The 55,821-nt window shown below is 37.1% G+C and overlaps 1 protein-coding gene across 1 annotated transcript; it reads left to right on the forward strand.

Moving 5' to 3' along the window:
- The first annotated feature begins 13,227 nt into the window (after positions 1-13,227).
- Positions 13,228-34,212, forward strand: ATP6V0D2 (ATPase, H+ transporting, lysosomal 38kDa, V0 subunit d2). The gene is made up of 8 exons (XM_009332519.1): positions 13,228-13,423; positions 21,295-21,466; positions 23,355-23,533; positions 26,275-26,354; positions 28,226-28,303; positions 31,622-31,798; positions 33,170-33,247; positions 33,769-34,212. Exons 1-8 carry the CDS (start codon positions 13,294-13,296, stop codon positions 33,928-33,930), a joined length of 1,056 nt encoding a protein of 351 aa, XP_009330794.1. The 5' UTR covers positions 13,228-13,293; the 3' UTR covers positions 33,931-34,212.
- The last annotated feature ends 21,609 nt before the right edge of the window (positions 34,213-55,821 follow it).

The following is a 55,821-nucleotide window of genomic DNA, read 5'->3' on the forward strand; positions in this document are numbered from 1 at the left end:
GAGCCTGGTTTTATCCCCTTCCCCCTTCGAACCTAGTTTAAAACCCTCTCAATGAGCCCTGCCAATTCATGAGCAATGATCCTTTTCCCCCTGTGAGACAGCTGGACTCCATCTGTCGCCAGCAGGCCCGGTGCCGTGTAGACCTCCCCATGATCAAAAAAGCCAAAATTCCTCCGATGGCACCAGCCCCTGAGCCACGTGTTGATCAGGTGTGTTTTCCTGTTCCTTTCAGTATTCTTCCCTGCCACTGTAGGGATTGAGGAAAACACTACCTGTGCTGCCGATCCTTCAACCAGTCGCCCCAGTGCCCTGAAGTCCCTTTTGATCGCCTCAGGATCCCCTTCCCAGCAGCAGGTAGAAGTCGGAAGGCCGTACCAGACCAGGGAGCTTCCTCGTAATGTCTCTGACCCAGGCCCCAGAGAGGCAGCAGACTTCCCTGTGGGATGGGTCCGGTTGGCATATTGGGCCCTCTGTTCCCCTCAGAAGGGAATTGCCTATGACAATTACCCTCTTTTTTTTCTTAGCAGAGGCAGTCATAATGTGTGGGGCTGACTGCCTCACCCTAGGCAACCTCCTGGATGGACCTTTGTCTACATCCTCGTTTGCCTGGCCCTCAAGTTCCAGGGCCCCGTATCTGTTGTGTAAAGGCAACCGGGAAGGTGAGGAAGATGTGCTTGACCTCTGTACAATGACTGTGCTGCTATTATAACAGGAATTCTCTTTTCAGGAGATGATTCAGCTAATTCTCAAACACACAGCATTCATATGACAATTAACATTTCTTCTCATCTCATTTTTTGATTTTTATCCTTAGTGGTACTTCTGGCAATACTACTAGCAGTAACTTAAGTGATATGAAATGCTGCCAATTGAATATAGTCTTTCTAAGTTTTACTCAGTAGTTGGTACTTTGATTTGACTGGTGAGGCAGATGTAGCCATAAAATCATACAAAAAATTTCCAGAAAAGGCCACTAATTTGAGGTCACTCTATGCCAGACACCCTGAGGCACTTTTTCCAGAGACGAGTAGAAATTAGGACGCCAGTCCCAACAATATCATTTGGGAGTCAGTTGCATTACAGTCTCCTTTAGCCTAGGAACCATCCTCCATGTATCAGATTTTCAAAGATGCTTAGCATTTATAGTTCTCAACACCTACAGATACACTAGGTTTGTGAAATGGAAAAATAAGTAACCATTTTGGAAAATTTGGACTATATACACTAGAACTGTAAAGTACTTAATGGATTATCCAGTTCATCTTCCCCAAAGTTTTGATTCTCTGCCCTTCATTGGGGTCCTCTTTTATTCTGAAACAGTTATATAGTCTATGGTTTATTTTTCTAAAGAACAAGTTAGAAAGGAATGTGTTTCTCCCCCTAAAATTGCTACAAGCCCCTTTCAATTTGCAATTTTAAATCCTCACCTTTACATTCAATAGTTCAATTTTTAATTGTTTAACAAAACCGCCCCTATATTCAACTCAAAGTTAAAATTCATTCTTTTAATGAGTAAATAATCAGGTTCAAATAATTGACTGCTAACAGACAGTGGACAGTCTCACTGACTTCAGAGGGATTACTTAAAATATTTATTTGTATCTTTAATGTAAATAAGTTCTTTGTCTTAATTGCAAAGCAAAATTATGAAAATATGAACTAATTCAAAACATATAGTTATGCTAAAACTCTTTATGAAAATATGTTTTTATTCTAATAAATACCACGCTTGCCTGAACAATTTTAATTGTACATTCCTTGAGAACTGTCATTCATAAAAACTTGTGAGAGAAAAACTTAGCTTTTAAAGAGCCTGCCAGCAGATTAATCTGATCTAAAATCTCAGCCCTGCAGCAAAATCTACCCAGAATTTTAGTCCAAGCACAAAGAAATATTTTTATAGTTATATATATAGTATAGTATATATTTATGTAATTCTGACAACTTGCCTTTTGAGTTACAGCTAACGTTGGAAATTTCAAACTGCATCTGAGTTAAGAAGTCAATGAACTGGCAGGGAGGCCAATCTGCATTGTTATGTCCGTGGATACTCACTTAAAAATGAACAGGACTAATGTCTTTGGCAGCTATGAGCAGACACTACACAAGCCAGACAAAGTGGGACAAATTCCCTTCTATTTAAGAACCTTTAAAAATGAGAACAATTACAGACTCACTCAGATGTGATATAACCATTGCAGGAATAGAAAGACAGCTTTGCAGAATCCTTGAAGGCATTAATGCAAAGCATCATGAATTAGAAGAAAATCAGTGAACAGAAGCCTGCCAGAGAATATGAACTGAGTAAAGTACTGAAGCAGTATATATTTACGAAGACATTTGCTCTGCAGGACAAGGGAAGGAAAAGGAAAGAAAACATAAAAAATTTAAAAAACAAAGCAAAAATTACAATCATTTGAAAACTAATCATGTTAATTTCTGGCATGGTGTCATGTTTTATAGTCATGAATATTTTGAAGTAATTGAGAAGTATCATCTTTTCACTTGGAAAGTCTCTGGGTCATAGTTAAATTAAATTCCTTGGATCAAAAATGTAGTAGCAAAATGAACGTACCTAACTAATATATCACTTAGCAAACTATGCTGAAAAATTCCATATTTTTGATGAACTTAATTTTAAAATTAAGATAATAAGCAGCTGCTGTTCAGATGCACCTTTTAGTTACACCTGTTTCATATTTCTGTAGTTGCGCACTCTATGTGACTCCATGGGAATCGGTAGATTTACCTGAAATTGCAGTAGCAGAAGATGTAGAGAAGTATAAGTTAAAGCAATTTTTACTGTAATAAGTCCAACCTAACTTTTTTTCTGGTAAATTATCTTCTCTATAATTGGCGTTCTTTCCATATCTAATCATTTGTTCACACATGCACCAATTGGAGTGAAAAGACTGTATGTACAGTACCAGCTTAAACCTTCGCCGCGTTTCGCTTTTGTTCATAATATCAAAGGCAAGGAACTGTAAATGTAATTTGCTCAGGATAATATATAGAGCACATGGAGATCAGCAAATTAACCAGTCATTTCACGGAATTATTTTTAAAGAAGTTCTTTACCTGCCTTCTATGACTGTTTGCATAAAACCATCACATTTTGCTATAAAGTCTGAGTTTGATGAATCTGCTTTCATTTATGTAGACAGGAATATGCTGGTTATTTGTCTTGTGGACCAGATCCTTTGCTCTCAAAGTATTTTAAGATTTTCATACATATTTACTACAAATTACTGTTGTGAAAGCAGCAGCTACTTTAGTCATTTAAATAAGAAAATGACTATATTTAAAAAGAGACAAGTATCTTTAAGTTTCACAGTTTCTTTCTCTACTTGAAGTCAGACAAAGTTGTGATCTGTTTGCTGGCACTCATCTGGTCCATAAGAATGTGAAAATTTTGATAACTCATTATATCTCATTTTCTGACACACTGGGTCTGGGATTAAGAGGGCCAGAGATGCAAAACTTCTGGACATTTCATTCAATATTCCTGGTATTGAAGGCACAGAAATCCAAGTTTGTATTTTTTAATGTTAAATCAGATCCTAACTGCCCAAGTAATGGGGTAAAAAAATTTTTACTGTCTCTCCCACCTGTCCCATGAATCCCTCTACATATGGATAATCAGGTCCTGGCATTAAAGAATGTATTAGCGTGTATTTTTCATTAAAGAAGGCAGCTCCAGAATATTTACTGCACTTGCTTTACATTGTATTCTATTACTATTAAATATTTTGCATTTTTCGACTGAAGTATATGACTCGTTACTGGAAAAGATAAAAATGAAATCACTGTCCTGAAATAACCTCTCCCATGGTTCATGTGCTCATTTGAGATTGTAGGAAAATGCGGTATTAAGAACTTTTACCCTGAACAGTACTTGCATTTCTTCTAGTGTTGAAGTCTTTACGATGGTGTGCTCTGGCAGCTCAGTCACCCATGGTGCTGCAGAGTGCTGATGTACGGTTTTGTTTAACCAGGAATGAATGCAGGGGCTCAAAGAACTCTACATCCAGATTTAAAAAATACACAGTAGTTGTTTAAAACCAGCTCTGCCATTTTACTGAACACTGAGATTAATTTATGAATGAGATTCCTGTGTGTCAGACAGAGAGCAATCTATCAACAAAAGAGTTTACACAGCTAGTAAGGCACTTATTCAAATGTAACAGAATACAATTTCTATGTGCTTTCTTTCTAAATTTAGGATTTATTTTATCAGCCTTTCCAGCAGCAGTCCTAAGCTGTCTTTACTGTATCTGATGGCAATTTATTTCCTAATCCTTTCATGTAATTAAACAAACAGCATTTTAATTCTGCTACATGTGAAGGAAATTAAGTAAACAAATGTATTATTAGACGAAATTCCCTCCTCAGTGCAAATCAGTATCTGATATATTGATTTCATTTTATAAAATAATAAACAATTGCTCTTTCAAAAAACATCTGACACTGAACAAATGCAAGATTGAAAAATAAGAGTCATTTCATAAATCACCAGATTAACACACGTTCAGGTATTACAAAAAACTGGGATAACATAACAGGAGCAAATCAAGCTGTGAACTGAAATGTATGGATTAAAATGTAAAATAAATAAATACCATTGAGCACTGAATAAAAATTTAAAAAACTATCACCTTGACATTTTCTTGTAAAATAATATTGTCATCTTTCTTCTGAAAATACAGTTCTATAGAAAAGATTCACTAATCTTTTGATAAAGAATCATTATTCATGCAGGTATCAAGAGAAGGATCTCTTTGCCATAAAAACCATATCTTGAAAAATTCTAAGACTTACCACCAATATTTCTTGAATCAAAAATCTTGAGAAGATAGACTGTGATTGAAAAGGCTTCTTAATTTATTTTTTAATTTAAGTATCACTATCTTTTAAAGTAATCTACCTTGAAAAGAGATTTTTGAACAAAATGTAAAGAAAAGATTGCAAAAATTTGCATTTATGTAAAATGACATTTTGGAGAATTGTAACTACACAAATATCTATGTAACAAATGAGCCAAAATTTGTCTTTCTTTCTTATTACATGCATTAAACAAAAAAAGATGTAAGTACTAAGTTGTTATGTGCACTGTTTTCTATGTTACTTTTTCCATCAGTTATATACCATGCATGAAGATAAGGATAAAACAGAACTAACATTAATAATCCTACATTTGAATAATTCTTAACAGGTATCAGAGCTAGCAAAATGCTTATCAGAAATTAAAAATAAATATTCAAATTGAGTAAAAATAAATTCCCAAGTTTAAGTGCCCCATTTACAATATACACTGAATTAGCTCAGAATGTCCTTGTGTATTTGAAGTTCCAGGCACAGCTGTTCTGTGCACTGCTAGCATTTTAAGAAGGATACTATTGCTCCATCTAGTGAAAAATTGGTAACACATCAGGCTTAAAGTCTGAAGCTGAACAATGTACTTTTTGATTCTACCCGATTCATGTAGCCAGAAAAATTACATTCATCAACAAGTTAAATTCTGTTCATCCCTCTGTTGAAATAGAGATCTAATTTAGCAGTACATCACGTTTAAGACTTTTTCATAACCTTTTCAGATAGAAGCTATAAATGGAAGGTTGAACTGTAATAAAAATTACAAGAGATAGGATTTAGGAGATGTGCTCCATCCCAAATGACTGAAGTCACCCCAGTGTTCATCCCATCGCTGGTTGCTTCCTCTTGCAATAAAATTCTCTGTGATCCCTACTGTTCATCTAGTTTTTCTATCTTATTTTGCAGTGGTTCTTGAGAATTTTTAATGACCTTTCCATCCTTTGGTAGGATCCTTCTTCCTTTTTGGACCCTATTCAAGTTATCCTCACAATTTTCAGTAACAGCCATCTCTCTCAGTGTCCTCTTCCCCATGTCAATTTTCTTAAATTGTGTTTTTGCATTTTCAGCGATGCACATTCATATCATCTTCACTTACTAAGCAGTGGGAAAGTCAACAGAGCTAAAAATGCTAGAAAACCATGCCCTCCAGAAAAAATTTTTTTTTCTTCCCCAGGTGCTCCATTTCCAGTCAGGTCAGGAAGTGGAAACAATAGCTCCAGGGCTCATTAATTTTCAAATTAATTATTGTGTTGTTTGTTCTACATTGAATACTGACATGAAAAAAACCCAACACATTCATTCTGGACCCTATCCAGTATCTCCTATTAATGGAAGGGTTTTTTTGGATTTCACATGTTAAATCATAGCCCTTGTTAGCCCATGTGAAAAGACTCATCTTGCATTTGTGCACATTATTATTTCTACGTGATGTATTGTACATTGTCCATTTGTACATAATGTTTGTAGAATGTAACATAAGTTACATAAGATGTAGAAGTAACACAAAATGCTGTGAGAACTGGTGCAGCAACCTAGGTTTCATGAGGGAAGAAATAATAGGAGGTCTCTTTTCATTGTCTGGAATATATAGCTGCTCTTTCCCATTTGAGAATTATTTAACAGGGACCCAATGTAGTTAGGAACATGTTACAATCCAGTAGATTGGAAACCAAGTTTAAAGTGACAGCATAACATGAAGATAGCCAAAAGTAAGAATTTAATGCTTCTAATTTTATTCTCTTTCATTCTGGATCTGAATATTTAATAGGTTTCACACTTGCAGCTTTTCTCTCAAGTCACAGTCAGATCCAATCCATACTAAAATTTAAGTTTTTATCCTGTTTTCTGGAATCCATTTTCAGGAATATGAATTTAGACAGGTGGTGGTGGCAGCTAGCAAAAGGAGAACAACAAATCATAATAATAAGAATGTTCTGCATTTAGTAAATTCCTTATATCAACATTTAGAACTGAAGGAGCTCAGAAACACCAAAGACCATTATGTCACTAAAAGTGATTATCCATATGTTCAATGCTTAAACTTGAATTTTGATGATATCTGCTACTACTTTATCTGAAACAAGATTTTTTTGATATAATGTATTAGATTATATCCAAAAGTTAATATTTTGCAACTCTATCTTTCAAGGAACCACCATTTCAAAGTACAGAAACATATTCCAACTCCCTTTTTGTCTGCTTATGATGTTTGCAATTATCTGCCATAAAAAGACAGCTAGTAGACATCTGGTATGATACATGCGGTAACACCAGTATGCTCACAGTCATGTTCGTTGCTTCAGAGTGCTTAACTGCTATGTTTATAGAGCAAGAAATAAAGGATCCTTCTGTAATCTATAATCAACCTAATGTTCCATTAACAGAATGATACATTCTGCATTCATGTACATCTTCTGGCTGTTTTTTGAAGTGGATAAAGTTGACAGTCAAAAAGATATATTAACGGTGAATTGGTCTATCAGAAAAAAAAAGCTGTAAGAATTTGTACCTGTGTTAGAAATCGTTATGGAGAAAATGAAACCATTCAAGTTATGGTCCTCAGAGTGGGGGAGTTGGTACAGCAGAGGACTGTAACTTAGGGAAGTAATGGACCATTTGCACTTCGCATTGAGTTTTTTGCACCTCGTATTTTAAAGTTTTATCGTCCTTATTTTGCCTTCAGGATACATCAGGGATAAAACCTTCATGATACCTGAAGGAATCTGAAGATACTACCTGTTGATTGTGAATTTTTTCGACAGTTAATGAATAACCGGTCCATGAAGAAGAGAAAAGGGTGCTCACCTGCATAAAAACTTCTCAGGAAGAAGACTAAAAATTAAGGTAACAGAAAAAAGAACTGCGACTGTACAGAGAAAGGCTTAAGGGTCTTAAAGATAAACACAGGATCTGAATTCTTGCCATCCTCATTAGAATTAGCCAGAACTTGAGTCCTGAGCAGAAGGCTGCTGAGTTCATGTGAATGTCAGCTCCCAAAAGTACAAATTATTCACACCAAAGTAGCCCAATTTTGTAAGTGAGTGTATAAATTTTGTAAAATTCCTGTTTCACTTCTGAAAGCATTCCAGAGCTCTGTTAATTCTCTCAGATCTGCTTTTCTCTAGGTTTACATCTACTGATAATTATTTTCTCCCGGCTTCTCTCCACAGACTTACCCCTTTAAGTCTCTGATAAAATCCTTCTTATTACACTGGCATGTAATTCCTTGAACAAAGACCAAAAATCTAGAAGGCTTGCTGACCTACAAAGCTGCTAGATTATCTTTTGAAGGCAAGGGAGGGGAGAAAGGAAGCTCTTTGATATTTTATAACATCAGCGAGTGATGTTTGTGGACCCAATATCAAAATAACACTTCTAACAAGGAACAGGAGTAAAAGATGTATTTTATGTAAATTCAATTAAAAGCTAATCAAGTGATAGGAAAGTTAGGGGTGCATAATTGCTGTGAAGACTCTCAGCAAAGACAGTGTAAATTGGCTGAGGGGCGGGTTAGCCCTGGGTGTGTCAGCTAGGTACAACATTTTTGTTGGCACAAGAATATTGCCTCCTGTGCATAAGGGCTTAGCTATCAATGAGATCTGCATGGGAATGCACCTTTACCGTGCTTTAAAAATAGCTAGAAAGCATGGCAGCTGGATTGTGTTCATACAGGTATAGCCCACCAGAATTCTCAATTTTCATATATTTTATGAAAATATATATTATTTTATTTCATTTACTTCCTTTTTTTAAGCATCTACAGCTACAACTGCACTTGGGCTGTTTCTTCATGGCTGAGAGCAGTTCAGCAAAGCTCAGAAACTGGGACCAACATAACTGTGTTAGCTGTAGCTAAGCTACACTTCTGTGACCTATGATAGCACACTTCTACCTAGAGTGCTAGGGTCCATGGGGTATCTAATTGTGTTTGATATTCATCTTACAAGAGCTGCAGGTACTCAACACCTCAGAAAGGCTGAATCTCAGCTTACATATCGCAATCAGAATTGTTCTGCTATTATTTCAGAAAATGACGGATTTCAACAGATCATATTTTGGAAGGATTTTTAGGAATGGGTCACACCCATCAGGAATTTATAGCAGAACATTCCAGAATTTACAAAGTTTAAGGTGTTTTGAGGTAGTTGTCTTTCAATGCCAGTGCAAAGATATGTAACAAAAAATACCCATTGGAAACATTGCATTCCAAAAGCCTCTAGGTCAGTTAAGATAGTATTAAGTTGCATTAGAAAATTAGAATAGTTTTAATTTGAATAGTGCACAGCTCATAACAATTTTTACCTAGGTAATCTAAAAAATCAATTTTTTTGGGGGGAAACAGCTGAAAGAAGAGGTTATGTTTTTAAAAACACTTCCGATTTATAAATAAGGGAGGTGCATTTTCCACTGACAGGATGGGAAGTATAGAGTCAGTGTTAGGTCAAAAATCTCCCGCATCCAAACACAAAGAGTTAATATATACACAGATGAAGAAAACTGTTTCACCCACACATTAAAGCACCACTATATACTGATAACAGTGAATCTGGCACACATAACACTAATTATATGTGTAAGCAATTGCACAGTCAAGACTTGAGTGAATTTTGTTTCTGGATAAGCAAAACCACAATTTAAGCAGAGATTTGCCTGGCTAAAGCTGTTATAAATAGACTTCTAAATGAGATTCCAAGATAAAAAATATAGCACCTTTAAGTACTTCTAATGAAAAAAGAGTAACTTGGAATTCATGTGATTTAGTCAGCATTCCACTGGTATAACACCACTTACTCACTCTTCTGCTGATTCTTTGTCATTTGTTCTTCAGTATTAACCTCGTGGCTAGGAGCTGTCAACACCGTTAAAAAAAGAAAAAAAAAGAAGCAGCTCAGAGAAAATCTGTGCATATAGCACAAATATGGGTAAAATGGAAATATTTTGTTTGTCGATTCTGAATAAATAGTCACTATATGTGGTTTTCATTGTTAACTTTAGATTAGCTGAAAACAAATTTAAAAAGCCAGAACCTTTTTCATATTTCTTTCCAAGTTTATTTCTTTCAGTGGAGGTGAAAAAAACTGAAGAAAGGGGGTTTACAGCAGTGCTGTGATGACCTCTTGTGGTTAAATAATATGTGCATTTTGTTTCACAGTTTCTCAAAAACTGTCAGTATCAAAGGTTAAATTCTGCTCTTAGATCTGAACAGTTTTGTGCTGCTAACGCTGCTTAGCCTGCGTTAACTTCTCCTCCCAAACATGCTACCAGTATTTTTTTAGCTCACTGCTAAAAAATTCTTTTAAAAAGATCTCAAATTTTGCACTCCACAAACTTAACAGGTGAGAATATTGTATTTTCTCACACGGCAATTTGTTAAAGCAAATTCACAGCTCTATATAAATAAGTTCATTAATATAAAGAACTATATTCTTTAATAAAACCTTACCCACTACAAAATGTTAAAGAAATCATATGGTACTAGCCACTCATTATAAGAAATTACAATAGATACTGAACTTGCTTTCATATATTTTTTTAATATAAAAATTTAGTGCATTAGCTAAATATATGCATCGTGTCTAAACAGCTGCTAAAGCTGTCTCCTTTCATCAATTTTTCTTGTAACAAAAAATCAGAGAACTAAGCATTTCCTGATGTTGTTGAATGCAGTCTATTAACCTGGCTCATATCACCTGAGACCTTGTCCCCTAACAGATAAAATCACTCAAGACTTTAGCCTGATTTTGCTATTTCCTGAAATCATCCAAAAAATACACCGATCTCATGAAACAACTTCACTGAGTGATAATACTTCAAGTGATGGTCCTGACAGTATTTATGGATCTCATGGTAGCACTTTCTCACTGGAGGATGACCACTGGTGGTATTTGCACCTGCCAGGTGGTATTCACATGACCCCGAACCTTACTAAATTTAGGGCCTATTGCAAAGCCATTTCTGCACTGCCTCTGCTGTCTGAAGTTTTGGAAGCTCGTCGGCAGCATAACCTTGGACTGCCACCAGCTGGATATGTGCCACACTCTGATACGCTGTGATTGCAGCTGGGGGAGGCCTGAATTCAGCTGCTGCGAGACATTACTTGTTTATGTAACACACACTTTAGAGATGCGTGGATTAAAAACAAACATTGCTCTTAGTGTACACAATAACGAGTCCCTCGTCTTATTACCTCTTCTCATTTCTTTTCCTTGAAAAAATTAATATCAGAGGCTGTTGAGCAAAACATGCTAGAACAATGATGACAACAACAACAAAAAAGCAGGTTTAAGTTAAAATGTGGTTATCTTCATGTGTCAATAAGGAAGCACTGACAATGGTCACGTATCCTGCAAAATCTCCCTGGCTTTTGAAACATCATCAACAAACTTCTTCTGACAACTTCTTGCACGAGGAGGTTCTGAGCACTGCTGGCATGCAGACTTGGGAGACAAAACCAAATTGTTTGAGTGGGGGAGGGAGCCGTTTTATTTCTGTTGTCTAATAGGCCTAATCTATCTCATTCTTCTTTAGCTGGGTTAACTCTGCAATGCTAAGAACTGACCAACTTAAAACTGGAAGCCTAATTTACAAGGAGCAAACTTCAATACTCTAGGCACCATTTGAACTCTCAACTAATTACAGTTTGCATATCTGAGCATGTGATTTTTTAAATGACTAAATGTTGTCATTATTTTCCCTGCAGTCGGTTACAGGCGTGGTAATAACCTGCCTGAGACAATTTTAATTTGACCCTCAAGGTGAGTAGCATTACTCCCTTGGCTGAGCCTGGCGTGCCAGGTGGCTCGTGGCCACTTCTTGCTCATTGGAGGCTCCTGGCCAGCCAGCCAGGAAGCCAGCCAGCTAGTGACCTTCTTCCTAGAGGAGACAGTGGGCAGCTGCTTGGGCAGCAAACACCCAGGCACCTCATGCCTCGTTGTATGGCCTACAAAGCCTTGCTGTGGCCAGGAGCAAGGCAGTATAGACAGGAATCACCTGGTAAGTACCAGGCTGTCATCAGTCTCTCAGCTCCCAGGATAGGGGTGAAAGTCTCATAGTCACAGCCTTGTCCCCGTGGCTGCCAACTCACAACTCTTGCTGCAGCCACATTTCAGTGCAAGGGTTCAATAGAAAAGCCAAGCCGCATGTCTTCAGCAGACACAATACACCAAACATGTTCAAAGCACTGAAAACTGAGTCTAAGTGTTGAGATGCGGATGGCAGACAGCTGTTATAGTTTCTGCTGCTGGTGTTAACCCTCCAACCACGCAACAGTCTTCAGACACCTCATTGCAACGTTCCCAAGCTCCAGTTAACTACATATCTAAATATCACCTAGTGTGCGATAAGACTTTCCCTTCCAGCAAAGTTTTTAGACATGTGTTGCATACACTAGTGATTTTAGGGAGAAAAAGGACTTTTTGTGTTGATTACAGAAGCATAGCCACTTTGAACTGTCAGCTTTGGGGCACCTAAACCTAAAAGGCAGCAGACTTAACAGCAGTGTTAATTTAACAGCAGTGTTCAGTTCAGTATAAAAGTCACTGATAGATTTAGCAGTTTTGAGTTTAAATTGAATCAAAATCAGGAAGTCTAAAAAGGCTCTAAATCTGCATTACTGAAATAAAGATTTTAATTTTTATAATCTTCATTTTGTAAGAGGAAAAATATGAGTTATTTCCACATCTTAGTGAATATAACCAGAGTATTTGGTTGGAACTTGGACAAACTATAGTTTTGAGGTAAGTTCTGGATGCTCACTTTAAAGGCTAATGAAAGTCAAACCCTTCAAAGACCTTTCACCTACGGGCATGATCTAATGTTCACTGTAATTATTAGAAGGATCTTATAATTCGTATACATATTTATTGATAGAGATGAGCAGCAGAAAATTTCCAGCAAACAAAAATGTTAAAAAACAAAAGGTATACAGAGACACTAAAAACCATCTAAGTTCCTTGAATAGGCTATGTTCTACCACAGCCCACCATTTTAGTGCAGAAATATTTTTCCAATAGGTATTCACAGATAACTTCCTGTTTATAATACATTTAAGTAATGGGAAAATGAAATTCTATCAAGCTTTCTAATATGCTTTCTCATTCTCCAATGAGTACAGAACACTCTTGTAAGCAATGGTTAAATCTTATACTTCCTTTTTGGCTTCTGTTTCAACAATAATGGGTTCATCTTCTGGCTCTGACAAAAGGGAGCTGGATTTGCTGGCTGGCTGTTGTGTAAGCATCCACTATACTGGAACTACACTAGGAGCAAGAAACAGGAAGAAACCAGTTGGTAAAACACAATCATAGGCTGGCAGGAAATCAGTGACTATTTGTCACTCCTTCCAAAGAGGAGGAAAACAGTTGGTGGCAGATATTCAGTACCATCAAGTATCCAGCAGAGAGGTTAAATCTCCTTTTCTCCATGCCGGGATACTCAGAGTTTTACTTCAATGTGGACCATGGCTACTTGGAGGGTCTGGTCCGAGGGTTCAAAGCCGGGATCTTGACAAGCGCGGACTATGTCAATTTAGCACAGTGCGAGACACTAGAAGGTAAGTCTGCTGCTTCATTCTATTTAGGAAGAAATACTGTTCCTTAGACCTTTGAAGAAGGGAAGGTAGAAGACTGAAGTATTGAGAGCTTATCTTAACAACCAGAGATAACCCTGATGTCCTTTGAAGAACTGTTCTCATATTTAAGTTAATAGCTTTCCATAGAAATTACCCTAGGGTTGTACAGACTGTGATTTGCAATGCAATCCAGATGATGGGATTTTCTAGTTTACCGATAAGGTTTGGAAATCTCATCCACAGAGTTCCTATGGAGATTGGTAACCTTCTCACAGATTTTAACCATGCTATAGAACTGTTCAAGTATAGAAGTTTCATATCATTTCAGCTGGATAAAATAGTTCCCAAAAACTTATTAAAAGCTTACCATTTGGCTCTGAGTTTCTCCATAAAAGGTATCATTTTAGTACTTTATTACTTCATGAGTTTTAGGGCAGTGGAGGACATTCTACTTACCAGGAAGAGAAAACTAGATTTCACAAAGATAAAACTGAACTATTCTCAAGCTTATTAAAAAAAAAAAAAAAAGCTTTTTTCAAGGTGACTTTGCCACAGTAATAAAGAAAACACACACTAGTTTCCAAAACAGTTTTCTGTGGCCAAGACTGGTCACAGCCTGATGAAGATGACTTGCACAAAGAATCATATGACATACCTCTCGACACTTGGCAGGAAAAAAATCACCTTTCTAAAGGAACCTGAAGTTTCTTTCCCTGACTCCAAAATAAAAGCTATGATTGTACACTGAGATAATTTCTATAAAATGCATTATATTAGATTAATTTGAAAAAGAAACAAGGAGAAATAATAAGCTCTCTCTCTTTTAAGCATTGGTTGCTTTGTGTATGCAGTAATGGATTTGGGGAAATGAGAATTGCAGAACCTGATGATTCCCATACACAATGGAGTTTTGAGGCTGTCAAAACTATTAATATAATAACAACATAAATCTGGGAAGGTTGCTTGCCATTCATCTTGCATATTAAAACAACTACATTTAAATAGATACATGCAGGTATTTACCTGTCAGCAGGATAAAGTTCCTCTCATAGTTAAAGAAGAGATTGTCAGTACAGTCAATGCGATCTAGAGACTATTCAACTGATCAAGTGCATGTACCTACTTCAGCTGATAAGCTGGAGAGCTGTATCAGCTCTCCATTTCATACAATGTCAGTTTAGACACACAGAACACATGTATACACTTACTCTGAGAACTGAAATCTATTCCTTATGTCAGCTGGACAAAATCAACAGTTTCTGTAGCCTGTTTGTACCAGCAGTTGTGATCTATGCAACTTAAAGACTCTACAGACACTCTTGATATTGTATATAATTGTTTAAGCCAAAAAGTCCTGCTCCATGAATATACAGACTTCAGAAAAAGCTAATAGAGCTTCAAACATCTATAAAAGACACAAAAGACAGAATGATGGAATTATTAAACCTTGCTCTTACTCCACTTGGCTCTGCAGAGGAACTCAATAAATGATGTCATCAAAGGCTCCATGAAGAAAAAAAACCCATAAAATCCTGGTTACTTCTGAATAAGATGAAAATACACAGCTTTAAATATTTTTAAAAACATACAAGATAAAAGAATTTCTCTCATCCTTCCCAGAAGAATACGTGCTCATGTTAAGTTAAGAATAGTTAAAAAAAACTATCTAAATTTTAAGTGCTTTTTTCAAGGTGACTTTGCCACAGTAATAAAGAAAACACACACTAGTTTCCAAAACAGTTTTCTGTGGCCAAGACTGGTCACAGCCTGATGAAGATGACTTGCACAAAGAATCATATGACATACCTCTCGACACTTGGCAGGAAAAAAATCACCTTTCTAAAGGAACCTGAAGTTTCTTTCCCTGACTCCAAAATAAAAGCTATGATTGTACACTGAGATAATTTCTATAAAATGCATTATATTAGATTAATTTGAAAAAGAAACAAGGAGAAATAATAAGCTCTCTCTCTTTTAAGCATTGGTTGCTTTGTGTATGCAGTAATGGATTTGGGGAAATGAGAATTGCAGAACCTGATGATTCCCATACACAATGGAGTTTTGAGGCTGTCAAAACTATTAATATAATAACAACATAAATCTGGGAAGGTTGCTTGCCATTCATCTTGCATATTAAAACAACTACATTTAAATAGATACATGCAGGTATTTACCTGTCAGCAGGATAAAGTTCCTCTCATAGTTAAAGAAGAGATTGTCAGTACAGTCAATGCGATCTAGAGACTATTCAACTGATCAAGTGCATGTACCTACTTCAGCTGATAAGCTGGAGAGCTGTATCAGCTCTCCATTTCATACAATGTCAGTTTAGACACACAGAACACATGTATACACTTACTCTGAGAACTGAAATCTATTCCTTATGTCAGCTGGACAAAATCAACAGTTTCTGTAGCCTGTTTGTACCAGCAGTTGTGATCTATGCAACTTAAAGACTCTACAGACACTCTTGATATTGTATATAATTGTTTAAGCCAAAAAGTCCTGCTCCATGAATATACAGACTTCAGAAAAAGCTAATAGAGCTTCAAACATCTATAAAAGACACAAAAGACAGAATGATGGAATTATTAAACCTTGCTCTTACTCCACTTGGCTCTGCAGAGGAACTCAATAAATGATGTCATCAAAGGCTCCATGAAGAAAAAAAACCCATAAAATCCTGGTTACTTCTGAATAAGATGAAAATACACAGCTTTAAATATTTTTAAAAACATACAAGATAAAAGAATTTCTCTCATCCTTCCCAGAAGAATACGTGCTCATGTTAAGTTAAGAATAGTTAAAAAAAACTATCTAAATTTTAAGTCATGCTACAAGAAAGCTATTTACAACCAGGAAGTAGTTTTCAAACATTTCTGAGATATATAAACCTTCAACATTATTAAGAGCATGCAGCAGATGGACAGATCACAATAGAGAGATAAAATCCTTTTCTAAGATTTATAGTAGAAAGAACAATGACTTTTTTATTTTTGAACCTCCTTCTTTCTAATGTTCATTCAATTTTAGAATGCAAAATATTTCAGCAACAGAAGCAGCAGCCTTCATCAACCCGCCTACAAGCACATCTCTACTACCCACTAACACTTCCCTTTTTTCTCTATTCAGCTACCTCTCTTTCTCCATTGTAACATTTTCTACTTCTTTTAGACAGCTAACAGATTCCCACCAGTTATCTACCAAATGTATTATTTATAATGAAAATATGAGAAGTATTGGATTTGTACACGAGGCTAAATACACTTATTTCTCTGCATATATATGATGCTGTAATATTGAACTTGCACCACGAGTGTAGAGTGCACCAAAAACACAGACCTTTACCTCTAATGTAAAAAATGGAGCTTTATGCATACATTGTATTTTGTTTCCAATTAAAAGATCCATCATGTGGATTTGTACAGTAGTACTATTGTGCTTGTCCAATAGTGCCTTCGGTTCATGTTTTCACATTAAAAGGTAATAAATTTACCCCATTCCGCATTCTGTGGCATAGCACCACACCACAAAAACTGACCTAAGTTAAAAATATTATAAATATGCTAAAACAAACAAGCAGAAACAAAATCAAAACAACCCCAAGTAACCCATAAATAGAATCAAAAAGATCTTTTAATTTCAAAGTGATTTTGATATCTCTAGAGGGGAAACCATAATGTCGGTACAGAAGAACCACAAGAAAAACTGTAGGTTAGTGCTTTAGATCTGCTTGATAATCAGAGTAAGTATAACAGTGAGAGGGAAAGAAAAAAAGGAGGATGCTAATTGACTTACGATACCACTGTGTCCTCTCAGTGCAGGGCCACACAGAGAGGAGGAGAGGCCTTCAGCTTAACTTAGACATCCTTTTGGGCTTGTTTGCATTATCATAATTTCCATGGAGCTACCTGTGGGCTGCCACACTGGCTGAAACCTCTGCAACACGGCATGCTACTAATTTGGCCCTATGTCATCATCTGTTTCAGGGGAATGGGATCCTCAGAAGAACCCTGCTGACAGTCTTTGAAGTAGAATATGTGGGGGCGTTAAATTCAGTGCTCTATTCTTTCTTTGCTTCCTTCTGTGATGGAAAGACTGCTGCTTTCTAGATGGGAGACTAGGTCACAGAAGGACAAACAGCCCAGCTCTGCTCCCACCAACATCACTGAAATAAGTTCACTTAACTTGTGTCGTGGTTTAACCTCAGTTGGCAACTAAGCACCACGCAGCCGGTCGCTCACTCCCCCCTCCCCCCCGATGGGATGGGGGAGAGAATTGGAAAAGCACAAGTGAGAAAAACTCGTGGGTTGAGATAAAAACAGTTTAATAATTGAAATAAAATGATAATGATAATAATATGATAATAGTAATAATACACAAAGCAAGTGATGCACAGTGCAATTGCTCACCACCCGCCGACAGATGCCCAGCCAGTCCCTGAGCAGCGGCCCCCGGGGCCAGCTTCCCCCAGTTTATGTACTGAGCATGACGTCACATGGTATGGAATGTCCCTTTGGCCAGTTTGGCTGTGCCCCCTCCCAGCTTCTTGTGCAGCTGCAGCCTTCTCAGTCGGTAGAGCATGGAAAACTAGAAAGTCCTTGGCCAGTGTAAGCATTACCTAGCAACAACTAAAACATCGGTGCCTTATCAATTTTGTTCCCATCCTAAATCCAAAGCACAGCACTGTACCAGCTACTAGGAAGGAAATTAACTCTATCCCTGCCAAAACCAGGACAACTTGCCAGAGCCAGGACACACCAGCATCTGGTGGCTGTAACTGAAAACTGGGGGTAGTTGGCTATCAAAGTGAGGAGTCAGACAAGACTCCAGCTGCTTGATGCCAAGAGACCAGGTTAATGCTTTGTTCAAGTTCTTGCAATATTCCTTCTTTCTGATCAGCATCATTCCTGTCTTAACTGCATTCATCTTAAACTAGTCTCCATCTGTGCATTAATTCCCTTTAGACATACTGTTGTTTGGTTGCTGTTCAACTGTGAGTAAAATCGTGTGATTTAAAATCCCATTATTTAAAGTCATACATTTCCTACATATGATTTTCCTGCATATAATTTTATGAGGAAATATATGATGCAGATGGATAGCAATAGTACTGACAGCTGAAATACAGGAATTTTCTTTCCTAGGGATCTGGTGGACATGCTGAAAAGCCCAGGGTCTTGTGTAGGTCTCCAAGAGCCCCTGAGAAAAGGAGCAGCATCACTAAAAAGTTTTGGTGAACACGAGTGTCTGAAGCCCCTGTAATGCTCAGCCATCTACTTCTGCCAGGTCATCAGGTCGCGTTACTAGTACAAGCATCTGACTGTGTTAGTCCCCAGGTCTTATTTATGCCAACAACCAAGAGAATATCATTTAAGACCAGCAGAGCAGTCTCTGAGCTGCACTGAACTCTGTCATGGTGTGAACTCTGATTATGACATTCCTGATTGATATTATATGGTATTGGAGCTTGTGGACGACTATTTTCTCAAATGTTTTGGCCAAGGCCATGAGATAGGGTTGAATATTGTTTCTTACATACAGTATGCATGCTGGCATTTATTAAACTGTTTAGAAGAAATACTTCTCTAAAGCAGGCTGTGGAAGTGACAGGGCCATAAATCCAATATTCCTGTGCATAGTATTTCATCCATAGCTTTTGAGAGCCAGGTGGGGCTATTTAATGTGTTATAGCTAATATTTTTCATGCCTTACGTTAGGGCATGGATTTTGAAGCCACTCAGTCAATAAGAGAACTGAGGAAGGTAACACAGTCTTGTCAAACTATTGTCAACCCTTTGGGGTTGGTTTCTGTTCATCTCATGATGGTGTTAAACACACTTCAGAATGGTCAGTACTTGAGGCTGATATTTGGGTTTTGCAGTCTGCTTTAGGAACTAAACCTCTGAAAACCACTGTGTTCGGAATGCATTTACAGAGTGTGACTCAGGGTAGATATCAGTGGTTGATCTGAAAAGGAATTGAGGAAAGCTGGAATTCAGCTCTCTGCATGTAATACAGTAGCATTATCTAATCCCACCGTATGCCAGGTATTTTTACCTTCTTTGCAATAAAAAGAGAAAGCAAAAATTGGTTTTCACAAGAAATGTAGATGTGATATGAAAATATTAGTGATTTTTTTAAAAGTTGGTCTCACATATTTAGACTCATTTCTGGGCATAATTCAGCATTTTTATTCATCTCTTAATCTTTCTTACCTTTCTCTCTTTCTTGAATTAAGTGGTTTTCTTTTTTCATATTTGGATTCTCTTTCTTCTTCCTACATGGAAGCCTGTACTGAAACTATGACTATTTCCTAGTATCTGGCTCTGACCATTGAAAGACCAATTTCCCCTGCCGCCTTCTGTCAACAGCTTTGTGACAACCTATATAATTTTAAGAAGCAATTAGTTTACATTGCTAGCATAAGTTCAGTCTATTGCAGGAAGAGCTAGAGAAATGCTAACAGTTCCAGAGAGCTAGCTGAGTAAGGCTGTCCATCCAAGAGTCTGTTGATGTAATTGCTAAAATGAGCTCGAGTGGCAGCTAAACTGCATAGAAAACTCTGAGGGTTATCTATCTCAGTAAGTTAGAGTGCTAGACGTAGGAGTTTGAATTTGCAATGTGCTAGTTTTTTGCTTTAAGTCTCAGTGTAGGCAACCTTATTGCACACGAAGAAAGTATAAACATGGGGAAAGAGAAAAAAAAAAGAGTAGCTACTATACCGATAAATGCACACCTTGCTAACTGCATATTAACTTCCCTTACAGGTACACCTTTTTTCAGTCAGTGGGAGTGTTGCTGTCCTTTTCCCAAAATACTACTTCAGATTTTATCTGGAAATCTAATCATTATGAATGTCCAAACCATATAACATTATCCCAGTCTATAATTTACAGTAGTTTTAATATAGCCTTTGAACATAATTATGCAATATAGCAGGGGCTTTTCTAAAAGGAAATGTTAAACTGCTTTGAACACTAAGAACTGATTCAAATCCTTACTTTTGCCTCGTGGTGGAAAATGGCTAGCAGAGGAAATTTGTCAAATGAATTCTTTGATATTACAAAAGCTTCTTTCAACTTTGTTGTCTAATCAACTTATTTTCCTCAGTTATCAAGGTCAGGAGCTCAGACAGAACATGTCACGATAACCCAAGTTTCTGGAACAGCTTCTTAGGATCTGGTAGTAGCAGCCATAAACCAGACAAAGCCAAACCAGAAATGCTAAGAGACTGTAACCGTGCCCTTTCAAGTGCTCCACTGCAGAAGCCATTTGGAGCCCAGAATGTCAGGCAAGATGTGTTCTCTCCTCTTCTTTAGGCAGCCTGATAACATAAGATTATAGTCTTACCTGAGATTTAAATGTTTCATATGAAAATTTAAGATCTTAACAAAGTTAAAGGATTATTCCTATTGATGCATAACAGTCCATAGGAATGCAGGAGAGAAAACAACTGACACATTATAATGGTGCAAGAGTGGTGCCCTGAATAAATCAGAGAAATCAAAACGTTGAACAAACCTGATTGGGAAGGGGCTTGGAACAGCAGTAATTAACATTGTGCCTGGTGCGGCTGGAAACTAAAGTTGCCAGTGAAACTTCTGACAAAGGTGTAAATTATTTGTGCTTTCCTGTGGCACGCTGGTCTTACTGGTAGAAGGCAGTACAAATTTGCAGTAGTTATGCATTTATTCTATGTGAAATCTATGGCAAAACCTTTTCAGTAGAGTATGATCAGAGCCTTAATATGAAAATATGTTAAAATTGAACATTTTAAAAGTTTTTTGATTTGGTTTGTAGACAATATAATGACAGTTTATTCTCATGATCTTCCTTTAATCTAATTTCAGATCTGAAGTTACATCTACAGACTACAGACTATGGCAACTTCTTGGCTAACGAAACTGGCCCTCTCACTATTTCCACCATCGATGATAAACTGAAAGCAAAACTACTCACGGAATTTCATTACTTTAGAAACCATGCTTTTGAACCACTTGCCACTTTTCTGAATTTTATCACGTAAGTAATGTTACCACATAGCTTACCACATAGACTCAAAGCAAAAACACAGCTCTAAGTTGAAACAGTGTAAATGCATTGTACTTGAATTTCTATTAAGTTTCAAAAATAGCAAAATTACTTTTATACTGCAACATTTACATACTTTATTTGTTAATATAAGTTCTGACTATATATATATGAAGAGCTGTTGTGTTTGCAACTACTTATTTTAAAGAACACAAGCAGATTTTTTCTGTGTACAGTGGCAGGAGGAGTGGTAGAGATTGAGAAAAATGGTTATAATTTTCAAACATCGTTTAAGTCAGAGAACCTGCAAAACTGAAGTTTGTGGGGGTGACTCATGCAAGATTAGCAATTTCATGATGTACAGGGCAGTGATTTAATGCCTAGGCATGTGGCAAGTTCTAGACTTTTTTTAAAGGGGGAAAGACAACACATCATACACCTGCCATACTTTTTATACCATTTGAACATTAAAGCCAGAAAAACTTTATGTTGTGTATAGCACGATACTTAGATCCTAGTAGCTCTTTTAAAAAGTACAAGTGCTGTTCGATGCCAGATGGAGAGAAAGTTCTGATCTCAATACAGTTCTAAACAGATAAAACTTGTCAATGAATGGCTTAAACAACATTAAGAACAAGGATCTGATTTATAACAGTATAACATGGATTAGTGAAATGTCAGCAGGATATTTTACCTAACTATTTACTCCCCTTGATCTTATCTTTTTAATATATTAAAACAAGAACACTAGATTATTCAGCTTACTTTTAAGGAGTATTTTTATCATAACAGCAAAATAAAGTATCATTATTCTTTTTTGTTTGTTTGTTTTGGGTCAAGCGTAGCTGACCAGTTTTAGGTGAACATATCAACAGGATCTTAAAGAGTGCCCTAGGACAGTTGTGACCTGAGGCATGCAATGTTTAACTTTTTTTTAGAGAAATAGAAGTGAAATGAAAATTATGGCAGTTCTTTTCTCACACTGATTGACATGCATGTGTACATGTGTTTGTGCAATCTCTGCACACTGATGTTTTTTAATAACGGAGACACTACTTTAAGATATTTAACACAATTATTAAATCATTGAACTACATTTCACCAGGTCCCTGAGCCACCTCCCAGATTACGGGTGAGATCATATTAATCCCTATATGTCTCTAGCTGTGTTCTGAATCAACAATGCAAGCTGAAGACTGGCAGCCTTGTTATAAGCATCCCAAGGGAATAGCGTTCACATTTCCAAGTCACTGACAAAACTCTTATCAGCCTCTCTGAGAGTAAAACTAGTAAGAAGCTGATAGAAAACTACTGAAAAGAAAACTTTTAGCAATAAAGAAGAAATCTATGAGAACCTGTTCTTAGTTTCCTCATGGGAGGATGTTTAAAGCTGAGTGAGAAGAAAGCCCTAAGATTGGTCCATCTGCATGGACTCTGCAGTTTTAGTGCTGAGATTCCCACGTGCTTCTCTGTCCAGATGGTGTATTTGAAATAACAAAATCCCAAACTAGAGAAGCTGCTAGCTTGGGTGATTTACTTTTTGATACCACTCATTGTCACTTGTTATAGTGAATCTACATTTCACAGCTGTTATGCTTATCATATTCATGTTTCAGTTTCTCCTTCTTTAAAAGTGTCTCTTTCCCAAACTCAGTCGTGTTTAAAATTAATACTGTGTGTTACCTACTTGTTATTTAAAAACTTCTATTTGTTTTTGATAAATGAGACATTGATACAGAGTGAACATACAAACCTGCAAATACTGTGGTAGTTTCTGACTTTAGTATTATTACAAATTTGCAAAAATCTTGGGTTTGTATATTTTCAAAGGAAAATTCATTATAAAGTTCATTTCTTTTACTTTTTCTTTCAAATACAGATACAGCTACATGATTGACAACGTAATTCTTTTAATAACTGGCACATTACATCAGCGGCCCATAGCTGAACTTGTTCCCAAGTGCCATCCACTGGGGAGTTTTGAGCAAATGGAAGCGGTCAGCATTGCCTCAAACCCCACTGAGCTGTTCAATGCAATTTTGGTTGACACACCATTAGGTAGGAACCCTAAATTATTTCTTATTTGCTTCTTGAAACTACTCATCCTGTATTCTTAAGAATATCTCAGATGGAGTGGCATGTTTTCCACTGGATATGCTGTGTTTTGGTAACACAAAACATAAAGTGTGGATCAAGTACTTCTGAAGTGGTGTTCAGGACATTTTCTAGTAACATTTATTAACAGCTTCTATATCAACCTTGGGTAGCAGACACAAAGAAAACATGCTACTCAAGAAGTGTAATGGATATCTTTTATACCCAAAGTAGCCACTGATTCAGAGCATCTAGAATTTTATTTCAACACCTGCATCTATAATTAAAAAAGTAAGATGAAATCTTGCCTATCCCTCACTAAGGATCAAGAAGCAGACAGTTACTAATAAATATTAGATGTTGTGGTAGAACCTAGATTCCCTCTTGGGATTTGGGCATGGTTCAAACACAGAGAAAATCCCTATTTTGAAGAACTAAATCTAAAAGCAAAACAGAGTGAGGCTTGGGAACGTTGCATTCTGAAATTGGGATAAAACTCCGCTCAATGTGCTGCAGCAGCCAACATGAACAAACACAAACTAACCAGCTGTGGGGCACTGCTGGGAAGGGTACTGAGAATAAGATGGAACTGGATGGATTTGAACATATATGAAACCACTGTGTGCCCTCATCTGGAGTGCTGTGAGTGGATTTGGGTTCTGCTTCACAAGAAGGTGTGGTGGGTTGGCCCCAGCCAGCAGCCCATCCCACCCAGCCACTCGCTCAACCCCTACCCCCAGCACAATGAGGGGAGAAAATGGGGGTGGGGGGGAAGGAGCTTGTGGGTTGAGATCACCTACCAAGTACTGTTGCAGGCAAAAAAAGATTCAACTTGGGGAAAATTAACTTGATTTACTGTTTATTAATACTAATATATTTAATTACTGATTCAGGCATTAGGAAATAAACAAACAGAAAGAAACAAAGAATTACACATTTAGGGAAAACACCTTTCCTCCCCCCTTCCCCACTCCTTTGCTCCAGGCTCCTCTCCTTTGCCCCCTTTTTATCACTGCAGGTTACACTCAATCTCTTCGGAGAGGCAATGAGCGGCACAAGGAGTGGGGGGAGTTTACAGTCAGTACGTGGTGGTTTCTCTCTGCTGCTCCTTCCTCCTCACGCTTATCCTCTGCTCTGGCGTGGTCTCTCCGTGGGCTGCAGCTCCTGTCAGGAGTATCTGCTCCAGCGCAGGTCTTCCACAGGCAGCAGGGAGTACCTGCTCCAGCACCACGGAGCGACTCCTCCTCCTTCTCTGACCTTGGTGTTTCTCAAAATTTTTTTCCCTCCTCCTCTCTACAACCTGCGGTTTTTGCCCTTTCTTAAAGATATTTTCCCAGAAGCACAACCAGCTTGGCTGAGGGGCTCAGCTGTGCCCTGCCGTGGGTCTGCTGGAGCCAGCTGGAATCGGCTGTGTGCGGCACGGGCCCCGGCCCCCCCTCACAGAGGCTGCCCCTGCAGCCCCCAACTGCCAACACTTGGGCACCGACACCCCATACAGTGAAATCAGAGAAGGTACAGAGCAGGACAGCTAAAATGAACAAGGGGATAGTGCTGTCGTGTGTGGACAGACTAAAAAGGCTGGACTGCAATGTGGAGAGAACAAGGCTAAAGAGAGATATGGACAATGTTTACGAAGTCCTGAGGGCAGTGGTTTGTCCACAGTGAGCTGCAAACTGTTGCTTACCAAATCTTTTCGAAGACAAAATCCCAGCAGAAAACCAGTTTTAAAACAGGTAAAAAAAAACTTTTTTTTTTTTTTTTTTTTACATAGCTGGTAGTAAATTTCTGGATTTTTTTTGCTAAACAAGTTTGTACAAGCAGAGAGTAGTATCAGATTTTTAAAAAGATGGGACAAATTATCGGGCAATGGATCTACAGAGAGATACTAAAGGCAACTGTCAGGGATACATGCTCTAATATTGTTCATCCAATAACTGGATGCTGAGAGAGTATGAAAGGAGAAGATCACAAAACACTGCCAGGCTCACATGCTCTCTTTAAATACCATCTCCCATTGCCACTGTCTGAGACAACACTCTCTGTCAGGCAGCACTGGTCTGTCCCACTGACATAGCTTAGGAAGAGTGAGGGATTGGCATACTTTTGTTGATTATGAATACAATATTTTTAAGCAATCCAGCTGCACAAATGAACTTCATCGTCTGTCTCCCTGTTCAAAAGCTTGCTCTTTAGCCAGTTCTGCAGAGGACCTGGAAGCACAGATGGTCAAGGTCAAAGTTTGTGCTCCTTACTAGTTGTAACCTGTTGCCTTTCCCCCACTACAGGCATACCCAAAGAGGAAGAGGGAAAATAGGAAAGAGGATTCTCCTTAACAGTTGCGGAATACGTGCATGATTTAAGACAAAATTATCTGTCATGTTCCTCACTAGAAAATCTCCCCAATGCCCAAACCATATACTTCAGAGAAGATTAGGGCTTTCATGAGCATTTCTCATCTGATTCTCTCTGGAGATGTGGACTCTGGCTGTGGCACTGATTGATTCCCTTCTCAGCAGATTCTCATTAAAAAGGAGGGAGTAGGAGGATAAGGGGAAAATCAAGAGTATTTCTCTTCCTCTCTGTTATATCACTCTTGTACAACAGAAACCTCAGATCCTTACTCACACATTGGTGAATGGCAATAGACGAGATGCATATGATCAGCATGTAGATTTATGCTGCAATATAATAAACTCTGCTTTCAGCTGCTTTCTTTCAAGATTGCTTGTCTGAAAATGACCTGGATGAAATGAACATTGAAATAATGCGCAACAAACTGTACAAGGCAAGTTCTTGCAACATAATGATAATACCTGGGGGTTTTCAAAGTGTCCCAGAAAAGGAGGTCAGTATCATTAACCCTGTTTTATGGATGGGGAAACAGAAGCATGGTGAGATAAAGCAAGCTGTCTAAGGTCACCTGGTTGATGACAAGTCCAGGAATCAAATCCAGCTCCTTTCACTTCTACTCCACTGTTTGGAGAGTTTTCAAATTTTAGGTCTGCATCCAAATTCTAATTTAATATCTCATTAATGACAATGCTTTAGGTGTCAGGCTAATATCCAGATCCATTTGTTTATGAATAACTCAGTTATCCACCGAATGCCACAGAACTGTTAGCTCCTAAGTGAGCCTAGACAGGCTTTTAGTTAACATTTATTTTTATTTATAAAAGGTAGATTTGATTTGAAAAGGTCTAATTGCTTTGAGACTAGTTTGTTTTTTTTTTTTTTTTTTTTACTTAAGGGTTTTGCATCCTTTTCTTCCTTTTTAAATTATCTTTAGCATTGCTACAGCACACTGCTGTAAGGATATGCATCTAACATGTGCCTTGCATTTTCAAAGTACTTTACAAATATTAGCACACAGGTCAATTCTTAGGATGGTCTCTGTAAAGGCTATACATATTTCATTCCGTTAATGGTTCCTCCTGGCACATTCTCTCCAAATTCTTTGTTATCTTTTTTTCACAGTGGATGCCCCAGACTGCAGGAAGTATTCTTACAGTGACCTGATTGCACTAAGGGGAAAGACAAAAATTCTTCTGTTTGTCTTACAAATGATATTTATAAATTCCCAAGCCAATATTTGATTCTTAAATTTTCTGCTACTTCCTCTCATTCAAAACAACATCAGTTATGCCCAAGTATTTTAATTCTTTCACAGTACTACTAAACTAGACACTCTTTTTCCATTTGATAACACACAGATTTGATTCTTATAACCTGTGTGGATAACCATACATTTACACTTATTAAATCTATTTTTTTGGTTTTTCTTCTCACTCTTCTAAGTATCAGGGGGATCATTCTACAAACACTTCTAAATTATTAATATATCCTGTCCCCTCTGCTTCAGCTGTCAACGTGATCAATTATGTTTCAGTTCTACTATCAGATAGCACTATAGAGAACCTAATGCATAATCCCATGCAGCAGATCCCCCTTGAAATGTCTCTACTTAAAATTCACTTAATTGCATAGTTAGTGACAGCTTCTTTTAACAAGATTGTGTGAAGTTGCAGCAAATGCATTTTGATAACATAAACATTCCCCAAGATAGTATTTTGGGGGATGGAGAGGCAGGGGGAACAGCATCTCTGAGATATTTAGGGTCCTTCCTGCACAGGTATTTTGAAATGTGTGCGAAGGCCAGAAACCTTAATAGACCAGAGCGCCCGGCAGACCAGTATTACAGAAGCTTTGTTCGCTGTTCTGTCCTAATCCAGGGTTTAGGGTAGAGCAGTAGGGATTAGTTTGTGTATCCTCATAGTGCTGGCCCAACAGCCGTGGCACATTCCCAAATCCCCTCCTCCACACTACAAATGCAGAGTTTCCTTCAGCCATCTGCTTATTATGCAGTGGAAGCTCAATGAAGCTCAAGAAGTTCCTTCTTTAGAGAGCAAAGAAAACATAATATTTGTCCTATAACAATTTTAAAAAACATTTGAACCCATATTGTAATAACAAGACATTTGCATTTTAATATTTCAACTTTCAGTCCAGCAAAGTAATTAAACACATACTTGAATTTAAATTCCTAAGTAGAATTATCAAAGTTAAAGCAAGTATTTAAAAATGAGGTTTATGACTATGTGCTGTACTGGTCCAGGTCTTACGTAGCATTTAAAATATTTCTCTTCTTCTTTCATGTAGTCTTATCTTGAGGCATTCTATAAGTTTTGTGAAAAACAAGGTGGTACTACAGCAGAAATCATGAGACCTATTCTTGAGGTAAGAAATATTCAGTCTTCGTTCATGAAAGTACTCCATAATGTTTTCGTAATTAGGTTACTCTGTTTTTCCTGTTCCTTCTCCATTTGCAAAGTTATTTGTCAAATGTTTGCTTCTCCTCTGAATAACTGTTTTTCTAAGATGTAATGAAGACTTTACTCTAGGATGACTTTTACCTCTTGACTAGAGAAGCAGCTAGTCCATTACCAGGGAGGAGTTAGCTTCAGTTAATATTTTTCTATAACAGAGAGCAGAACAGAATAAATGGTTCACTAATCTCAAACTGTTGCCCCTTAACATTTTTCTGTATTATGTAGAAAACCCAAAAAATTGGATTATTCTTACACCTCCTAGCTCAAAATTAAATTTGGGATAGCTAAGGTCTGGCATTACTGTATATTTACTAATCAATATTCTTTAAGCTTCATGGCACTATTATGTTTGTTTACTCTTCTATTAAAATTAATGGTTCAAGTTAGAGTTGAGTGACCTTTGGAACTAGGGTTATACAGAAAAGTCCAACATTACATGTGTTATTTTTGTCTCAACTCAGAAAAGTTTAATATTTATTTTTTCCATGGCATACATACAAAATTCCTAATGTCCTCCTCCCCAAAGGATACCTGCAGCATAGTGAATGATATTTTTATATCTGTTATTGTAATAAAAGATGCAGAAATTCCTAAAATTGAGTTCTCAGCATTGAGCTCCATTTTTTTTGTCACATAGTTTATCACAGTTCTTTGCAGCGTTTGAGAGCCAGATCACCTATTTGCTTCCAGGAGTCTTTTTTTCTGGATAAGCAAAACTTACACTCTAGAAACTGACTGAACAAAATTCACTGAGCTCTGATGACATCACACTAAAAGTTTGCATTATAGGAGAGAGATGATAACCCTGGGAGCTCACCCCTGAAGGTAGAATGAGCCTAAATGAAATCTTAAGAAGCAATGTCCTCAAAGGGAATGCAATTTCATATTTTATTTAACTAGGTCATAACGTTTCAGTTTATGTTCTAAAGAAAATATTCTTAATCAAGTTAAATTGACCAGAAATTAAGTATTTTGAGTATTCTTTTCTGAAAAATAAAAATCAAGAGATTGGCTGGCAGAGGTAAAGACATTTTCCACAGTTGATTCAGATTTTTCAGAAAGTTCATTTTTAGCTAGAAATTCATGCTGAGAGCAGGTTACTTACCAACATTAGTTTAAGCATGTTGTAAAACTCTCTTTATACCAGTTGTATAAGTTTGGTCTGTGATAAGCATCTTTAAAATCCCTATCTAATGTCAATCAGCTAGGAGGATAAACTTTTCTGTAGATTTCCTTTTCTATAACATTCTAATAATCTGAAGACACACATAGAGCAGATTGCTAATGGTTGAATTCACAAAAAGCCAAAGTTTAATTATTCAAAAGAATAGTTGCTATTTATTCTGTAATCTTATATGTAAGACTACCAACCTGACCCTATCAGAATGAGGCTGAGGTATTTAGCTCCTGAACTCCTTGACCACCAGTCACGGTGCCAACCTTCCACATTAAAAGTACTGATGATCCCTCTTCCACCATGGACAACAAATGTGGCATGTTTAACCCTGCATCTGGCAAGAAACTGCAGGACTGCACTGCAGCTAGTCCTGTGCCTGTTATTAGGGCCCCATGCTAATTTTCAAGTAGCAGACACGTTACTTCAGTTTCCCATATGGATAGTAAAGCACTTAGGAAATGGTCATCCTGTGACTCCACCTCTGCCTGCAGCAATCAAATGGCCCAGGTCACCAAATAACTGCCTCATGGCCTTACTCACTATGGAGAACCTCATGCGCCAATAATTTGATGAACTGAGAGGTCTGTGTGGTTGGGACTGGTCCTGCAAATTTTCTCAAACCGGGAGCCACAGAGCTAGGCCCCAAACCTGCTAGCATTAGTTGCAATTGCATCTGAGCATGCTTTTTTCCCAATAAAATATTACAAATCTAACAGCTCGATTCTACGTGGCTCTAACAAGTTAAAAAACCAAAGCATTTGTCCTTCCAAAACAGTTTCACTAGGGCTGATATGCCTGTTTGTATTAATAAGGCAAGTGAAATTTGGCCCTGTTATTCATTAGCTAGAAGTCTTTTCAAGCACACTTATTTTCTTCTCATTATTTCTCTATTGTTTATTCATTTTCCTTACTCTGAAGTCAGTGCCAGAGGGTAGCTGGGTCCCTGTTACAGTGTGTTCCAGTACACAGGAGTAAGATCTATGAATATGTGCTTAACTGCTAAAGTTGTAGAACTGTGTTGCAACTGCAGTCTTATTATTCAACAGAAAAGAGTACCTTTCTGCTTAAAACTGTTCAAAAATTCAGAGCATAAGAAATTTTGCAAGCTGCCTAAAATGTGCGTATACTGTATATGCTTAACTTGGAACATTTTCCTGCATAATCCCTGCAATTAGCAAGGCCTCTGCTGTTCTTACAAGAAAGTAAGTAATAAAGGAAAGAAATAAAACCATAGTCAATTTAGATCTCAAGACAGACAAATAGATTTAAATCAGGCAGAACTGAGTAAGATTATTTTTATTTACCATTACATTTTTAATTCATATTGTAAGAATGGTAAGTGAAATTTTGCCTTGTACAAAAGAACAATCTGAGATCTAGACATTAGAATGACTCTCAGTCTACTGCTGCAGGGAAAATACAGATACTACAGGCATCTAAACGTGGCAGAAGAAATATAGCCTTTGATTCTATGCGTTAAAAATTAACTTATTTGAAATACTTGAAAACTTTAACTTGGCAAGTAAACAGCCCCCTCCACCTTATTAAAGTATAGTTTGAAATATGTGCATTCAGAAACTTCTTTTTTTTCCCCAGAATTTCCTTTCAACCTTTACTCTCAACAGCACTCTGAGTTACCCCAGAACAGTGCTATTGATTCTTGGTCATTTCCTGTATTATTATTATTATTATTTATAAGAGTATTATTTCATAACTTCAGAAGGGTGCGTGAGGAGATTTTTTATTGTCAACATCTGGGTAACTAAGTAGGGAAACGAGGAAGTAGCAGAGATGATATTTTCAGTACAAAAATCACAGAATAAAAGCTGTGCTTGCAAAACTGTTTGATTTTTCTAGTTAAAATTTAACAAGTATTTGCAAATAAGGATCTACAATTTTTAAAATAAGGTATGTTTCTAATGCTCTGAAGTCCACTTTTTTTTTTTAAGTTTCCATAGTTTAGCTTACTGAAAAAAACCCCATATCTCCACTTTAATTTAGAATGCGATCTCTAATAACACCTCTTTATTCTTTGTTTTGCATATTAAGTTTGAGGCAGACAGACGTGCCTTTATCATCACCATTAATTCATTTGGCACTGAGCTGAGTAAAGATGACCGAGAGAAGCTGTACCCAACCTGTGGAAAACTGTATCCAGAAGGCTTACACCTGTTGGCCAATGCAGATGACTACGAGCAAGTGAAGTGTGTTGCAGATTACTATGCAGTATGTAATCTAATTTCTTAAAACAAAAAGCCAAAGTACAAATACTTAACTTCTCTTGATGTCAGCAAAATTTTAAAGAGTATTCACGTAAGTTAAAAGCATTTTTGAGAGAGAAAAAAATTAGCAAAGATACAAAAGATCCCATAAAGAAGTATATGGAATCAAAGGCCCTTGATATGAAGACATAAGATATATTATTACCTTAGTGCAATACAAAGTTCCTCTTACAGTGACGTTTAAATAAGTCCCAATCACATTCTAGTAAACAAAACTCTTCCTACTTCATTAACCCTCCCCAAATTGAGTTTCACTTCACAGTTGCTGCCTCCAAGATTTTGGAGCAAAAGCATGTGTCATTTTAAAATGAGCTGACCAAACAATTCATGTCACAGATGAGTGCAAACCTGATTTATTGCTAGTGTGCCATAAAAATGCCCTTCTCTAAATCACTGATTGAATCAAAGAAGTAGATGAAGTTGTTAACACCGATGCGACTAGTGCCGTTATTAAAGATGAACCAATATGCAACACTTGCTGTAAGAATTAACTGTGGTACTCTGACTACCTATAATTTTTAAGCTACCTTCAAGTAGGTAGACCAAACAAAATGATGTGTGGTCTACTGCTTTTTCTACAGAAGAAACAAAGCTGGAGATGCACATCTGTTCCTGTGCATAAGCAGAATGTTAGAAGCATGTGTCACCATGTCAACGTGGTACAGAGCAAGTCTATTCATGTGATGGTGGGATATTTAGATGAATTTGGGAACCATTGCACTAGACCTATACTGCACTGCTACTTTATAGGAAAAACAAAAAGAATACACAGAGAAGCAAATTACACAGAAATGTAACACATAAGAAATGAAGTCAAATAAATCTGTGCAGAACATTCCAGGATGACATATCAGACTAATGGATTTAGACACAATATTAACACAGATAAAGCAAATCCAGCTGACTACTGGAAATAAAATGAGCAGCGATGTGAGGATCAGAGTTCAGGGTTTTGGCTCCATTTTCAGCTCTGGCTCTGATGGATACTATTTGTACAAGACATTGAGTGCTCTCTGTCCAAAGGAGTGAAAGGTCATGTGTCATTCTACAATAAGCCTCTTTTAGTGCCTTCAGTAAATTATTTTAAGTTGTAGGAAATGACAGTAAGAAATACAAGAACAAATGTGATTTTTCTTTCTTTTGCTGACTATATGCTTTTAACTTTTGATTTATGTAGAACTGTAATCTATACATGAGTTCTTCTATACAGAAAGATTACTTAACGTAGATTAATAAATAAAGTAATGTAAGGTATCTGTGCTGCACAGAACGTAAAAGTACTTTGTTTCCATTGGGTGGTTGTCTGTGCTTTTAGGAATACAAGGCTGTGTTTGAAGGTGTAGGGAGTGGCACTAGAGAAAAGACACTGGAAGACGCATTTTTTGAGCATGAGGTAAGAGCTTCTAACCTTAAAATATCAAAATGAATGTTATCCACCTGGAAAAACATTTAAAACAAGAATGAGGTACTAGGCTTTTGATTCTGCATCATTCAGCTTTGTATTGAAGAACACAGTATTTCTATGGCTGTCAACATGTGGCTGAATTAAAATAGAAGGATTTACCTTCTAAAATAAATCCCAGGACATTCTTCTGAAGACTAGCTATAGAACTGTCAACCCTGATAGCCTGTCCAAAAGCCATCTCATATAAACCGCTTAATGAAATTTCTTTTGAATAGTCTACTGAAGAAGGTATTTCACCACTGTCCTTTACTTACCTGTAATGTTGCTGTAGTCTATTGCCAAAACTAATCCAGAGATGACATTTCAATTATATTTATACTCAAGAGACTCCTAAATATAGTCATGGTTGCAAAGTCACATAGAAATCTTGGTCATAAAAGCTACCATATAAAAATCATGTTTGCCGCCTTTAATATTTTATCATAACACTTGTTTCACCTTTTCTACAGGTAAAGCTGAATGTGCTTGCGTTCAACAACCAGTTTCATTTTGGAGTGTTTTATGCCTATGTAAAGTTAAAGGAACAAGAATGCAGGAATATTGTATGGATTGCTGAATGCATTTCTCAGAGACACAGAACCAAAATTAACAACTACATTCCAATTTTCTAAATCTGAGAATTTATAATCCTACAATACCTGAAAAGATGCATTATTTCACAGAAAAGAAAAATCTTATTTCAAAAGTTAACTCTGTTATCAGATGTTTTAAATTGTATTACTGATCCTCCTTATATACAGCAGTGTAAGAAAAAGTAATGTAATTAGAGATATAAGTACTTTATACAGAAATATTAATGGGCTTATTCATAGTTTCTATTGGTAGATTTGTTTCCCACTGTGCCCATTTGAATTTAATTGATCAATAAAAACTCCCTGCAAGGTCTTACATACATATTCTTTCTCTTTTGTGGAAGCAAGCTTTCTATCAATGACATTTGAAAAGCTCTTTAATGGCTTAATTTTGAATTAATGGTTTTCTCAAAGGGCCAACTAAACCACTACTTCTATCTTACACTTATGGTCTTCTTCATGGCATACAAGATTGTATGACGGTCTTAACAGACAAGGAAGAGAGAAACTTTAGGGTTACTCTGAGGTTCCCCTTAAGGAATCTCAAGAGAGAGCTTCCTGAACTTTTCTAACTGTGAGACCTCTCTGCGGCTAAATGTAAATAAGTAATTTCATTTTCATGAAAGTGTTTTCAGTTATTCCTTTACAGTCACATGAGGAGCACCATAAGTGTCAAACAACAGGTGTCTGATCTACTCCACAGAAATACAAGTATCTCCTCCCAGCACACCAAAGACACTGTCTTCATGTATGCACTAAGGAAGATTATGAAACATGAATGAAAATACCAGCCAAGTCTGTATCAGTTTTACATCAGACACAAACAACACCAGCTCTGAGCTATTTGAAGACCTGGCTAAGATCAGTAACTAAAAATAGAGCGAACAGTTGAAGCCAGATTGTAGCAAGACAAGATTAATTCTGCTGAAGAAAAAGGAAGGATTTTGAAAGCCGTATCAACATCCTGCCTTCCTACTCTATTCAAAATATTTGCCCTCTTATCTTTGAAACAGGCCATACCTTGATTTTCTGCATAACTTCTTAGTTTCAGGCTGCACAACAGCAAATCTCAATCTTCAGCTGACTATGCCTCCACTAATATGATACAGAAATAAAATCCATTTCCTGATGAGTAGACAGAAAAATAAAATATATCTGATGTCAACACCGCAGAGTTATGGAAAACATTCAGGCATCATGGTTTTAAGAACTGAGATATAATATATCTCCCTATATAATATATACAAGTGCACATACATACATACATTAAGAAATAGAAAACGTTACCATTTTTATAGCTAAAAACACAGTTCCTAAATTGTAAACGCAACGAAAGGGTTATATCCCAGAACATCTCATAGTGATTTAATAGAGAATTGAGAAGATTTTTAATATTTTGCTTTATTGTGAATCACAGAGAACCTTACATTATTACTTTAAAAAATACTTTCAGAGAGTTTCCTTTAGAAATAATTTAGTAGGAATTTAGAAAAATTGACTAAAAAGAAATAAGTGTATAAGAAGATAATACAAATCTTATCTCTATATTGAGGCTTGTTTAGTAGATCTAGCAATTCAAAAGCAAAAAAAAAAAAAAAAAAAAAAAAAAAAAAAAAACCGAACTGTAAGATTTGTGGATTGCAATTTCATTTTGGCATGTGTAGTTGCTTCCTTGCAGTGCTTTTACTATCTTGCATTTCTTAATTTGTATTTCCCAGTCTAATCTGTGACCAGCGCTTTCCAGTTCACACCTGTATTGCAAACTATGTCACAAACTATATCACAAGCTGCAATGAAGAAAGTAATAGGGCTACATTCTCTCAAATTTGCATTTTTTAATATTTTTTAGTAAGCAGAAGAATAACAAAGTCAACTGGTCTGGGACACAGAAGCTGAATTCATACAATTCAGCACAGTGCATGAATACTTTTTCAGTACTGATAAATCAAACCTCCCTAAAAAAAAAAAAAAAAAAAAAAAGAAAAAAGAAACCGAACTGTAAGATTTGTGGATTGCAATTTCATTTTGGCATGTGTAGTTGCTTCCTTGCAGTGCTTTTACTATCTTGCATTTCTTAATTTGTATTTCCCAGTCTAATCTGTGACCAGCGCTTTCCAGTTCACACCTGTATTGCAAACTATGTCACAAACTATATCACAAGCTGCAATGAAGAAAGTAATAGGGCTACATTCTCTCAAATTTGCATTTTTTAATATTTTTTAGTAAGCAGAAGAATAACAAAGTCAACTGGTCTGGGACACAGAAGCTGAATTCATACAATTCAGCACAGTGCATGAATACTTTTTCAGTACTGATAAATCAAACCTCCCTACTTGAACAAAACAAATCAGCTGGCTTTCTGCCAAGAATTTTCTGAAGTGATTTGAAGGGGAAAGAATCTGCTCTCCACCCTAAATCATTCTGTGCCAGGGAAGATACGCAGCTGCTGTTGCTACAGTCTGCGGCTACTGTTGGCTCAGAAAGAAATGAGCAGGAATTGCAGCTTACATGATTGTGTTGTCAGCAGAACTGGTCTTTAGACTATGGAAAGGACAGCACCAGTGTTGATTGATGCTTTTTTCAAAACAACTTTCCAGATATTTGCTAAGTAAGGACAGGATGTACTAGGCGTCATCTATATTCAATTTAAGAATAAGCAAGAGAAGCAACAGACTAAGAAAAGAATTAGGACTTTAAAGTTATAAGTCTTCAAACACCTAGCTTTTTCTATAGATAATATAATTTACATCACTCTTGTTAGTAAATTACTCTTCATGCTGGTGTATATATATATACACAAATAAAAAAAAAAAGGTCATATATCATCTCCACCAAAATGTTATAGTTGTGTAGTGGAAGTGCAGATCACTGAATCACTACTACAAGCATCATTAACTTCTTAATGATAATGTCAATGTGTAGGATAGGGGAACATGAGGCAATGAGCTACTTTTCTTGTTCTTCCTTATATCTTTCAAACAACAGGAACTTGTGTTCACACTCTTAAATGGCTAAGCCTATCCAGTCAAATTTGTTCAATATGATTACACTGACTATGCCCCTTTGCCTTTGTCTTCAATGAGAGATGAAGAGCAGGACCAGGAATGAGCTTCTGGTGAGCTCTGAGAGCTGTGAATCTTTCTTTCCCATCATTTGCTGTAGCTCAGGCTTGAAGTGCTTGCCATCTGCTCACAAACAGCTGAGCAGCACTGAACTGTAGATGGGCTGGGCTGCAGTGTTTGAAGCACTTCCCATGGCCAATCCCTCCTTCCTGCACAAATGACAATTTGTGTCCACGTTAGGAATTGAAGATTTATAGGATGAATCTCATCAGAGTGTGGTCCTAAGACTAGCTCTGGACTCACAGTCAGTTGACAACAGTAGATTCTCTTATTCTGGTTCTATCAATTACAGCATGACTTTCAGGTAACACGAAAAACAATCCAATACCATACTTGGCTTACTCTGCACATTTATGGATATTAAAGCTAATATTGTGTAACTTAACTTTCTTTCATACATGACAATATGATGCTTTCTGTTTTTAATTTAGGTTAAACCATGACAACTAAGTATACCTAAATTACAGAATATATTTACACTTCAACAACTCTACTTAAGACCAAACAGCAGATCCAAAGTATGTGAATGGAGTGATAACTGGCCATCATTTGGATTTCCATCAGAATTATAAAGCTGTTAGCATGAAGATTACTATAACAGTTTAAACAAGAGATAAGACAAAGTCCAATGATGTGCCAGACAACTGGATTGCTTTACCAAAGAGTGGAGAAATGGGGTAATATAAATCACAGAAAAAAGACATGATAAATGGCAATAATATCTACCAGGCAGTTAAAACAGTTTACATTACTTCCAGTCACTGACAATCCTATCTTAGCGTGCAAGCCAGAAAAATGAACGCCCTATTTTCTATTAGTTTGGAGCTTCTCCAGGAGTAAAAAGAAGAAAAACTAATTGCTTTGAAAGTATGCAACAGGTAACTGCAATAAATATAAGTCACAAGCCTACCGACAGGTGCCATTTTTATAGCATAACTCATCCGTTAAAATGAAACTTTAAAGTTCTGAGTCTTTTGGAAGATACAGGTCTTAAAAATTATTAAAAAGTACAGTCTTGTAAGGTGATTATAGCAGAATTTCTGTTTAAGATTTTTTTTTTTACTCTGTCTTTGCAATTATTGTCTGCCATCAGATGACATACCCAGGGGTGGCTCTCACCCTTGCGCATGGTGGAATCTGTTGTCACCAGCATTTTAAAAAGCTTACTGAAATCTTGTTTTGCAGTTTTAATACTGACACATAGCAGTGGCATAATGCAGTGAAGTTTAAGAGGAAAATATCATACAAAACAGTATAGGTTATTTATTATCAAGAAAATACTAACAAGGTGAAACTAATTCTTATATTTTTGAAATGGAAGAAAATGGTAATTTCCACACAAAGGACCTTACAACTTTGTCATATGTGCATCTTCACACTCAGCCCAACTTGCTACATGTTCATCTCTGTCAGCCTTGGGACAGCCAGTGAAACCCTCACTGATTTCTGTTGTGCAGGCACAGGGATACAGGGAACTCGGCAATGCTTTTAAGCATTACTTAACAAAAATATAATCTATGGATTATGTGTTCTAACTTGCTACTTATAACATGGAACAGCAACTCAGACCGAGCTTGAAAAGGAGCAGGTAGAAGTTGCAAGGTCCTTGATAAGGTAATGGCCATATTTTCTTGTTTTCCAATCTAGAGAAACTAAATATTCTTATCTCATTAGTATTATATTGAAAATGTATATACTGTTTTTCTTTTGTGCCATATTGTTCTCCTAAACTTGTGTTTTGTTATATGCACATGCATATGCACACACACACACACATGCATCGACTACAAAATTTTCTATTTAGTCACACACCAGCTAGAAATAGTGAGCCAACACTGGGTAAATCAATCTAGAACAAATTAAAAAATGTTGCTTCACAACACTTTTTTTCCAGTGAAAATGTAAGGAACAATTAAAACATTTGAAGGATCTGTAGTAAAATCCATTAAAGTCAAATAAAGCAAAGGAAACTCTTTTTTGCCTTTTCAACTAAACTGATTTAGATCACCGGTTCTTCGAGAAAAAGACCACATTGTCATCATACCATACAGCACAAGAGGCAAATGAGAGCACTCAAATAATTACCGGCCTGATCCAAGCTCATAAAAATTCTTTATACCTTTATACTTCAGTCAAGTTCAGCGGAGCCCTATAGTACTGTTGTTTACAACCTCTGACTGTATTAACCAAAAAACCCAAACAAGCTCGAGTATGGCAGAGTTTGGGGACAAAAGCTGTGCCTTATCTGGACAAGCCAAGAAACAAAGACAAGGAGGCCACATATTCTCTGCCTTTAGTAAGGAAATTTTAAAAATTCAAAAAGCTGAAATTATTCTTGTAAAAAGTCTCCCCCCTCAACCAGAGCTTCGACGGAAAGGGCTTAATGAAATATATATATATTTTAGCAAAGATAGGATTGAACCATCATAACTGTTACAAAACCGAAGTGTTTTATCTATCATCTGTTACATGAAGAGGGAGTACTAACACTGCTACAAATGTGCAGAAGCCAAAGGAGCCAAAATAAAACAGATGAAGTTTATTTATAGCAAATATTATGACTTTCATAGATGTATGAAAACCAAAAACAAATTCCAAATTACTCTAAACAATATGTTATAAAATCATTTCATGGCACAAAAAATAAACAAATGATTTAACAAAAGCATATAAATACATACAGTAAAAGCTACTGTAGGTAATAGTCCACTAATCTGCTCTTAGGGAAAAAAATGACAATGCTCCTACTGAATTCAGTGGGAGCAGGGTTAGAACCTCTGGGGTAAGTAAGATGCTGTGTTCGTGTGAGCAGCATACACAAGGTTTATGAGAAAAACCTGAACCTGTCCTTAGAGCTGCCCAGTGTGATAGACTTGTACAGTGTCCTGCAGCAGCCAGGACGCTGAGAACTATTGTGCTAGGTAGTTAACCAGCGTGGTCACTGCGCCCAGCACAAGTCACAAAGCACTAAGCAGCTGACTGGAAAAGATAACATTTTCTTAGAACCCTTAGATATATTAGTGTTGATGGCTGATGCTATCAATTTCTTTGAGCACATTTCTCTGCCACTCTGCATTGGCAGGAGACAGTAACTGAGAAGTTCTGCCAACACTATTATTACCACTTCCCTCTCTGGTCTTCATGATCTACAGTTAGAGCACTTCTGAGTAGGTGCATTTCAGTTCGGGTTCAGAGGTTTGACCATCTGACTAATTAAACAGACCTAATCAATTTAGTGTATTGGGAACCAGCCACATGAATCCTCCTCATTTTGCTCAATAAAAGGATGCAGAAACTAAACAGCGAAAGCCACTGAAACCAGTGAAAGCCACTGCTATTAAAGCATGCTAGTAAAAGTGACTGCATAAAATCATGTCATGACTTACATATCAAAGCCACATTTCTATCATTCTAATGCAAAGAATCTGTTATTTAAAGGTGTGAGCTTTAACGTCTTTCTCTTAAAAAGAGCAGGAACACTGTACAACCTCCACCGTGAAACAGAGGCTATCGGTCTAAAAGTAATCATATCAGTGTAGCTTTTTCCTCCTGTGGTTTTTAGATCAGTCCTTGCTATTGAATCATGACAAATAAGTTATAGTTTGTAGTTTATCTTAATCTCTCAGGCCTTTATCCTTACCAAAGCACAAGCCAAATTTTGCATTAAAACAAACCCTTGGCAAAAGTATTAACTCACTGATCAAAATGCCGGCCTTTCCAATCAGACCTACTCGTTCTAATCACATGTGCACTAAATGCTGTTTTATCTAAGTGTCTCTCAGCAAATCAAATGTTTCATTGCACAAGTCTTCAAGAGGTGTGGGCCAGACCTTCAACAAACATTCCATCTAGCTGTCCAGTCTTGTCCTTGAAGTGGGCAGCTCCACATTTCTTGGAACTGACTCAAAAAAAATTTAAGTTACTAAAACAGATTGCAACCATTCTTTCAAGAACTCGGAGCACTTTGAACTCTACAGCCCTGAGCTGGATTTGAGACCTAGCAGGAAAACAGGATAGCGAACAGGAAATCAAGAAACTAGGAAGTTCTTTCTTAGAAGTATTACTTAGGATGCAAGCTGCTGTATTCCATATCCACTGGAACAACTTTATGGATGGCATGTGCATTTTTAGGAGTGGGATATTTAAACACCAGGGTTATAAAACCAGCACAAATACTAGAATCAAACACAAAGCCAACTGAAGGTGGGAAGAGTGGTTTACTAATGAGCATTATTGACTGGAATTACACTAAGTAGTCCATATGCTGCTCTAATGATCTCAAGAATGAAAAAAATAAGTCTGCTATCTTCTTAAGGAACTGCATATGGGATTAATCTCAGAAGTCCCTTTATTGTCAGCCGGGACTTCCAACTCCAAAAGAAAATCACTGCTATGGGATGATCCATATTGTTCTTAAATATCACCCAGTGAATGGTGTCAGACATGATTTGCCCCTACAGGAGAGTTAAACAGTACAAATCACTAGGCAAACTAAGCTCACTTGATATTTCTATGGTTTATCGGCAGCAGGACAGGCAGTGAATTGCCATTTTGTGAGAAATAACAGACAATTAAATTTTGTAAATAAATGGCAGCTCAGAACAATAGAGAGACCTTCATTTTTATGTGTGAAATATACAGATATGGTTTAATATCCCAGAGTATTTTTAAGCAAAACCCCTAATGCTGAAGAGTTTACTGCAGTTAGTCATAACTATGGCTATACACACGAGGAAGGGTGGGAACAGGAGCTTAAACTAGCAACAACAACCAAGAAGATACAGGATCCATGCATGTACAACCATAATCAGCATTACCTTAATCACGATTAGGTTCAGTTTTATCCAGCTGCTGCTTTTGTTTAAATGTTGGGATTGATAATATGGAGTATGTACCTTCTGAGGAGAATGATAGAGGACCAAGTTGACCCAGGTCTCCGTCTTCTAACAGGTTTAAACTACTGCAACATTTTTTCTCCTACTTACCCTTTGTGCTCTTAGGGAATAAAAGTGATAATATAATTCCATATGAGTAATGAGCCCCTGAAATGCTGCAGACAAAACATATTCACCAAACAATACTCATTTGCATTCTAATTAAGTGAGAGCAATTAAAATGTAGGAGCTTTCAAATAGGTTCTACTCTCTGATTTTACCTACAAAATAGGTGAGGTAGGTAGGTATGTTTTAATTTGTATTACAATGCCTATAGCTCTTAATCAAGATAACGAGTCCCTTCACCCACCCTCAGAGTACACAATCTAAGAGCTAAAAACTGAAAGACTACCAGGTACATGGCCACTTCATAGTGTGCCCTAACATTAAGATTTATTTCTTCCCGTGTGCTGTCTGGACAGCTTAAGTAACTCAAAGTGGCTCCTGCACACTGAGCAAAGAAACATACATCACTGATCAACAGCAAATGCTAAATGCAGGGCATAGCTATACTTCTCAGGAGCATAAGTAGGCTATCCAATGTTGGAAAAGGAGGCTGCTGCTACGTATAGATGCCAACAACTGCATTAACTTATCAATTAAATCTCTCAGCAGGGAGATCTTGGGGTTGATCTCTGCTGCCAGAACCACTACTTTATCTACAGCCGACAGTGAAAGAGCTGAACTAGTTTTGGCTGGCTGCTGAACAACCCAGGCTCAATTAAATGTCCTAACCAGCATAATTTTAAAGCATGAACTTGCAAATCTGAGACACTGAAAACCAGACAAAAATGGGCCCTGAAACCAATGGATTTTAGGTCTCTAGACTTCTTGCACATGTACAGAGTGACTCTGCATGACAGGAAATAACTTGGAGTTGCACCAGTTCCTGCCCCTAAGTGAGTTTAAGCACGGCTTAGTCACTAACTTGTTCAGACTGAGACAATGCTGGGCAAAAGACAGGCAGAAATCCAGCAAACCAACTGGAAAACTTTGAAATCAAATGACAGGTGAATTTAGACATTTTGAAGAGTCAGAGGCTGAACAAGGTTTGCTTGGAGCAATTTTAGAATCAAAAGCTCCAAGTATGCCAGAGTTCTGTTTTCAATGCCAAAGTCCTAATTGGTTTAAGCCCTATAAACAACACAGAGTGGAAAAATATTAACACGTTAGTGCTGGCAGATCAAAGAACAGAGTGATTTCCCAAGGCCACTTTGGCAAAAGAGACAAGAACTGAGCACACATTTCTCAAGTCCTAGCCCAGCATTTCCATCAGAAGATTATTTTTAAAAGATTTATTTCCCAAATAATCTTACCAATAACGCATAGTTCACAACCCTAAGAGTAGGTCAAATTATCATCAAAGAATAACTACCCTGAAAAGACTTTGTTTTCTCTTTCATTGTGCTAAATAACCTAAACAAACTCAGTCTTTCCTTGTAGATCACATTTTCTAGATGTCTGATAAAATCTGTTGGTTTGCTCTGGACTCTCTCCAATTAGTACACATCTTCTGAAGTGCACCAATTAAGATAAGTTTTGGCACAGCACCAGGCACATTAATGAGAATGATGATTATTAAAAACTCTGTCAAAACATTTCAGTTTGTACACTTATGAAGTACACAATATAAGCGGGAAGAAAAATAAATAAAACCTTTTGGAAATTTACGTCTCCCAAAAGAGTTCTATCACCTACTCAAGGACGCTGGTAAACAAAGTCAGATTACTACTCAGACAGGATTTGCAGTCACAGAAAGAGCAAGTAACTGACATATTCTGGCAGAGTCACACAGCATCCAGAATGGGGACAATGATCTAATTCTACTGAAAGAAAAACAGTTAGACAGCCTGTCTCTATGAAATTAGAAATTCAGAAATATACAGAACAATACCAAAACCTGTTACTGAAAAAGTACAATGACATAATCTAATGATACTCTGATACCTGTTCCAAACTGTCCAACTTTATAGAAATTTTCCTTGAAGACAGTATTGTATTTATTTCAAGTAACGTGTCTGAATCTGAGGAAAAAAAAGCTGTTTTTCAGCAGGTATCTGTTAACATATGCAAAGTTAATACTAGCTGCAATAGGATGATTTTTACAAGATAAGCAGTAATGCAGACCAAATCATATTTTGTCCAAATGTGTTTGGGTGCAGTTTCTCCTTGGCTAAGAAAAATGATGCTCACACTCAGCTCAATGGCTTCTCTACCTGTAACACAGTAATTTATGAATCCTAATGTAACTAATACCAGAATTTCAGAAAATAAACTATCAGTTTCCTGTTACAAATGGGATACACCAACTTAATGGGAGTTTTGACAATTTGAAATGGTCACGTATCTGTGTATACATTCATGGTGCATGATATAGTTGCACTCCCGCCCTCCACAGTCAGGCACTGTCTTATATTCTTAATATAAGAAAATACTCAATAGTGAATGGATCCTATCTCAAAAAGAAGACCAGACAACAGTGAAGCTGAAAAAAACTTGTTCTGTGGCAAAAATCCTTTTCTCAAGATGAAACTTAAGTTGTGAAGCAAAAACCAAAACACTTTGTCTTCTTAAAACAGTAGCAAAAATTTTTTACCTCCTCCCTATATAAGATATTCAGGTATTTATGGCCAATACAAAGATACGAGTTATCATTATCAATAATATCAAACACAACTAGAGTTGCTTTTTGCCACATTAATACAATATCTTGTTCCCACTTTCTTCCAGGCTGCAAGCCACATGAAATTAATTAATGAGCTGCTTCCAAGCTGTAAGTGTATTACTCCCATCCAGAAGCAATGAAAAATTAAATTTATCACATTTCATGCCCTTATCCTCTCAAAGAGAGCACTGGGTAAAAGTGAACTTAGAAATGTATGTAAAACAATGAAGGTATAAGACTTGATGAATTTAAACTAAACTAACCTCTCTGGCTTTTGAAAGCTAGATGCTCAGGAATTAAACTACCTTGCAGACAGAACTACATTAGTTAGAAAACGAGTCCTCTGGCGAAAACACAGAAGGGAAAAAAATCAGAATAAACTAATTTTGTATTAAAAGCAAAATAAAAAAAAAAACCACCACTATTGCTGCACATCTTGATAACTCCTTACAGAAGTCTTCATAAAATTGTCAACATTTCATGCCATTGCATGGATCTCACACATCAGAGAAATTACAACCAGTCAGTTCACTGGCCAGTCTGTGTCAGTTCTTTTCCTCAGTATGTGAATGACTGAACTCAATGAAAAAACTCCCCACACAGTGACTTTCCCCGATCCACTTCACACTTGCTCTACAATCTCATAACAGTGGTTTTCAGAAGTTTTTTTTAATTAGAAGAGAAAAACAACCAAAAAATTAAATATTTTGGAATTTTAGATGGCAGATTTTGCATTAAAACATGTAGAAAAATAATATATTACACTTACACAGACCTTCCAGGCCAGCAGTGTAAGAAAACAGCCCTTCCATAACTGAAATACTGACAATGCTGAAGACTAGAAGACATTTTAACAACTCATCATCATGGGACAAACAGTCAACTCAACTAACTAATGATTACAAAACTAAACTCCTTCACAAAGATCATTTGACTTGCATCTTCTTATTGGAGCCTATCCAGCTTTGTCAGTTATGTTGGTTGCAATAAAAAAACACATTGCTTACAGCTCAGTCTTGTTATCAACTATTTATTTGCAGGTATTTCAGTACATTAAAAATTACAGCGAAACTTTAGAATCTTTTTAAATATAAAAAATTTGTAACTTTTACACTAAACCTGTATGCTCAAGCTTTGCTTTTTAAAATAAAATGCTTTCTCATCTCCATTACAATGTAATTCAGACTGACTGAAGATGCAATTACAACATCTTAGCTGTTGTCCAAGTCTTGTGTTTGCTGTTCGGCCGCTGGTAGTGCAACAAGCACAGCTGCTGAAAAAATAGAAGTAATACCTTGGAAACAGCAAAGGTTAAGTATATGGATCACTCTTACGCATAACATTTTAGGAAAGAAATCTGATTCAATTCCTACCAAGAGGCTAATGCAATAGAACAAGAACAGATCACCACAACTTTGCAGAAAGCCCAAACAGTTGTTTGCTATGAGCGAACTATTTCAGAATAACTCTGGATTACCTCTGCCTTAGAAGGGATATTACTTATGCAGAAATATCTACACTTCCTTCTGCTTTTCTTACCATTTCCCTTTCAAATAGTGACTGACCTTGAGCCTTCACGAGTGTATAAAATCACTCAGATGCAAGGCAAGTTACCATTAAAAAAATTACGTATCCAAAATCACGTGAGTTCTCACTTTGTTGCTACCTGAATCTTTTACCCCTCGTTTCATTGACTTCCACTTCTGTTAACTTCTCATTTTCTTCGCATTTTACTTTCATAAAATAAATATGAAAATAAACTTGTATCTCAAGACAAATCAACAAAATTGGTCTGTGACTTCCCTGAATACAGCAAGACTCGCACGCTCCTTAACAAAGTTAACGTGATACACCTTGGGAAAATGGGAGAAAATAAAAGACTTACATTTGAGAAATACAAGTTAACCCTCTTCTCCTAAATGTAGCTTTTCATTTAATTCATAATAAAATCTATATCATTAGGGAACTTGATCTTGCTAACTGACATTTTTATATTATTATAGGTATTCAACACAAGTTAGAATGTTTCAGCATTTTCAAATAGACTTATTTTTACTGGAAGTAAGTATCAAGAAACATCACTAGATATTGCTGGAAAACCATTTTTGAACGTTGTGCAGACTTAAATACAGTAATCAACTATCTGAAAAGAGGTACATCAGTCAACATACCTTTTTTCCTACTAATTTTTTGGAAAAGGGCTGAAAATGGGTTGTGTCTTTGGGGTTACAAAATTATTATATTTTAGATAACACTGTTGTTAAATGTAACAAATCTCATGTAAATACTACTCCCTCTAGTTAATAGTTCCTTCATGAATACCAGAGCAGTATTTGTCTTTTAATTCTAGAGAGGAAAAATAACACACCTTAAAAAGAACTATGCTGGTGCATGTTTCATTGCCATATGCTATATATTGTTTCTCCCTCAGGAACAGGGAGGGAGCTGAGACTACAGCAGGAAATACTGACTTAGACTTCATTGAATTACTTGTGACATTGCTAATATTTTAGTGACCATGTCACAAACTGGCCCACCAAAGCAACCGATGTCATATAGGTGAATGCAGAAGACAAAAGAAAGCGGAAGAGCAGCTCTATTGTCTTTTGCCATTCCATCAGATTTGTGCTAAAAGTTTTACACGTTAAATTGAACGTGCAGAATGTGGAAGAAAAACTGCAATGCATTTTTAAATAGTTAGAATGGTTAGCAGGAGTAAGAGTAATAGTAATAATGGTGGTGATGATGTATAAGGACATTAATCTTGCTGATTTCTGTTATTCCAAACAATCCATCTTCCATCACCTTTCTCCTTTCAACCCTGCTTTCATTTTTCTCCTACCTACCGCCCAGTGAACGTAAGAAAGCTGATGGGTAGTACTATTTTCTGAAAACAGGAACCATCCCTGAGGCTGTATTCATAAAGCAGGCTTTTTGTGCACAGTATCTCACGTCAATTCTGTAATTCACTCAGTGCTTGGTAGAGAGCCAAAGGAGATGCCTACAGTTCACACACAGAGATGTGCAAGATAGGACTCACCTTTTAAAAACACAACAAAACAAATCTATTTGAGCTTATCTCCCACATATATCTTCCACATACCTTTGCATATAGGAATCTATGCACTTGAAAATTCTGAACTAAGCCTCTTCTTCAAAGTCTTACATCAGACAGAGAAAGAGCTATAGAAAAACCTGTATTTTCTGAAGTAAAAGTCATGGGCTTTCACTCAGGGCAGAAGCTCACTTCCCTCCACTATACCGCAAACAGCTGAGACTGCAGCAGGAAATACTGACTTAAACTTCATCGAATTACTTGCGACATTGCTAATATTTTAGTGACCATGTCACAAACTGGCCCACCAAAGCAACCGATGTCAACTAGGTGAATGCAGAAGACAAAAGAAAGCGGAAGAGCAGCTCTATTGTCTTTTGTCATTCCCTCAGATTTGTGCTAGAAATTTTACATGTTAAATTGAACGTGCAGAATGTGGAAGAAAAACTGCAATGCATTTTTAAATGCTTTTAAAGAGCAACAGTACACTGATTTCTACAGTGAACATGCAAGTGCTGTTCCGTATTAATATTTAATTGGTTAAAACAGTCCTGTATAAGTCATAAGAAAAAAAAAGTTTTAAAAATAACAATTTAAAAATACTATTACTCCCTTTTGTACCTAAAAGATTTTAAATAGCAAATTAAGTATACATAAGTATAAATTTTATATCTCATTTTAAAATATACAACATGCACAAATTGCTAGTGAACCTTTAATAACAATCTGGGGACAATGTCTCATAGCTGCATTAAAACAGAGAAGAAGAACGTCAAAAGTGGCAAAGTTAAATATTCTCTAGTCTATTCCTATTGACAGTTTAAATAGTCATGGAAGGAACCGTTCACCAAGATGTTCTACCAAGGACGTGTATTACCTTAAAATTGAAATGCATTTAACTTACATTAAACATTGGAATTATACATAAAGAAACAAAACAGTACTATACTGTAAATACTTGACAAAAAAAGACTTTCACAAGTTGTTAAAACACATGCATGGATCTGTAAGTCTATTTTATTTACTGATGTACATGCAGTACCATGGTCTAATTCTTATCTCCAGTTCAGGAAAAGGAGAAAGGATTTTCAGAGAGAAAAGGAGTACTAGGGCTTGAGAAAAAAAGGCCTGCAGGTAAGAATCTAAGAAAGGTCAGAGGCAGGTCAGCAGAAAGCTGAGGTTCAAGATCTTTGTTTTTCCTTAGAATAAAAGAAAGTCATGGCAAGAGCTCTGCACAGAAATGCAATATGCACATTATCTATTGAAAGAAAAGAGAGCTCTCAGCTCTTAAATAACCATGAACATTGTAACAACCACTGTAATGTTAAGAGAAAAAATAGATGGTTAAGTGTCAGAAAATACCGAGTTGAAGATTCAGATTTCTTAGTTTTTCTGATTAATGCTCAGAAAAGGATCAAGAAAAGACAAGAGTAACTTGCAGCTCAAACTGATGGCTGACTCTGGTTCACTTAGGCCATGCTCTCACAAAGGACGAACACAAATTACATCCACTTGAGCATTTTCAGTTATGCTACCTAAATAGGGCAATAAGGAAAAAAGGACGTGGTCTCTTACAACAACCAGAACCTTGATTCTCTGATTGTGGTCTCTAGACCACTACATTTCTCAACCTTTTTAACTGAAGGAACACTTAACCTCTGGAAGAAAAACAAACTCGGAGACCATCTTGTGCTTCCTGTGATGAAGGAGTAACAATGGCCCCCTTTTAGAGACAAATAAAAATAAAGATTAAAAATTTATCCTGATTTTTATTCTCCTCTTCTGTTTTGCTTGTACGTATGGGATAATATGGCTGTGCAGGAATGTCTGGTTTTTACTTCGTTTTTGAGCTCCCTTTTGGTATTTTATTGACTATCAATTATCCACAGACTACAGGCTGCATAGCATTGCTTTAGGTGGTGCTGCAATTAAATCACATCACTCAGTGAGTACGGGAACTAATGAAGCTTGGTCTCTTAAAGATTTGTTTTTCATGGTTGATTGACTTTGGTGCCTAAGAATGCAAACTCCAGCTGAAGCCTTCTCTTATGGCAGGCTTTTATAAGGGCTGGATGGCTTATTGTTTACTCTTTCTCTCCCTGCTCCCCATTCTCCAGTGGTTAATAGTGTGCAATTTAATGATGTAGCTTTTTCTTTGTCTGTAGCCCTTCCAGGGGACATTTATAGAAGCTTTCTACTATACTCTGCCAACTATTTTCTCAACATTTGTAGGAATTTATCAGTCTTTGTAAGACATGTTTGAAGTTGGCCACTGAATTCAAAAAAGTTATTATGGCGATTTAGGGGTAATTGGTGACTGAACACGAACTCTGTAAACATGTATCTTGCTTCCACAGGAAGTGAGGCTAAAATAATTTGCCATACTCCAATTTTCTTCTCCAAAACTCGTTGTCCATTTACTGGGGAGAAAAAAAATACAAAATCTTGCTACCGAAATACAAACAGAACAAAACAATCCATTCCACTCCCCTTACTTAAATGCCCTCCCCATACCTCATGCCTCCTATTCTCTTTCTTCCTCCAGCCCCAAACTGAACTGCTATGCTCCCACACACTTCTGTTGCACACCACTTACCCTCATACACTAGGACCAGAGTGCCTCATTCTCCATTACCTGTCTCTATACTCTGTCTCCTCAGACATGTAAGCCACACCCAGCCTACTTATTATCTGCTTCCAACCTCACCCTATCTCAGCCTCACTTCCAAGCCAGAAGTGCAGGCATGCTGCAAAACAGTAACCCTGTATGAAGCAAGAGACTTCAAACAGTGACTCAATATTTATCTGTTACAATTTCAAGACAGGTGATTTACATTAATAAATTTCACGCTATTGTCAGTGTGAGAACAGTACTTGATAAAAAGATAACTGCATGCTTTGTCTGCCTTTCAAATACAATCCAATATGTTCACATAAAATCTGAGTTTTCTGAATTTAGAGAAGACCTTGCAGTACCGGAGTTAAAGCAAATGTTTGTGTTCGTTACAACAGGAGATGAGATGTACTGGTTTGTAATTTTTTTTCCCCCACAAAATAAGTCATACATCCCGTGCTGCTAAGAGATAGCCCACCAGAAACAACAACACTTCGACAAGTTGTTTTCATAGATTTTTAGGATTCAGCACACAAACCTCTAGGCTTACATGAGAAACTAATAAATTCTTTGGTGATTCAGCAGTGCCTTAACGATGAATAACAGATCTGAAAAGATGACAATGTCAAGGTATTGAAATAATTGTATTCTCGAAACACAGAGCCATTTTGAAGATGCTTGTACACAGGAAAATACACTTTATTGAACTGTAGATAAAAATCAATGGTTTTTACCCCTCTCAATCATTCACTCACCCTTTAAAGTTACAACTTTTGAATTAACACTTTTTGGTCTAGAAAAAAGGCGTAGGAAAAAGATTCTCCTTTTAATTCCAAATTTCTAGATAAAGAAACTAATATTGTCTAAAACCAGAGGCAAGCAATTTTATTGATTTCTACTAACTGGAGTCAAGTCTTTGCAATTTATCACTTTTTAATTTCTCCACAATGCTGCTTAAAAAACCTAATCATTTTAATGCAATCAGACACCAAATTCTTGCTAGGCATCAAGTTAAATTAAGTGTGCCCAAGGTGATTACTGTCATGTATTATTTACACTGCTATATATGCAAAAAACCTCATTATTACAGACTAGAACCTTATTGTGTCAAATATTGCATACACAGTAGTAAAATCCATATCTCATACCTTAAATGAGAAGCAACATATGCATACCTCAGAGAAATGGGAGGAAATATGAGACAGTAAATAATTGGACGGTGCAGTACCCAAGTTCCCTAACCAATGTAAAACTATAGACTTTAAATTATACGCAGTGAAAAAATGACTAAAGCAGGATTCTACTTTAAGTATAATGTCAAAAAAAACATATACCACCATAAGGACAAACCCTTGCCCCTTACTTACCATATAAATACGATATTTTGTAATGACAATATGTATTTAAGGTATAGTTTTACAGACACAAACATATATGTATATAAATAAAACCTATACATAACTATAATCAGTCTGCCTTCAGAACATAATAATCACAGAATCAGAGAGAGAAATATGAGGAGACTGACCGAATGCCAACAGTGCAGACATTCAGTTGTTATAGGGAGTGTTTATTGTCCTGGAACAGGAGCCAATATTGTGCATTGAAAAGCCATTGGTTAAAATGTCTGAACACTGTTGGGAAGAAGGACCAGAAACTAAAACTTTCCAGCTGTTCTAGCTATGTTCCCTAATTGCCGAGTTGTCCGGCAATACTCTCTCGCGCTACTTCAGTGTGCTTTTGTGAAGCTGCACAGAGCTGGCACAGGAGAGAGAATCCTGATCCCAAATCAGACAGCACTCATTGGTCATAGTCTGCCTTGAGGAGAGATTGGTTTGAGCTTAGGAGGGCACACATCACAGGTTTTCTAGGTCCCAAGTTCTCTAATCATTATGATACTGTAGGCCTGGTGATCACTGCTACCACGTTTCCCTCTGCTTCTGTCCTTACTGCAACTTCTGTACTTTGTCTTGATTTCAGATCTTTTGCGTACTGGGTATACCTTTAACCATGCCTCTCTGATCCACCCCTCCATGGATTTCAGATGATATACTACCCACTGTCTGGACTCCAAACAAAACAGGCGTAAGCCAAGCAGCAATTCTTTTGCTGCAATGAAGACATCAGGTCCCTACTGCACATGCTTACAGACACCGAGTACATCCACTGGCAGTCACTTGGGTGACTACATCTACAGGGTTTTGTGGCTTGTGCTCTTGAAGGTAGAATTTAAGTTTTACCAAAACTACATTTCAGGTGCCTAAATTTTTTTTTAATATGGTCCAAAGAAACTTACCCAAAGGTTTTCTTACTTGTAATAATAAATTTCCGTGTAAAAAATAACAACAATTATCAGAGAAATCATCCCTCTACTCTCATTAGATACTGCTTTTTGGGTTTTTCACAGTTGCAAGATTAGGGCTGCATAAGCAACCAACCTAACCACTTGCATTTAAGACTTATATTATAAAACTTTGCTCATTTCAAACAACAGAAACTACACATATACACAGGCTAGTTCTGCATGCCTTTGCTCAGGTGAAATCAGCTTGTATTTGAGTCTATTAAAGGTAGAAAGATTTGGTTTCAGCCTCATCTTTTACTACTGCATTACTGTTAAGGAAGCTGAATTATCACACTTTTCTATAGAATTTTTTAAACTATTCTGTAGCATGAGGGGATAATAGTTTAACATAAGGCTTTCATAAGATGTTTGAGAAATTAAAAAAGAGCAGAAATGCAAATAGATGGTATTGTATAGTAGTTTTATGTGCTGCTAGAGATGTTAATTTACAGTCTTACTGGTTCACTTCCTATTAAGTTCTAGAAGAGTCCTCCAGAAGTATAGTTCAAGCAAAACTACTGCCACTCACCTAGACCTTCCAATTAAAGACTAGCAGCGCTCACTGCCAATCCTCTGCATGCAGTAACAACAGCAAAAACATTCACTGAAAAGGAAAGATACAACTCCAGCCAGTGGACGCTCTAGTCTTCTATAACATAGATTTTGTAAAAGCCTATCCTAAAATCCATGCTTATCAAATGTACATTGCTCAACCACACCAGAAAAGACCTATTAATATCTAAGGATAAACCCAGTGTATTCTGCAGTCTATTTTATAGATATCTATTCTAAATCTCAGTTCCCCAAAACTCTCCTTACTTTGCAAGGAAAGAAGGAAAAAAATGTCAGAAATACACCCAAGGAGATGCTGTTAAAAATTTTCAATAGGCTCATAAATGACTATCTCAGGAATATTGTGTACAGAAGCTACTTTTATATTTATTTAAAATAAATCTTCATGCGGACTCTTTTGCAAAGTTCCAACTTTGGTTGATTTATGTTTTATAAGTTTAGTGGCTTATGAGACCTTACCTGAGGTTAACGGTGTATTTCAACCCTTTAAAGAGCAAAGCTCTGAAGCAATGAGGCAACCAAACCTGCATTAATTCCTCCTAGCCTTCAGCACTGTATGATAGAATCTGTAATCTTTACTGGCCACAGCACAGTAAAAAAAATAAAGGTGGTTATCTGCACAATGAAGAAAACTTGGGTTTGCACTTTTTCAGGTACTTAACAAGTATAACTTAAATGTTTTCAGCAAGTTTTCCATGTATGTCTTCTAACTGTTATATATTTACTTATTACCTACTGCCCTAAAAGTAGTTGGAAAAATGCAAGCATCTTGAGGTTTTACAAGACATTTAAAACCAAACTTGTGACATTAACAAACTTGTGACATTTTGCATTCATAAGTGTATGAAATGTCTTTTAAGAGGGAATAATACTTGGAATGTCACTGTTCCCCAGGGTGAGACAAATGTATGACAAAGCTTGTTTTGAAATGGGGAGGAGGCAAGCCAGAGAAGCCCGTAACTTGTGTAGAGAGTATTGTTTCAAGTCACTACACACTTTTCATACTTCGTAAGGCAAGAAAAAAGCACTTAGCAATTTTAGAAATATAATCTATTAAGAAATAAGGCTCATACTTTTCATGAAATATCAGTACCAGATTACTGACATTAGTAACAAGCAAAGCCTAGGAGTAAAGAAATTAATAGCTTATGCAAAGAGCAGACATAGAAATATTGTCATTTACACCTTCACCTGCCCTTTGCTGCTGGGAATATAATGATGCATCCAGTGGAAAGTTCCTAAATATAATTTTTTTCCCATTGAAGTGTTCCTACTTAAAGGTACAGGTATTTTTTTTCTCTAGATTTCAATTAGATTCCTTTACATCAGAAAAACAAACAAACAAGCAGGAAGGAGAGATGGAGCTTACTAGCAGACTCTGGAAGTGCTACCAAAGGATTGTAAAAGTAGTCCCTTGGAGTAAATAAGTACCTAATTTTGGACAGCCTCAGAACAAAAGGAGGACTGTAGTTTTCTTTAAATGTAAGCTTTAGCTGATGTACAGAAAACAGTATTTCTTGAATTCTGCATATCAGACGGATTAATTAGTTTGCTAACTGTAAACAGCTAGTCTTATTGCCCATGATGGATTTTGCGAGTGTACAGTTCACATGTTCTGTTAGAATTGCTGCATGCAAATACTCAAACTACCACAGTTTTCAGGCACTTGTGCTAGTATTACCAGTTAAGAGAAGACTAGTACTGTTTTCCTTTAGAAAAGTCTAGTCTAAGATACTTTTTAAAGTTCAACGGTACGTGTTTCTTTCTTTTCCAAACTTTGTGGTTTTCCTATAGGTTTTCTATGAAGAATGAATAGGTTGGAAAGTAGTACTTTTAAGAGCTCCCCTTTTGTTTCCTGAAGGAATTTACATGCCCAAATCAGACTGCTGGCCCTCATGTTGTTTTTTTAAAAACAACGAAATACCAGACTTTGCTGGAAGTTGCTTCAGGGTCTCATACTGTATGCTTTTGTTCCTTTCGATTAACAGTGGCGCTGGACTTTCTGAGACAACTCAAAGGCCTTGTTTATGCCCAAAAGCTCATGCTACCACTGCCTCCACAGCATTGCGTTGTACGGTACGAAGCTAAAGCTTCATTAGTCAATGTAAGACACAACTTAAGCCTCACATGCTTGTGCATAAAAATACTTTTAGGTTTTTAAGTCTGTAGGGATATGCCTGTGCCTTTTTCAACGGTGGCTATCGACAACCGGCCCCTTGCCCGTGCCGGGGATGGCGTTCAAGGTGTTGCTGGGGTCGAAGGTAACTCGCACCGCAGTGAAAAACCCCCGGCCGCCCCCCGCGGCCCCCGCGCGCCCCTCCCAGCCGCTCCACAGCCGTCGCGGGCTGCGAGGAACTGCCTCTCCCCCACTTCCATCCGTCCTCCTAAGTACGAGGAAGTGTAAGTTATTCAGAGAGGGAGAAGAGGTCAGACGGTAGAGGAAGGGGACCAGCCGGACGGATCCCGCTGCCTCCGAAACAGGGCGACTGTCACGGCCGCGGCGGAGCCTCCCGGCGGGGCGCAGGAGCCCGCCCTGCCTGCGTAGCCCGGGAGGGAGGCGGGCGGAGAAGACAGCCCCCCTCTCTATCGCTTGCACACCACCGGGGTGTGCTGGCTCTCGGCG

The sequence above is a fragment of the Pygoscelis adeliae genome, unplaced genomic scaffold (assembly GCF_000699105.1).
Source record: "Pygoscelis adeliae isolate BGI_AS28 unplaced genomic scaffold, ASM69910v1 Scaffold389, whole genome shotgun sequence".
Lineage (NCBI taxonomy): Eukaryota > Metazoa > Chordata > Aves > Sphenisciformes > Spheniscidae > Pygoscelis > Pygoscelis adeliae.

What these genes read in the sequence shown, in the direction of transcription:
- ATP6V0D2 (XM_009332519.1), top strand. Translation starts at nt 13,294, where the DNA reads ATGCCGGGATACTCAGAGTTTTACTTCAATGTGGACCATGGCTACTTG. An exon ending in ACAGTGCGAGACACTAGAAG is followed by an intron (nt 13,424 to 21,294) that starts GTAAGTCTGCTG and finishes ATCTAATTTCAG; the next exon opens with ATCTGAAGTTACATCTACAG. An exon ending in ACGCATTTTTTGAGCATGAG is followed by an intron (nt 33,248 to 33,768) that starts GTAAGAGCTTCT and finishes CCTTTTCTACAG; the next exon opens with GTAAAGCTGAATGTGCTTGC.